The sequence below is a fragment of the Quercus suber genome, unplaced genomic scaffold, assembly GCF_002906115.3.
Source record: "Quercus suber isolate HL8 unplaced genomic scaffold, Cork oak 2.0 scaffold_168, whole genome shotgun sequence".
Lineage (NCBI taxonomy): Eukaryota > Viridiplantae > Streptophyta > Magnoliopsida > Fagales > Fagaceae > Quercus > Quercus suber.
The window spans coordinates 916,515-988,036 of record NW_027069628.1 but is presented as its reverse complement, the minus strand read 5'-3'; the positions used below and the strand labels follow the sequence as shown (position 1 = coordinate 988,036).

At 34.1% G+C, this 71,522-nt stretch overlaps 5 protein-coding genes across 7 annotated transcripts; 3 read left to right on the top strand and 2 right to left on the bottom strand.

Annotated features, from left to right (window-relative positions):
- Positions 1-25,789: 25,789 nt before the first annotated feature.
- LOC112020216 (uncharacterized) lies at positions 25,790-30,867 on the top strand. 2 transcript variants are annotated; one of them, XM_024052783.2, is made up of 9 exons: positions 25,790-26,018; positions 26,725-26,841; positions 26,960-26,994; positions 27,184-27,310; positions 27,857-28,005; positions 28,520-28,627; positions 28,718-28,837; positions 29,253-29,426; positions 30,479-30,867. In XM_024052783.2, the coding sequence occupies exons 1-9, from the start codon at positions 25,793-25,795 to the stop codon at positions 30,578-30,580; spliced, it is 1,158 nt and encodes a 385-aa protein (XP_023908551.2). In that variant the 5' UTR covers positions 25,790-25,792; the 3' UTR covers positions 30,581-30,867. The 2 variants fall into 2 exon arrangements, with proteins under 2 accessions (XP_023908551.2, XP_023908550.2); XM_024052782.2 differs by having other exon boundaries at positions 26,677-26,841.
- A 3,741-nt stretch (positions 30,868-34,608) lies between these two features.
- LOC112020196 (chromatin remodeling protein EBS) lies at positions 34,609-40,033 on the top strand. Its single transcript, XM_024052754.2, has 5 exons — positions 34,609-35,037; positions 35,165-35,507; positions 35,651-35,719; positions 36,799-36,937; positions 39,721-40,033. The coding sequence occupies exons 1-5, from the start codon at positions 34,965-34,967 to the stop codon at positions 39,745-39,747; spliced, it is 651 nt and encodes a 216-aa protein (XP_023908522.1). The 5' UTR covers positions 34,609-34,964; the 3' UTR covers positions 39,748-40,033.
- A 1,188-nt stretch (positions 40,034-41,221) lies between these two features.
- LOC112020193 (subtilisin-like protease SBT2.4) lies at positions 41,222-46,903 on the top strand. The gene is made up of 10 exons (XM_024052751.2): positions 41,222-41,403; positions 42,808-42,952; positions 43,078-43,472; positions 43,902-43,997; positions 44,289-44,358; positions 44,680-44,962; positions 45,054-45,394; positions 45,674-45,941; positions 46,095-46,361; positions 46,446-46,903. The coding sequence occupies exons 1-10, from the start codon at positions 41,222-41,224 to the stop codon at positions 46,862-46,864; spliced, it is 2,466 nt and encodes an 821-aa protein (XP_023908519.1). The 3' UTR covers positions 46,865-46,903.
- A 1,387-nt stretch (positions 46,904-48,290) lies between these two features.
- LOC112020210 (O-fucosyltransferase 15) lies at positions 48,291-55,048 on the bottom strand. Of its 2 annotated transcripts, none has more exons than XM_024052773.2 (10): positions 54,541-55,048; positions 53,758-53,847; positions 53,535-53,634; positions 53,314-53,375; positions 53,050-53,138; positions 52,148-52,268; positions 51,922-52,065; positions 51,447-51,781; positions 50,511-50,751; positions 48,291-48,849 (listed from the first exon to the last, which is right to left on the bottom strand). In XM_024052773.2, the coding sequence occupies exons 1-10, from the start codon at positions 54,931-54,933 to the stop codon at positions 48,541-48,543; spliced, it is 1,884 nt and encodes a 627-aa protein (XP_023908541.1). In that variant the 5' UTR covers positions 54,934-55,048; the 3' UTR covers positions 48,291-48,540. The 2 variants fall into 2 exon arrangements, with proteins under 2 accessions (XP_023908541.1, XP_065633981.1); XM_065777909.1 differs by having other exon boundaries at positions 53,805-53,847; positions 54,541-54,653.
- A 4,180-nt stretch (positions 55,049-59,228) lies between these two features.
- Positions 59,229-65,388, bottom strand: LOC112020208 (protein STRUBBELIG-RECEPTOR FAMILY 8). The gene is made up of 16 exons (XM_024052769.2): positions 64,909-65,388; positions 64,383-64,515; positions 64,217-64,288; positions 64,054-64,119; positions 63,882-63,953; positions 63,707-63,778; positions 62,683-62,754; positions 62,519-62,584; positions 62,372-62,437; positions 61,964-62,271; positions 61,330-61,586; positions 60,887-61,158; positions 60,610-60,745; positions 60,337-60,476; positions 60,052-60,208; positions 59,229-59,719 (listed from the first exon to the last, which is right to left on the bottom strand). Exons 1-16 carry the CDS (start codon positions 65,030-65,032, stop codon positions 59,567-59,569), a joined length of 2,166 nt encoding a protein of 721 aa, XP_023908537.1. The 5' UTR covers positions 65,033-65,388; the 3' UTR covers positions 59,229-59,566.
- Between the last annotated feature and the right edge of the window lie 6,134 nt (positions 65,389-71,522).

Genomic DNA, 71,522 nt, shown 5'->3' with positions numbered 1-71,522 from the left:
GAAGCAAGATGGTGATGGTTCTCAGGCTGATGGACTTATTGTAAAGTCTGAGTCAAGCAATAGAGGTAGAAGCAGGTCAAGAGGACGGAACTCCAACAGGAACAGATCACAGTCTAAATCACGTGCAAAGAAAGATGTAGAGTGCTTTTATTGTCACAAGAAAGGACACTACAAGAATCAATGTAAAGAGTTGAAAGAGCATTTAGAGGAGAAGAAGAATGGAAAGAAGCCCCTAGAATCAGCTAGTGTTGCTGAAGAAACATCAGATGACAGTGAAGCTGGTGCAGATTTACTTTCAGTTTCATCAAGTAACAACGTTCTATTGGAATCTTGGGTTTTAGATTCAGCATGCTCTTATCATATGACTCCAAAGAAAGATTGGTTTGACACGTATAAGCCTTACAACGGTGGTATGGTCCAAATGGGTAATGATGCTACATGCCCGGTTATTGGGATTGGTACCGTGAAGATCAAGATGTTTGATGGAGTTGTGAGAGTTCTTAGTAATGTCAGACATGTTCCAGATCTTAGAAAGAATTTGATTTCTTTAGGAGTATTGGATGATTTGGGCTATTCATACTCATCAAAGGGTGGAATCATGAAGATTACCAAAGGTGCTTTGATGGTGATGAAAGGACAGAAAGTAAGCACGCTTTACAGATTGATTGGGAACACAGTTGTAGGAAGAGTTGCAGTCACCACTCCGATAGAGTCCAGCACTGACGACACAAAATTATGGCATATGCGACTTGGCCATATTGGTGAACGTGGTATGTTAGAGCTGCACAAGAGAAATTTATTGAAAGGGGTGAAGACATGCAAGCTAGACTTCTGCAAGTATTGTGTGTATGGGAAGCAGCATAGAGTCAGTTTCAAGACAGGCTCTCATACAAGTAAGGGTGTTCTTGACTATATTCATTCAGATGTTTGGGGTCCAGTATCAGTTTCTTCTCATAGCGGTGCTCAGTATTTTGTCAGTTTCATTGATGACTACTCTAGAAAGGTATGGATTTATTTTATGAAGCATAAGTCTGATGTGTTTGGCATATTTAAAAAGTGGAAAGCACAGGTTGAGAATCAGACTGGCAGGAAAATAAAATACCTTAGAACAGATAATGGACTAGAGTATAGAGATAAAGAATTCATAAAATTTTGTGAATTAGAAGGCATTACTCGTCACTTCACAGTTAAAGGAACTCCACAGCAGAATGGGGTTGCAGAGAGAATGAACAGAACCTTAGCAGAAAGAGCCAGATGCATGAGATTAAATGCAGGGTTGCCTAAGGTGTTCTGGGCAGAGACAGTTAACACAGCAAGCTTCATTATTAATAGATCTCCATCATCAGCCATAGATTTCAAGATTCCAGAAGAGGTTTGGTCAGGTAGACCAGTTGATTATTCGAGTCTAAAAATCTTTGGTTGTCCAGCTTATGTGCATGTGCAGAGTGGAGAGCGTTCTAAATTGGATTCGAAGTCAAGAAAATGCGTATTTCTTGGTTTTGAAAAAGGTGTTAAAGGCTATAGGCTTTGGGATCCAATCTCAAAGAAAACGGTGACCAGCAGAGATGTCATATTTGATGAAGCCTTTATGTTGAAACAGAATGAAGCAGAGACATGTGATGATAGTCCACAGGAGAAATTAACTGTTGAGGTGGAGTTTGACGAGAATAGTTCATCTAGTGACAAGGGTGATGCTGAGATTGATCCACAGCAGCAACAAGAAGAGCCTTATTCAATCGCTAAAGGTAGAGAGAAGCGGGTTCACAAAGCACCACAGAGATATGGCTTTGAAGATATGGTTAGCTTTGCTCTCGTAACCAGCAGTGGGGATCCATTCACTTTCAAGGAGGCTACAAATAGTAAAGACAATGATAAATGGCTTGTAGCAATGTCAGAAGAGATGGAGTCACTACAGAAGAATAAGACTTGGGAATTAGTAAAATTGCCCAAGGGAAAGAAGGCTATTGGTTGCAAGTGGATATTCCGCAAGAAAGAAGCATTGTCAGAAAAGGAAGGTGAAAAATTCAAGGCACGGTTAGTGGCTAAGGGTTACTCACAGAGAGAAGGAATTGATTATAATGAGATTTTTTCACCAGTTGTGAAGCACACCTCAATTCGAGTAATCCTAGGATTTGTGACAATGCATGACATGGAGTTAGAGCAGCTAGATGTGAAGACTGCATTCCTCCATGGAGATTTAGAAGAAGAGATTTACATGCAACAGCCTGAAGGCTTCAAAGAACCTGGCAAGGAAGATTATGTTTGTCTATTGAAGAGATCATTATATGGCTTGAAGCAGTCTCCCAGGCAGTGGTACAAACGATTTGATTCATTCATGGTCACACATGGGTACATGCGCTGTGAGTATGACTGTTGTGTTTATTTTAGAGTACTTGCTGATGGCTCCTATATATTTCTTGCTCTATATGTTGATGACATGTTAGTAGCTGCAAAGAGTAAGCAAGAAATTGTGAAGTTGAAGTCTTTGTTGAGTAGTGAATTTGACATGAAGGATCTTGGAGCTGCCAAGAAGATCCTTGGGATAGAAATTCACCGAGATAGAGGGGCTGGTAAATTATGGTTATCTCAGAAGGGATATCTTAAGAAGGTGTTAGAGAGGTTTAGTATGCTTGATGCAAAACCTGTTAATACACCACTTTCTGCCCATTTTAAATTGTCCTCAGAGTTGTGTCCAAGTACAGATGAGCAGTCAGAGTATATGTCTAAAGTGCCATATGCAAATGCAGTTGGGTGTCTCATGTATTTGATGGTGTGCACTAGGCCTGATATTTCTCATGCAGTCAGTGTGGTCAGTAGGTATATGGCAGATCCAGGCAAAGAGCATTGGAATGCAGTAAAGTGGATCTTTAGATATCTTACAGGCACTCGTGATTTCGGTATCCTATTTGATCAGAAAGCTAGTACAGAAGCTGTGGGTTATGTGGATTCCGACTATGCAGGGGACCTTGATTCTAGAAAGTCCACGACAGGCTATGTGTTTAGGTTTGCTGGTGGCCCAATTTGCTGGAAGTCTACACTACAAGATGTAGTTGCTTTATCCACTACAGAAGCAGAATATATGGCGATGACAGAGGCAGGAAAAGAAGCCGTTTGGCTTAGTGGACTGGTTAATGAGCTTGGTTTCAAGCAGGATAGCATGGTGCTACATTGTGATAGTCAGAGTGCAATTCATTTGGCGAAGAATCAGGTATATCGTGCAAATACAAAGCATATTGCTGTGCGGTATCACAAGATCAGAGAATGGGTTTCGTCTGGTGATATTTCTTTGTCAAAGATTCTCACTAGTGAGAATGCCTCTGATATGTTAACAAAGCCAGTTCCAACAAACAAGTTCAAGCACTGCTTGGACTTAATTGGTGTTTGCAGCTTGTAAGCCCTTAAGGGCTAAGGTGGAGGCGATGGAGGAGTTTGCTCGTGTAGCTTGATCAATTCAAGCCAAGGTGGAGATTTGTTGAAGTGGGCCGTGTGTGTGGCTTGAATTGCCACAAGCCCAAGTCAAGTAGTATTAGGAAACCAAATTCAACTAGGAATTTAATTCCCAGTACAGCCAGCCTATAATATATATATAGATATATTAAGGGTGTTGAATGGTAAGAGAGAATTAGAGAATTCCAATTAACCTAGTGAGCAGCCGCATGAGAGAAAAATAGAGAAAAGAGAGGCAGCCAGCTTCTATTCTTATTGTTTCTGTGAGAGAGTGCTAGGGTGTAATTGGGATTTGGGTTTCTTGAGAGTGTTATTGTGCACTATTGTATCTCCCTATTTTTATAGTGAAATTTCTCCGTCGTCTCCGTGGAGGTAGGCAGTTTGCCGAACCACGTAAATTCTTGTGTTCTTTGTGTGTGCTTGTTATTTAATTTCCGCTTATTTACTGTTATTGATTGGAGTCCTGGGGTGCTATCTGCACAACAAAAACATAACAAGCATACATGGGTTAAGATTTGATCCAAGTCTTTGTTCATGGATACACAAAGTGGGCAAATCTAACGTAAAAGTATAAATAAAATTTTAGGACCAAAACTAACCTTTTGAACAATCTAACATCACTAACTGATTCCATGATAAAATCGTAACCTTTTAATTCTTTGTTTCTATCAAATAAGAAATCATACTTGGAACAATTTAGTAGTTTCTTCAATTGTATTTCTTCTAATCTCCAAGGAAAAATACACCTCCTAAGCTCCTTAGTGATGAAACCCTTCATATGAAAACCCTAATTTATCTCTTCCTCTACCTTGTATTTAACGCATTAGAGATGTGGGCTTTGTTGGGTAGTGGACTGGAGTTTAAGATCCACTAGAACTTATCTCCTTAGTCTCCAAGAAGCCCATAAAACTTAAATATACTTCCAAGACTTTAATTCTCAATTAACCTCAAATTAAGATTTATTTGTTTAGATAAGCCGGAATTCCAAAGGATCCCAATAATTCTTAAACTTCTAGTCCAAATAGGTTTTAATTCTCTAATTCTTTTCCTTAACTGATAAGGAGACCAAAAGTTTTATATGAATAACTCAGAAAGTAACACTCCACGTTACTTCTTCCACTTTTATTTATTTATTTATTATTTTAACTGCCGCACTAAATTGTATGCACTAAAACTTTAGCTTTCTCACCTATTTTATAGCACCACAAAATCGTCTACTCACATCTTACTGTGCACACACGTATAGTACCTTAACTCTAAAATAATAATGAAAATGATGGTGATGATCATAAAATAAAATCGGGGTATTACAAAAATAATTGGATTCAATTAATCTAAAATTACAATATCAATTATTGGATTCAATCATAATATTGTTTTAATCACTATGCTTATGCTTATAACCATGTATGGTTACATATATAAGAGTACCAAACAATATGATTGAGAAATATATAAATATAAATTTCAATAAAAATGAAAATGAAAATATAAACATATACATAAACATTAACATTAACATTAACAAATATATAATTTAATAAAAAGGAAGTAAAATCTTCCTAGAGAGTTGAAATTTCTACTTGGGAATTGAACAAGGGCTTAGAAGTTCCATCAACACAATCTTTTTGGAGCTAGTGTTGTTAAACATAATCATGAGCCTTAACTATGTTCTATCTCTTAACCTCAAGTTGTTTTTGAAGATCTCTCCATTATTGGTCTCTCCGTTTTCAGCTTTAGATGCTTCACCCAGCTAAAAAAATTTGCAAAATTAAGTGAGACTTATACTTATTGTGAGCTGCAAGCTTCACCTTATGATCCACAAGTAGCTTTTCTGCTAACTCAGGTTGTCTTGGCTTGAGAAAGCTTTAAGTCGTAAAGAACTTAAAAACAAGATTAGTGAACCACATAACAAAACATAGATGTAAAAGAAGAAGGGAAAAGAAATTGAGTGCTTGCAATTATTATTAGGCTTTATGGGGAGCAAAATACTTATCTATATCTTATAATATTATAATATTTATTCTCTTTTGATTATAGTAATTGAATTCAATTAATCTAAAATTACAATATCAATATTGGATACAATCACAATATTGTTTTTTGGATTAGAGTTATTGGATTCAATTAATCTAAAATTACAATATCAGTTATTGGATTCAATCGTAATATTGTTTCAATCACTATGTTTATGTTTATAACCATGTATAGTTACATATGTAAGAGCATCAATACCAAAAATCACACCAAAAATTGCAAATATGATAAAAATTGCAAATATGCATATTTTCCATGATTTTGAATTGAACGTGAAAAAAAAAAAAACAGTATAGTTTAGAAAGGTTGTAAATAAAATGCTAAAAAATTGAGCTTTTATAAGCTCATGCTAAACAAACACTTGATTAAAAGTGAATGATAAATATTCAACTTTCTTTTGTTAAACAGAATTCTACTATGTATTGTAAGAGACGAGCCTCCGCCCCTTTTTTGGGTGTTGGGCCAAACTCACGTGAATGGGTGGAGTTGTGTTATTGCCTCTCAAAATGGAAGTTTGATTAATTATATTTTTCTCCTTTAGATTAATGGTTTTACAATGCAGTCGCTACTTATTTAATTATTGAAATAAATAAGAAAACCTTAATTGAAAAATTCATCATTTTATTAATTTGAAATTGAATTTACATTGATCATAGGAAATTACATGGCTTTGGTCCTAAATATAATCTAAGATAGAGTGCATGGCTTTATTTCCTAGTTACAATCTAAAAATTAAAAATTACAAGGATAACCATTGATCTATCAACCTTGATCTAAGCTCGGAGATTATGTTACAAGGTGGGAAGGTGTTAGGCACCCACCTTACCCTGTAAAACTGGTCTTCTAGACTATGGTGACCAACATTCATATCATATTATCCAATATGTTATCAAGCAAAATTTGATTTTCCTGTAGCTATTATAACAGCCTGCAGAGCCAAATTCAAAAAATCATATCTTACTCAATTCTGATCGGAATTGTCTCGTTCTTGTGTTCAAATTGAAGCCCCGGTGTCGAGTTTTTTGGGAAAATTAACCTCATTCATAGATTCAAAATATTATGAGAGATATCAACGAAATAGTGAGCAGAGGTCATTTGTTAGAAAATAATTTTAGCACAATTAACATTAATAGGACCCAAATTATTGCCCATTAACATTAATAGGCTCCAATCACTCCCATTTCAAACTTAAATAGTTCCAAATTTACCCTAATTAAAAAGATAGTTATACAAATTACTCAATGAATAATTAATGTTTGATTATCTAATTAATCAAGTGTGTTCAACCTTACCATAAGATGTATTCCTAGCCAATGAAATTATGACACATCATTAATTTCAAATTAATTCCAATTGGTTATAATTATAACCAATTGAAATCAATTGTTCATAATCATATATTGTTAGGCTCAATTTGTGATTGTGCATCTCGGCTATTAAAACTTGATTTATAATAACTTTCAATCTAATGGTCTGATTAGGGTTTATGACTAGTCGATTTGATCGTTACAACATTAAGATCATTTTGATGAAATGAAATTAGAGATCTAATGACCACAATTAGGATGCCTATTTCCTCCCATCAAAAAAAAAAAAAAAAAAAAAAAGGATGCCTGTTTCCAAGGTAAATTACCATTTTACCCTCCATATGAGGTTAAATGTAGGTTGCAAAATGGGGTGTCAACATGTATATTCATCAAAAAATAACAAATACTTTTTCCGACATGATTGCTTGGGCAATTCGTTTGGCTTGGTCCGGTTCACTAGAAAGTGGTTGGACATGGTGTCCTTACTCTACATTTAGTTTATGGTAGACATGTACACTACAAAACAATAACTTGGTAAGGAAAATGGGGTAAATGGAAAAGAAAAATTTTAATTTGGTCTCTCTGATCAATCAAAAAAAAATTTGCTCTCTTTGAGTGGTGAAGACTGAAGAGGGTAGGTCATTGATGTGGAGTTAGGCAAAATTGTAAAATCACAGACAAATATCAAACTTGAAGAGAAACTAGTTGAAGTAGATTTGATAGGAGTGTCCCACTTTTTGATAATTGAGACATCCTCAACTAGTTGGACGCGATCAACTTATTGTATGAAAAAATAAACCATCATGTTTATGTTTATAACCATGTATGGTTATATATATAAGAGTATGAAACAATATGATTCAGAAATATACAAATTTAAATCTAAATCTAAATATAAACATAAACATAAATAAATATTAATCTCAATATAAATGTAAATATAAACATAAACAAACATTTAATTTAATAAAATAGAATCAACTACATCTTAGAGAGTTGAAATTTCTACTTGAGATTTGGACAAGGTCTTGGAAGCTTCATTAACACTATTTTTTTGGGGCAAGAGTTGTTGAATATAATCATGAGCCTTATCTATTTTTTTTCTTGTGATCTCAAATTATTTTTGAAGATCTCTCAATACTTGGTCTTTCTGTTTTTCAGCTTTAGATGCTTCACCCAGTCTAAAGTTAGCAAAATTAAGTCAGACTAATACTTATCATGAGCTGCAATCTTTACCTTATGATCCACAAGTTGCTTTTCTGCTTGCTTCGAAGTTGCCTTGGCTTGAGAGAGCTGGGAAACTGTGGTATTGATGCTTTTAAAAAAACTGCTGAGCATTATCCATTTGTTTACATCCTTTTCCTGTATGTGATGAAAAAGCAAGGAACGTAAAGCTTCAAATTTTTGTTTAGTGTTTGTATCGGGGACGACATGAGTAATTGGAACAGACAGGTAATTGTTAATTCCCACTAGACTACTTTAATTGGCTAGAAGAGATAAATGAAGATACACTGGTCGAAGTAGACTGACCGGAGTGTCCATGGTAAATTTGTTAGAGAGTAGGGATCTCCTAAGTCTAAAAACGATGTTAGTGATCCATGAAACAAGACATAAATGTAAAAAGAAATAAAGGAAAAGAGAATGGGTGCTTACATTATTATTAGGCTCTATTGTTGAGCATAATACTTATTTATATCTTATAATATTGTTATATTTATTCTTTTTATTTGCACATTAATTGGATTCAATTAATCTAAAATCATAATATCGATAATGAATTCAATCATAATTTCATTTTTTCCAAGATTGTTTGAAAAGTTTTAATTTACAAATTAAAATATATAATAGTAGATAATAACATTATAGTTTTTTTTTTTTTTTCAAAATGATATTTTACATTAAAATAAAAAAATCTTAGCTTGCTTACGATAGACATAGGAAAATACAATGATAACATTGGCTTACTTTTTCTATGCGGGGAAATTACTAAGGATGGATGATATTGAAATATAGCAATAGAGTTGGTCATACTGTATAATGATAATCAAAATATGAGAATGCGACCTTCCAACTAGAAAGTTCTAGTGAGTATCTAATACATATATACTATAAATAATAAATCAAAGAAGTTTTTAACTATTAGTTAATCTCTTAAATTTTTCTACATAAGCATTTGAGGTCACAAAATTTTTAACATTATTATTCTAATATATATACATATACATATACACACATATATATATATATTAGGTTTAATTTTTAATTAGGTTAAAATTCTAAAAATCCGTAAAAAAAACCTCCTATATTTTAAATTTTATATATTTTTTCTTATGAAATTATGTATGCATTATATTTATTAAGAATAAAAGAAATAATTGTAAGCAATCCATAACATATACTTCTATAGTAATCTATAAAATCCATTTCCTAAATGAGAGTGGTTGCAAATGAAAATGTTGAATTTAATATATATTTCAGATAAAACGTGCTGATAGAGATGTAGAGTTTTGGTACATGTCATATTGGTAAACATATACATACACATAAACATATATTTATCACCAAAGAATAAACAAACTTGCGGACCCTAGCTTTATAGCAAGTTTACAAATGAAACAAGAAAATAAAAATGGATTTATTCATAGGAAAGGGGCAAAAAATATCCAACATAATTTTCCCCAGATAATCTCCCATTCAATACTTATCAATATCAGACTACCATACAAGAAGAAAAGATAACTGATAGTTTTAGTAATTGTTTTTAGTAGGGAGTATAATAATATTCAACATCTCAAGAAGCAAATATTTAATATAGGTATGAAGATGTGTAGTTTAATTAACTTGCTTGTTAAATATTTCTAGTAGTGATATTATTTCCAAAGCCCATGTTCACCTTTGAACACAACACAAGTCTTTTTTCATGCTTTTACTGCTAGTCTTGACCGATCTTCCATAATTTTCAAAACCTTCACAATTTTAGACTCAATTAATTTATGTTCAAATATCATATTTAACTAAAACTTTAAACTATTATCTATACAAAAGAAATAGTGTATTGTACACATTTGATAGTGATAAATTAATACGTATTTCTCTCAAAAAACTACATGAGATTAATCTAATGAGTTGTACTCCAATCTACATATACAGCCAAATTGCCAATTGTATATACTGAATGGACAAAACATATGTATAATACATTAGGTGCTATTCCTTAGATTCTCCTTTTAAGATTCTGCCATGTGGCTACTTAACTTTAAAAATACACTTTTATCCATGAAAAAAAAGCCACATAGAAGAATCTTAAGAGAGGAACCTAAGAAACAACATCTAAGTGTTGTACCTAAGTCTTGCTTATATTGTATATTGTCTACCCTCGACTTTCATGTCGAACCCCGAAAATTCTAAAGATATTAACTTTTCACCATGGGACCGCAAAAACATTTAAATTGATGTGGCACAACTCGTTCGGGCATCGGAGCCCTCAAAATACATTTTCAGGTCAAAATGACCAAAATGCTTCTAGTCAACCCTGGATTGATTGAAAGTCAAAATTGGTCAAAATCACTTCAGAACCACTTTTTTCATATTTTTATGTCAAACCTAAGCCATTTGGAGATTTTTGTTACATTAGACCAAGTTTGACCTGAAGTTGACTCCTAGAGGCTCTAGAAATCCTAATTTTGATATGACTGTCAAAACGGGTTGAAACTAGTGCCATTGTGAAGATTATTTAATTTCATTTCCAATGACTATTCATTGGTCGAAATTGGAGTTAAAACGGTTGAGATATCTTGAAAACTGTGCCAAGCATGTTAGCTCACTTCCTGAGGCCATAACTTTTTATTCGACCGTTGGAATTTAATTTTCTTTAGTGTTATGGAAACTAGACATCTAGACCTTTCTAGGAACACCAAAGTCAACTCAATTGGAGTTTGGGAAGACATTCAAATATGCAACCAAATTTGAACCAGGAAAAAGTTAGGACTGCTAATGTCAGCATCAGCCCTGGCGCACCCTTTGGGACTGCCGGTAGTTGAAGGGTCAAAATTTCAAGATAAATACCCCCCGATCCCCCCAAGACAAAAAAGAAAAAAAAAAGAAAAAAAAAGAGAGAGGAATTTGGGCAATTCTTGGAGTTGTTCTGTGCAGACTCTCTCTCTCTCTCTCTCCAAAAACACACAAAAATCTTTGATTCTTTGCTTTTTTCCAACAATCGAGAGGTAGTGTTTTTGCTTTCATCTTCCTCTCCTTGGTTTTAGAAACTTGAATTTGAGGTTTAGGGGTGTAGATGTAGCTTTTTAGCTACTGTCTACACCCATTTAGTTTTCCTAGTATCTAACATGCTTTATAACTTTTCCTAGTATTTATCTTGCTTTATCTTACTTCCTAGCATGGTTTATTGCTTTCCTAGCATGTCTACTTGTTTTATAAAATGTTTTATTGCTTTAACGTTGTTGGCCTAGCCATCTTGGGCTAGGATATGCTTTTTTTCTTGTTTGTGCTTATATATATATATATATATATATATATGTCTATGTGTTTTTTTCCATGTTTAAGTTTAGATCTACATGTTTGGATGTTGTGCCTAGTGTTTGGCTATGTCTTTATGTCTCTTGCCTATGCCTTTTTCTTGTGCATTGGCTAGTGGGTAGGATATGGATCTAGATCTTGTAGTCTAGGACCATATCCATAAACCAAGGCCTACAACAAAGGGTTTGGATTATTGCCTCTATGCATGTTTATGCTTGTTTTGCCCTTGTCAAAGCTTTTCTATATGTTTTTGCTTTAGATCCATGCTATTATGCTGAGATCTCATTTATTGCATCCTTGTCATGTTTCTTGTTTGTTTTCCCTTTGTGGGTTTGTTGCTTGTTGGTCTTTGGGCCATTTGCTTGTTTGGTTGCATGCGTACCCTTTTGGTGGTTTGTTTGGATGCAACCATGTTTGTGAGAGTAAATCTTCATGATGTTGGTTTGCTTGCCGCTTACCATTTTCTCCTTTGCTAGCTTTGCATGTTAGGGTTTCTCTTGTTAGACTCTCTATTTGCCTTACAACATGTTTACCCTTTCCCTTTGTGTGATAATGTGCTTTGCTTCCTTTATGCTTGTTTTGCTTGCTTTGTGCCATCTTGTTTGGCTTTCTTTGCTTTGTTTGCATCCTTGCATCTTTGCCTATATGTTCATGCATGTGTCTTTGTGTGCTTGTTTGTGTCATCAAGCTTAGTTCCTACATATAATCTCAAGTGGGTTCATACCTGTAATTTGTACATGAGATCTTAAGTCCCTTTTGGGAGCTTTGCTTAATGGCACACGAGTGTCGTTCATACTCCAACATAATGGAAATATGAACCTCAATCCAAACCCACATTTGTCCTTCCAGGGCACCCTTTCTTGCTCTTTTGTTTGATAACATGTTTGTTTGATAATATGCTTGTTTGTCACCTTTGTGTGCTATTACATGCTTGTTTGCCCTTCTGGGTGCTTTCCTTCGTTTGCCCCTTTGTGTGCTTTCTTTTGTTTTTTGTTTTTTGTTTTTTTTTTTTTTTTTCTTTTCTGTGGCTTGTCTATTGGCTTTGTGTTTCTTTTGTTGTTGCATGTACACGCTCGGAGTAAGAACACAACTTTCAAGATGCAAGCTAAAAGGGCAAATGCAAGTGAGAAGAAGCAAGCCCAAAAAGGGCAATGTTTTATGGATTTAGGGGGCTTAGCCCCCTCCCCATGTGGTCATCTCTTTCTCTCTCTTAGCCTCTTCTTTAGGACCATGTATTAGGCTTTCTTTTCCTTATGTCTAGCTTTAAGCCACATTCATGGGGTATGGCAATGCCTAATTTACGTTTTCTGTACCCTGTTGGGCCATACCCTATAGATCCAGGCATGTATCTTTATCTTTCTTGTACCTTGCTTGGGTCGTGTTTCTTGGATATGGCAATGTCTGATTTACTTTTCCTGTACCTTACTAGGCCAGACCCTTTGGGACGTTGATGATGTCTGCTTTGCATTTCTGCTTTATGTGTTTGCATTGTGCATGATGTATGTGTGTCTATATATGTGTGTGTTTGTGCGTGTGCGCTTGTTTACAGATGACTGTGCACTATGTATGATGGACTCCCATGGTTAGAAGAGTAAATCTCTCATAATTGTGGGTGCTTTTGACCTTAGGTTGTGGGTATGCATTTAAGGCAACTGTAGTAGGTGCATATTCATGTCATATTGTATGCATGATCATCGCAATATGATTGTCTCGATCTATGTCAGCTAGTGACATTGGTTTCTTTGTGTATGCGATATGCATCAACATGTTGATGCACTCAGTATACATAGGCGCAAAACCCTACCAGTGCGCTATAGCGCACCAAATGCGAAACTCTGCCAGATTTTTGTTGTGAAAATGGGGCACCTTTGTTTGTCGTATTCTCATAGCAAAAGCTTGGTGATAATAGTGTTTTGTGTGCTATGATGCACCAGAGGTGAAATGCTACATGATTTTTGTCATAGAAATTTGGCAACAATTCCAAATATGCTAGCAAAGTATTGATCAAGATCACACCCCCTCCAAAATCAAACCTCAAAACCCAATTCTCTTAAAGCCCCAAAGCAAATGCCAATAGCTTGTTTTTAACTGCCAAAGTACAAAAATTAAGATTTTACCAAAAATAGAACTATCTTCAGATAGGCATTAAAGGGTGCCTAACACCTTTCACGCACGTAACTAGACTTCTGAACTCAAGAATCAAGATTTTTTACCTGTCTATGTTAGATTAGGAAAAATGACATTTTTCTTAGCCTAGGATCGGTGATAAAATCAATTCGAGTCAAGTGACCAATCGCACCTTAGAAAAACCTCAATGATTGGTAGCGACTTCACTTACCTTTGATAATAATAGGTTAAAATTGACTCATTTCAAGTCACACACTAGAGGTCTATCCTTTTTTACAGCACTCAAGCTCTTGAGCCATGCACTTTGGCGCACTCGCGAGCGTCCCCAAAATGGGTGGTCGACCACCACAAGGCATCGACACCAACCAACATGTTTACTTAAGTAGTTTTGACAACTTTTTTGTCATTATAGTCCATAGAATCCATTTAGACCATAAAGGGGATCAATCTTCCAAGAATTTATAAACCTCATCAAAGTGTGTTAAAGTAGGAAAATAACATTGACATACATTTATACAATAAAACTAACAAAACAAGGAAATTAGAGAATGAAGTTTTATACCTCACCGCAATCACCTAACACATAAACTTCCCTGTGGTCAACGTAAAGGCAGAAGGTACAGAGCAGAAGGAAGAGCAGCACAAACAGCAGAAAACGGCATGTAGTTTAGTATAAGTTTTGTAAAACTACTTGTAGCTCAGTATATAGCATTAGTGGCTGAGTTAATTCTGATTAGTGGCCATGTGTACAGCTATGATTATTTCATTAGAAAGTTAGTTAGTTTTGGCTTAAATCCCGCTGATTAGTTAGAGGATGTTAGCTAGACATTGTAGATATATCTAAATCATGTAATCTTTCATTAGTGTGTGATAATACAATTTTCCATTTCTTGGATTCTCTCAATTCTCTCTATAGAATTTGTTTCTCTTTCAATCAAAAGGGACATTGTTCCAGGATTTGTGTTCAAGTAAGAATCTGAATTACAAAAGATAAAATGGAGCCAAATCATATGTCGAAACGTTGAAAAAGAAGAAAATAAGAACAAGAAGAGGCAATCATATCAAGAGTTTAAAGAAGAAAAGATACCCAGTACTGAAACTTAAAATAGATATATAGTTTTGTGATATTGCAAATTTTTGCTCAATTAGAGAAGCCCAGAAAAACAAACAAATAATTAGTTAAAAAATTAAAGGGATAATTACACTTTACCCACCTGTGGTTTGCCTCTAATTTGATGTGCCTACCCGTGGTTTAAATTTTGACACTTTACCCACCTGTGATTCTCACCGTTACTATGCCGTAACCCACCTCTTCCTCACCGTTACTCTAACACAGAAATATGTAAAAAACAAAAGCCCCGCAGATCAAAAAGTTAGGGTTTTTGATTGCTAAAAGAACTTCTATAAGAACATATGCCTAGAAAAATCAAACCTAAGTCAACCACTATAAATATCATATTTTCCTTCACTACGTGTCTCTTTCCTCTCACCTATTCTTCTACAACATTCTCTCTCTCATCTCTTTGCTCTCTCTCTCTGATGGTGGAGTTCAGGAGGACATCGGCCACCACAGCGATGGGTTTCATTTTCCTTCGTTCTTGCTTCATGGGTTTCATTTTTTTTGTGGTTTTGGTTATGGGTTCATCTGATTTCCTTCGTTCTCGTGTTTGATTTGGTTTTAATTTTTGGTTGCAGTGGTTGTGGGTTTATGTTCAAAATTAATGGGTTTAATTTTTTGTTTATGTTCAAGATTTATGGGTTTATGTTCAAAAATTCTAGGTTTAGCTTTTAGTTTCTAACTCCTTAATAGAAGCCACAGCGATGGGTTTCATTTTCCTTCGTTCTTGCTTCATGGGTTTCATTTTTTTGTGATTTGGTTGTGGGTTCATCTGATTTCCTTCGTTCTTGTTTCTGATTTGGTTTTAATTTTTGGTTGTAGTGGCTGTGGGTTTATGTTCAAAATTAATGGGTTTAATTTTTGGTTTATGTTCAAGATTTGTGGGTTTATGTTCAAAAATTCTGGGTTTAGCTTTTAGTTTCTAACTCCTTAATAGAAGCTTGATACAAATAGCTACAACAATTGTTGACGCAAGAGTCATGAAATGCCGCATACAGATTGTTTCTAGGAGGCAGACAATCCAACTGGATTTTGAGCAATCCGATCGGCCATTAAGGAGGCCACCGTGTCAATCAATACTTTCAACTGGGCTTCAAGTCGATCAATTTTGTCTGGCCGTCTTCGATTAGTTTCCTCATCCGAAGAGCCTTCCATTTGTGCAGGCACCGATCTACTTTTGGTAAGGACAGGACTACGGAAAGCATAAAAATATTAGTTATAATTTCAAAAGGTCCCTACGTGATGATTCACGGTAAATAACTTATAACTATAACTAATGATATACCCTTATTGAATATACCCGTAGGTAGCTTTATCCAATAAATATGGCAAGGTATTATTATCATGTATCTCATCTTCGTTCTTTGCTTGTATTTGGAGTCAAAGATCTGCCACCTAAGTTGTCCATTTCAAAATTATTTTATGCTAGATTCAAGCTGCTCAAGGTGTTGGATTTGCAAGGAGCTAAAGTGACTGAACTACCACAAATTTCAATAACTCTAACTTTTTGATCTGTGGGGCTTTTGTTTTTTTTACATATTTTTGTGTTAGAGTAACGGTAAGAGAGAGAGGTGGGTTACAACACAATAACGGTGAGAATCACAGGTGGGTAAAGTGTCAAAATTTAAACCACGGGTAAGCATATCAAATTAGAGGCAAACCACAGATGGGTAAATTGTAATTATCCCAAAATTAAATGAGGAAAACTAAATGAAACTTTACCTAGTTTATTATAAACATTTGTACAAATAATATGTATACATTTGGAAATTTATCTCTTCTTTTAAACTTAAAAATTAGAATCTGAGTTTTGAGGAGATGTGGTTGAGCTTATTCCAAAAAGGTAATAATGTGGCCATAAAACTTATTAGGGACCTAGAAAAAAAATATATAGAGCTACTTTGGTCAAGAAAAAAAGAAATATACAAGAGAAGAAATCTGCTAACCAAAAAACACTACAAGAAAATGTATTTTTAGTGACGAAAATTTTCGTCACTAAAAGTCTAGTTTTTCGTCACTAAGAACTTTTAGTGACGAAATTCGTTTCGTCGCTGTAGCCCCGTCACTAAAAGTCCTGGCGACTTTTAGCAACGAAAAATTTCGTCACTAAAAGTCCAATTTGGTTTTTAAAAAAAAAACTTTTAGCGACGAAAACGTTTCGTCGCTAAATGTTTTCCTCGCTAAAAACAGTATTTAGTGACGAAAATATTTCGTCACTAAAACCATTTCAGTTTATTAAATCATATTTAGTGACGAAAAATTTCGTCACTAAAACTATTTTTAGGTATATATAGTGACGAAAATATTCGTCACTAAAACTATTTTTAAGAAAATCCATGCACATATAGTGACGAAAATTTTCGTCACTAAAACCATTTCTTACAAAATTCCACTGCATTTAGTGACGAAATATTTCGTCACTAAAACAATTTTTTATTGCCATATTTGTGACGAAAAAATTCGTCACTAAAACATATTTTCTGTTTTTATTATTTTCATGACGTTGATATTAACCTGTAACCTATCATTACATTATTAAAACCTCACATTTGATTAACACATTTATTTCAACAACACATTTATAAAAAATCGATCCATACATTCCACAAGTTAAAATTAAAACAAGTATCAAATTCAAACTCCTTCTATACAATAATTATTTGCAACACATACAATAACTTAAAATGTTTTATAACAATACAAGAAATGTAGCATAATATAATTAGAACCCCCTAAAACCAAAAGATGTCCTCATATGTCTTCAAATAATGCCAAAAATAATCCCCTAAAGCCACCAATAAGAAATCTGCACAAATATAAAAACACTATTACATTAAAATCGTAAAGTAAAAACATTAACTATGTTATAAAAAAATTTCTAACAATTAGTTTCAAATGATACATAAAAAATGAAGTGTTACCTATAAGTGATTTAACTTGAAGATGAACCACCTCCATAGTTAAAACCGTCATCATAACCCTTGCTCCTCAAAAAATTAAGAATATTCTTTTGGATCTCATCTTGCTTAGCTCGCGCCTCTTGCTCCTTAGCTCGCTCCTCTTCGTCCCTAACTCTTGCCTCTTTGAGCTCAATTATCTCATTTTCTAATCGATGAATATACTCTACCGAGGCACTAGATGAGGCAAGAAACTAAAAACACTCCCAATATGAATGTAAACCACCTTATAACACCATGCAAGCCACCCGCTTGCTCCAACACAACAACCCACCACAAAACCAATCACAAACATCACAAGTATAGAGTGTTTATAAGTATTGAAATCGAATAAAGTATTTACAAGAATTGAAATCGAATAAAGTAATATTCATCACATCTAATCAACAATACTCATTCACATTTGCAAGAATTGAAAAACACTCCCAATATATATTTAAACCACCTTATAACACCATGCAAGCCACCCGCTTGCTCCAACACAACATACCACCACAAATCCAATTCCCAACATCACAAGTATAGAGTTTTATAAGATTTTCAACTAAAATTTACTTACTTTGCTCAAGCTAAGCTTACAACTTTAAAAAAAAAAATCCAAAGTTATTGCAAACAATGTGTATTTAGCCTGCAAAAGAAAAGTTAAATTAATAAGTACTTCAGTCTTAAAAATGATCCTCTCATAAATTACTACACAAACTCATAGCTTACACATGTAATACAGGTAGTGCTTACACCAATCAGAAAAGTGATGAAGGTAGCACTCTAACCTACATCTTATCACATTGCGCATAACAAACAGAGTTTATATTCCATAACCAAGATAGATGAGACATTTGTTATCATGTACTCTACTCTTTAAACTACTTAATAATAGACCCATAAGCGAACAATGAAAAAACCACAGAATTTATTAAAATTGTGAAATATCTCAACACTTAAACAATGTGCAAACCCATAAACCCCTTTATAAATCACACTACAACTATAAATCCTCACATTAACATCCAATCTTCGAGTCAACTATAAATATTTATTTAATTAATGCATAGCCCTACAACTACAAACAAAAAAACAAGCAAAACTAGTTTTAACATACATTATCAACCTGCAAACCAAAACAGCACACAACAACAGTACACATAGGAAAGCATACCGTTGATTCCAATCCTTGTCTTCCCACTAGTCCTTGATCCTAAACAAATAAACATAAAAGTGAGCACCAAACAAGCACAAAATCACTAATGCATCACAGAGAAATTTAAAATACAAATAATTTGTGTAATTTGCGTTCATACTTGGAACTGTAGGAGGTATTTCAGTAGCAGTGGCCTTAACGGGTTGGACGCTCCTCACACTACATTTCCTGACAATTGATTCAATAATTCCAATTTCAATCACATCAAGAGAACACAAAATTTTCATAAAATATACATACACATACTGCATATACACAAACAGAGATACATATGTACATAACATATATATATATAAATATATATATAAATTAAAATTGTTGGATTACTCAACTATAAGGAAGATGAGCCACTGTGAACAGAGGCATCGAAAAGGCTAGATTGGTTGAGGTTGCGACTGAAACTGGTGCTTGAAACCTGAGAATTTAAGTTCCAATCGATATAGACATACATGATCGTATTAAAAAAAAAAAAAAATCAAATTCAAGCTAACTTGGACAGAATTGCAATGATTTTGATATTTTTTTAGAGTAATAAATTGTCTTTAATAATGATTTCCTTCATTTTGCAACATTTTCTCACCAACCAAACGCCTTAGCAAAACAAATTAAAAAAAAAAAAAAAACTAGTTAAAAAAGAAGTAATGAAATCAAGCTCTAATCAAACTCATTTTCTCTTTATGGTGCATATTAGAAGAGTGATGAAGTTGCTAATAACCAAAAAAAAAAAAAAAAACTTACCAATTTCGAACAAAGGCCACGGCGAAAGGAGGCGACAGCAAATGGTCCGAATCGTCAGGAATCGGCGTCGCGAATGGGTTCTCAGATCGTCGCTAGTGAAATCGTCGAGATCGTCACCATTCGTGAATGGCGTTGCGAATGGGTTCTCAGATCATTGCGAACGGCGTCGCAAATGAGTTCGTCGGATGTTCGGATCGTCGCGAATGGCGTTGCGAATGGGTTCATCGGATCTTTGAATCGTCACGAATGGGTTCGTCGGATCTTCAGATCGTCGTGAATGGGTTCACAAATCGTCACGAACGGCGTTGGGAATGGGTTCGGCGAATGGGTTCACAGATCGTCACCGTTCGCGAATGGCTTCGTCGACGGTTGGCTTCGGCATCGGCGACGGTTCTTGGCAACGGTTCTTGGCTTCGTCGACGATTTGCAACGGTTCTTGGTGATGGTTCGCGATGAATGGCTTCGACTTCGGCGACGATTCGCGACGAATGGCTTCGATGACGGTTTGCGACGGCTCTCGATGACGGTTCGCGACAATTCTCGGTGAATGGCTTCGGCGACGGAACGCTTCGGCTTTGATATCGGCGATGGTAGCTGCTTATCGGCGACGCTTCATCTTCATCGGCGACGGTAGGCTGGGTTTCTCTTTTTTTTTTTTTTTGGGTTTCTGTGGTTTTTGACTGAAAATTTGAGTGGGTGAGTTTTTTTGTTTTGCTGAGTGGGTGAGCGTAAATTTGGTTTGGAGTATTTATAGTGGTTTTTAGCGACGAAAACATTTTGTTGCTAAAGACCACTTTTAGTGACGAAACTGAAATTCGTCACTAGAAGTGGGAAATAGCGACGAAATATCAGTTTTGTCACTAAAAGTGGTCTTTAGCGACGAAATGTTTTCGTCACTAAAAACCACTTTTAGTGACGAATTTTTGTTTCATCATAGAAGACCCAGAATTTGTTACACTTTTAGCGACGAATTTTATTTTCGTCACTAAAGAGACCATATTTTGTTCAGATTTTTAGCGACGAAATTCAACTTTCGTCACTGTAGCATACTTTTAGTAACGATTTATGATTTCGTCACTAAAAACATTTAAGTGCAAAACCATTGTTATTTTTAGTGACGAATAGTTTTCATCACTAATTCTTCCTTATAGCGACGAAATGATTTTCGTCACTAATACTATTACAGCAATACCTACAGTGACAAAATATTTCGTCACTAAAAATTTCAACTTTTAGTGACAAAATATTTCGTCACTATAGCTTAATTAAAATTGCGCCAAAATTTCCCTCCACTGGCGCCTATTTTTTAGATCACAATAGCGACGAAATGTATTTTTCGTTGCTAAATGATATAATTTTTTTCACTTTTAGTGACGAAATTCATATTTCGTCACTTACGCTGTATTTGTAGCGACGAAAAATATTTCCTCACTAATTTTCGTCACTAAAAATACATTTTGTTGTAGTGAAAAAAAAAAAAAAAGAATAACTACCTTGTTGAAGATTTTTGTTAAAAAAAAAAAATCCAAAAGCAGAGACCAATTTTGATGGATGTAACACGGAGTCCACAAGCCTTAAGAAGCAGGCCAATACTACTGGCCCTGTAACCGTGTCCCCTTTTGCAAGTCCAATAACTACTCCACCTATCATCAACATGTACTTTTAAAAAAGAAAAATTAGATATAGATGACTCTTAGATAAATAAACATAAAAAAAACATAATGAGACTATGAGAGAACAAAATAGAACAAGCATTTTGTATCTTTAACAACAACTGTTGCCACAGAATATGGAAGAATAAAACTATTTGTTTGTTTAGACCCCTTAAAAACAAATTAGTTTAACCTAATGAATTAGCCAAGTATTTACTTAGGTTAATTATGAGATCTAGGTTAAACACACGCAAACATATTACTTGGTGTGGAAAAATAAAGAAGATAGTAATATGACGACATAGGAAAACCAATGAAACAAACTGTTTCAAGATAAAAACCTAAGAAGGATTTAACCTAGCTATCCTCAAGATAAACAAATCCACTATGATAGAATGGAAGATTACAATAGATTTAAACCCTAGATCTGAAGCTACCTCATATAGAACTCACTAACATGACCACATGTAGCTCCGACTCTATGAACTCTTCTATCTTGAATTTGCTGAACACAAACTCCCCGTTTGTGACTTTGAGATCCCACTCAAAAATTTCAGATCACCATCAAAAGTAGATCTTTGTGTAGCAACTTGTTTCCTCCAGTTCTTGATTGTAGATCTCGTTTTGGTAGATGTTTGTTGAGTTAGAAGGTACAGAAACCTCACAAATCTCACGGTAGTAACTCACAAGACTTCTGTGGGCTTTTAAAACGTGATTAGGGTTTTCCTTTTATACTAGGTAGTGTTGGATTGAAACCCTAAATGTATTCACAGGCTTTGAGCCTGATATAAAATCTGCAGAATACGATTTTCGATTGGTCGAACCTAACCTTCGATTGGTCGAGCTTCATAGAGGCTTGCTTCTTCTTTCTACAACATGACAGCTCTTGAAACTTGACTTGAACAAACTTAAGCAATGTCTAACACCTAATCTAGACATGTTTTTGTTCTCGGTTTGCCAATATACAAATATTTGGAAACTAAACATTTAGGGATAATTACAGTAAACCCACTTGAGGTTAGGCCCGTTTTCACTTTGCCTACCCGTGGTTCAAAACTTATCACTTTACTCACCTGAGGTTCCTTCCGTTATCACTTTACCCACCTGAAGTCCCTTCCGTTAGAGATCTGTTACCCACCTCTCCTTTTGCTGTTAGAAGAACACATTTTTAGAGAAAAACAAACATAACACAGATCAAAAATTTAGGGTTTGATATTAAAAACAAATGTTTATGAATGTAAGAAATAAAATTCCAAACAACTACAAATCAAATTGTTTGAAATTAAAACAAGTATTACACCGGTGGTGGCTCTTTTGTACTTCAACATGATCTTCCCCTTCCACAAACTCATCAACAACCCAATCACCCAGGTCTGAGAGAGGAGAAAAACAATTATGAACCACCCATGGATACCGACCAAGGATCGGCGACACCACTGTCAGACTCGGAGCCTCAATCTCCGCCATCGTCGAGCTACCCACCATAACACCGGTGGACCTAGAGTCACGATAGCCTCGTCCATGAGTAACCTCGGCATCGGAGACTGAGCCTAACGAGAAACCCACCTTAACAGAGCCGAGAACCACCGCGTCGGAGTTACTACAAGCCGCCAAGGCTTTTCCGGCCACTGGATGTCCAAGAACTCTCAACGGGATGGGTGCGAGAAGCCCCGATCATATCGTCAAGAAGCCCCTGTTCTGGGTTTGAAAATTTTTTGATCATGTGTTCTGGGTTGGGTTGTTGCTGCTGTTTGGTTGTTTGGCCGTTTGGCCGTTGGTGTTCTGGGTTGGGTCATTGTTTGAAGATCATGTTGAAGGGGAAGATCATGTTGATGAGTGAAGAGTGTTCTGGGTTGGGTCGTTGAAGGGGAAAAACGATTATGAACCACCCATGTGTTCTGGGTTGGGTCGTTGTTTGAAGAGTGAAGAGTGTTCATACCTCTTTTTTTTTTTTTTTTTTTTTGGTTTGGCCATTTAGTTCACAACAGAGATCATTACACAGAACCATACCCTTGAACTCAACTCTAAAAACCCTCCAAGCTCTTTCAAAAAAATTCATACCCTAACTTTTTGATTCGTGTTATGTTTGTTTTTCTCTAAAAATGTGTTCTTTTAACGGCAAAGGGAAAGGTGGGTAACAGATCTCTAACGGAAGGGACTTTAGGTGGGTAAAGTGATAACGGAAGGGACCTCAGGTGGGTAAAGTGATAAGTTTTGAACCACGGGTAGGCAAAGTGAAAACGGGCCTAACCTCAGGTGGGTTTACTGTAATTATCCCAAACATTTAATACTAAATATTTAGAACCTAACAAAAATAGTGGGAACCTAAAACATTTCAGTAATGCATCAGGACCAATTCGACCCAGTCACCCTAAAGGGTCTAAACCCTTTTTTTTTATCTAACAAAAGAAAAGAAAAGAACAAAATCTAGAAATTATCCTAAAAATGCAAGGATTGGCCAAGCATGGCTGAGTATAGCTGTTGCCATGGCAAGAAGCTAACTAAATCCAAACACATAAAAAAGATCATTATAATCTATTAAATAACCAAGCAAAGGTAAAATATTCAAGTTCTAGAGAAATTATGAACCAAGAACAAAAATGTATATAAAAAAAAAAAAACCATTTGGGCACTTTCACAAACATTGATATGCTTATGCATTAAAAAAAAAAAAATTAAAGCTTAGAAAGAAATACAAAATATTTAGAATTGAGAACAATATTTTAAAAAGAAGGAAGAAAAATGATGGACTATGGATTATAGTTTTACCTGATGTTTGTGAAAATGAGGGTGAAGAGAAATATGGTGGAAAACTGTGAGAGAGTTGGCAATGAAATGGATCAGAATTTGGGTTCCACAATTCAATTGAATCCTATCAATAAACATTTTATTGCAAGTTGTCAATAGCAAGAAACACTCCCAAGTGTTCTAATGGTCTATCTCAACCCATTAATGATCCTTTCAGATATGATGAACAATGATGTAAAATATATGTGGGATTTCCAATGTGTTGGTAGAATAGTCAAATTTTCAAGCATATCCTCAACTACTTGATGAGGGACTTTTAAGTAAAGATAAGCTTGCCTTGAACTTTAAAGCCCGTTTGGAATAAAATGCAAGCTTCAGCTTATTTGAATTTTTAACTTCATTTTGGTGCTATTTATAAGTCTCATTGCACTTTTTGGTACTATTCACGAGTCTTATTGTATTATTAAGCTAGCTTTTAACTTTTTTTTTTTTTTACACTTTCAATAAAAAAAAAAGTTTTCAGTTTCAGTTTATTAAGCTATTCCCAAATTGACACTTTTTTTTTGTTTGTTGGTATTTAGGAAGCTGGCATTGGCACATAATTGAGATAGACATGATAGTATGAGATTGATATTATAGACTTTTGATTTGTTTCATGATGATTGCTATTTATCGTAGGTTCTCTTATTCAACAACAAGAAACTTCACCTCAATTGAAGTACTTAAAAGGCCATAATTAATAAGAATAAAATAGATAAATAAAATGTTGTGAAGATTAAAGGATAAGGTTCAAGGTTCAAGTGACTTAAAAATAAAGATCAAAACCCAATACATGACCAAAATCTTTATGAGACAGGCCATACGCTACTATGTTGGATGGGAATAGGTGATTAGCCTCAAGCCCTAGTTAATAACCCAAACCTTGGTTGCTAAGAAAGCGTCTGGTGAATAATTTAATAGTTAAAAATTAAAAATTGGAATTCAATTATTGCCTTTGGTACCTTAGGAAGCAAAAATCAAAATTTTTAATTCATAGAAAATCAAAGTCAAATGAATTGAAAAAACTATTAATCCGCCCCTAACATGATTCAAGCATATCATTAGATTGGTTGAAAATTCCAACCCAACTTACCAATCCACAAAAATCAACTAAAGACATTGGGTTGAGTTTAGTGGTCTTCGGTGGATTTATTGCGCATCCCTGATGGATACTTCGGTAGAAGGAAAAAAAAAAAAAAACTTGTTCATTAAATGATAAAATTTAGTTACAAAACCAGTTATAACTTAAGGTTACAAATTGCTCTAATAAACAAAGTGACATGTGTAAAAAATGACATTTGCACTGCACATAATTACTTAAGTAAAAAATGGCACGCGTACGTAGGGGTGTTTACCAAACTTTACAAATCACAAAAATTGCACCAAAACCGCCTACAAAATGGCATAACCGCACCGCACCACACATCAAGTAATAGTGCACCGCACCGTATGGTGCAGTGCAGTTTTTGGTTTTATAATAAGAAAACCGCATTGCACCTTCTCTATATATTAATATATTTATTTATTTTTAATATTAATTATATTATTAATAGTTCAACAGCCCTAGTTTTCAAAAAAAAAAAATAATAATAATAGTTTGATAAACCTAGCAAGTGTTGATTAAGAAAGCCAGCCCAAAATAAAGAAAAATTAGCTCAATAGTTTAAAACTTAGCCCAAAATAAAGGAAAAATTAGTTTTAGGGCTGGGTAGAAAAATCCCAAAATTTGAAAAATATACCAACTTCAAGCCGCTCAAACTGTATTTTATACACCGCACTGCACATGTGTTCCTAAAAATAAAATGTAATTATGATTTTAGTTGAACTCTAAACTGCACTGCGTATGTGACCGTAAAAACAAAGTGTTGGGTTAACTTAATCAATTGCAGCACATGCCATTTTTTGCATACGCCACTTTGTCCTTCAACAAAACTCTGCGTTTTGCCTCACCAAAAACCCACGTATCTCGTTCACTGGTTTTCATTTTCAAAACCCCTCACTCTCTCAGCTGCCTCCTCCTCCTCCAACCAAACACAATCTCCGGCGGCTACAGCATCAACGGCGATCAATCTCCGGGCTCATTTCGACGGCCAGATTGTAACCCCGACGTTGACTACGGTACCACTTTTACTCTCTAGCTTCTGCTTCGTTTGGTAGCCAGCCACGATTTTCATTTTATAACTTTCTTATCGAAACTGCTTAAGAAATTTAGATAAGCTGAAACTGTATCATATCTCTTGCTTTTTGCAATCCAAACAGCTTATTCTCTATTTTTGTTTTATACTTTTTTTTTTTTTTGGGTATGGGAATTTTGTCGAACACTTCGTAGACACTCACATTGTCATTGGTAGAGAGCTGTATACTGCTTCTTAATGCTCAAGTTTAGCAGAAAAATATAATTTTTAGTTCCCTAATTAACACCAAATGATAACATTTTGTAAATCCAATCAATTTGCCTTATAACACAGTATTTGAAAATGTGAATATAACTTGGGCACACACTTTATAGCTTTTGAGTTTGTGGATCTTTATGAATTCATGTTTTTAAGGTCTTGAAACTCCGCCTATGTCATTGCCTAGTGTTCATAGTGGGTCCAAAGCCTGAACAAAGGAGGATAGTTGCAATAGGTTGATGGCCCGTGTAAAATTAAGTCACTTTTCATTAATGAATCTATATAAATTCCTGTAGTTTTCGGACTAAGGCTTTGTTGTTATCTGTTTGTCAAGGTTTAAAGATGTGTGTCAGGAAACTAATATTTGGAGTGTATATGAACAGGGAAAATTTGTGTCTTTTTTGCCTTAATTTATATAAAATATAATTCAGGGGAGAGTATGGCGGCGTCGATGTCCAGAAGGCTTTTACGTTCCTTTGGTTCCTTATATACGTTCGGCCGCTGTGATTCTCCAAGTATTACGTGTCAATCGTTTCATGGTTCTCATGGTAAATGGTATTTGTATCTAATTGTTTTTTCATTGGAGATCAATAATTATTGCTCTAGATTGCAAACTTGGATGCTTTTGTGACTTTTCTAAATCTTTATTTATCTTGCTTATAACAGATTTGTCCACATTGGGATATTCAGGTCTTTTCAAGGTACATTCTCATTATATTTTCTTCCCTCCATTTCTAAAGTATGATTTTTTTAAAGGGATGTCAAAAGATATACTACTATTAGAATTTTTAAGGAAATTTATAGAACAATCATATTCAGTAAACCAACTTGTTTGCTCTCTACACATTTGGAGTTTCAGTTACAAGCCTATATTGTATGTATTATTGTAGGGCGGGCCATCTGTCCTTGCTAATCGATGGCTGTCAACTTCCATTCTAACTCCTGATTCAGGGGAAGGAGCATTTCCCACAGATTTATTATCCACCAAGCCTATGGTAACAGCGGAGCGTAGTATAGGTATGGGAAAATAATAAAAACATTTCATCATGAATTTACATGTATCATGTTGCTTGGGTGAAGTATAGTAGTTGTTGAGAATGTGTGTGTGTGCCTGTGCCTGTGTGCTCACCATTTTATCGGTATGGGGAAAAAGTAAAAACATTTAATGCTTAAATTTACAGGTATCACGCTGCTTGGGAGAAATATAATAGTTATTGAGCGTGTGTGTGTGTGTGTGCATGCATGCTCACCTTTAATAAATATACTAATAACTATGTTCTCTTTGGAAGTTCCAGAGTTTGTTGAAATTGACATTTATATTTTATAGATCAACCTTATTGTTTTTCTTGGTAGGTATATTTTTTATCAATCTTATGTGACAGTTTAGCAAATGTTTCATATTTATATACTTCTTTTTCATTTTCAGGACTTGACTTCTTTCTCTCATTTTTCTGTCTTCCTAAATTTTATTCTGTTGCCAATGATGAAATTTGCAGAGTAATTTAACTGTTGCTACTATTTTCAAACTTCGTATGTATAATGATGTAAAGTATTGTGGTGAAGGACTTTGTCAGGACTTGATAATTCCAGTGACAAATTTTCACAATGAAGACAAGGGCTTCATGGTTTTAGCTGGTGATGTTTTTGATGTGCCTATTAGAAAGGATATTGTGCATCGTGTTGTACTATGGCAGCTTGCAAAACGACAACAGGTAGTTATTGATCAGTATTTTTAAGTTTTGGTGCCTAAAGCATATGTGGCTATAATGCCAATAATGGTATTAATATCCTGTAATTAATAATTTAATACCCTTATGTATATTGCTGGGAGTGTAGCTGCAATCTGTCCTGAAACTGTTGCAAACTTGCAATATTGACTTCCAATTAGTAGCTCATTTTTTGAAGTGTCATAGGTTCTTTCATTTTGCTAGGATTAGGAGGGCGAGGGAGGGCAAATCTGTTCTTAATTGATATCAAGCCTTTGGGTTCTCGCATTAAAGGAAGTTTACTGATCATTTTGTTTTGTTTTTGCATGGCTACCTGTCATTTTTTATTTAGAATGTTCAGGTCCATTAAAGTTTTTTCAACCTTCATATTATATATGGTTAGTCTGCCTACATAGCCGAAAAGGGGAAATAAAAGGGTTATTAATTCTCTAATGTGACTCTTGGGGATGTATTAGATTTGGATGTCTGTAAGATTTATTGCTGATTGAGTGGTCTGCAGGGAACACACTCAACAAAAACCATTAGTGAGGTTAGTGGCACTGGGAAAAAGCCATGGCGACAGAAGGGTACTGGTCGAGCAAGGCATGGAACATTGCGTGGGCCCCAGGTAATTGCTCTTCTTATGTATTTTAAGGTTCTCAGTGTTGCTCTAACATTAAGATGCTCGGTTGACTTTAATCAATGGAATGTGTTATAGTTTAGGGGTGGTTGTGTTATGCATGGCCCTAAGCCGAGAAGTCATGCTATCAAGCTTAACAAGAAGGTTCGGCGTCTAGGCCTGAAGATTGCTTTGACAGCTCGTGCAGCTGAAGGAAAGGCAAGTCTCTCCCCCAGATTTTCCATTTGTGGTTTACACTGATTAGGGTTGTTGAGAATTTATTCATGCAATATGATGTAATGCAAAATTTCTTATCTTGTTATTTTAGAGGAGTTCTTCTGAGCTTTTTCTTTTTTTTTGCATTTTCATCATCATTGTTGTGAATGTACAACCAAGAAGCCTTATATTCTTGGGATGTTCCCTGTTTAACTAAATTAGCATATCATGATTATTCTAGAATATCAATCATGATTTCTTCTTTGTGCCTATGAACACTCTTTTTGTACTCTAATTTTGTTGGCTATAGTGCCTGCTATCGCATTTTTTTTTACATTTGCTTTCATGTATTGAACACTGATTTTTTCTCCTATCTGATTTATGAAACTTAACTAGAGAAAGTTGTTCAAATGTACAGCTTTTGGTTTTTGATGATTTGGAGGTTCCTAACCATAAAACGAAGAATATTGTGAACTATGTCACGCAAATGGAGAATACAAAAAAACTTCTTCTGGTGGATGGTGACTCCATAAATGAAAAGCTGAAGTTGGCCACACAAAATCTACATTATGTCAATGTACTGCCATCTATTGTAAGTTGTTTCTTCCGATCCTTGCTGTTTATCATAGGGGTGGCAATTCGTGGTCGAATGTCGGGTTCGTATCGTGTCAAGTCATGAGTATTCGACTACATAGGTCAACACTAACCCGACATGTTTATTAAACGGGTTAAGATTCTTCAACCCTAACATGACCCATTTATTACATGGGTCAGTTGTGTCGACCTGTTTATCATATTTTATCAAAATGAAAAAAAAAAAAAAATTTATGAAAAAACAAACAAATAAATATTTTTAATATAAAATTCAGAACTAACGAGTAATTGTATCACAAATAATCATTCAAAATTAAAGCATATCCCAATATCACAAATAATTAATCATAATATGTCAAAGAAAATAAATCACAACAACTAATATGTTTATATACCTAGAGTTTGAAGGGCATATTGGTAAAATGTCATTTAATTAAACAGGTCAGACGGGTTAAACGGGTTCTATGTGTTCAACACTAACTCAACCCATTTATTAAACGGGTCAGCCGTGTCAACCTGAATATGACACGAACCCATTAAGCCTCAACTTATAACCTGCTAATTTCGTGTCGTGTCGTGTCGGGTTCGCGAGTCGTGTCAAACGTGTTCCTAGAAGTAATAGGATTCATTTTCTTTGGCCAATGAAATCAGGATTACAACAGGTTGATGAAAATTCTTAGATTCCCAGAAATGTTAGATTATCATCCTCCCCATATGGGGTGGTTAGTGTGGTTTGGGGATTCAATTTGCCCTGGGTTCATGAGTAAATTTACAAAAAAAGAAAGAGTATCATACATGAAAAATCATACTACTTGTATCTGAATTTTATATCCTCATTACTCTGGATCTCTCTCTCTCTCTCAAATACTTGAGGGAATGGTTTTTGGTATTAAACAGTTTCTTTAAAAAACCAAAAATTTCACCGTGTTCATCATTAGCAAAGAAATCCATGACCATGACTGTGTCATGGTAGATAATTTGATCAGCTATGAGCTACCTTTGAAGCTAACTTGCATATCACAGCTGACACTTGTTGGTCATGTTTTGCAGGGCTTGAATGTCTATAGTATCCTGCTCCATGACACTTTGGTGATGTCCCGTAATGCCGTAAACAAAATTGTTGAGAGGATGCACACTCCAATTAACCGTTAAAGCATCATCCATTCCATAAATTCTACTCCAATTTTAGCTGAGAATAGGTATCAAATCTCTTTTGTAGAAGAAAAAGGGAAAACCCAAATTCCTGCCCAAGTATGCAGGTGCATGTCTGGACTTTTTTTTTTTTTTTTTTTTTTTTTTTTAATCAAAGGTCTATTGAAATTCTTAAGGTTCAGTGTATCCTGTACTTTTTGAAACATGTCCAATTAGTATTGACAATTACTTGACCATTGTTGTCTTTTACAATGGCTGATAAAACCTAAAGGCTTTTTTTTCTTTTATCATGATGTTATGTTTTAGACTTTTAGGTCAGTTTATATGATAAATAAATGTTAATAGCTTTGTCATCAGCCTTCAGTGTGAGAAAACATTGTTTTGATGTCACACCTACACCGCGTGGTGAATGATTTCACATTCAAACTTGTCTGAAATGGTCTTTTAACCCTAAACGGTTTGAAATACGAGGTGCTTATCCTGTGTTTTTGGATGCATGCAGCCAGACACTCATGGCCGGTGGGTCCAAGTCCTGTGAGTTTGTTGCATTCAATCAAAACACAGCCCTTTTTCCTGAAATACCTTTGTAATTTTCTCCGTGGCCATAGGTGATATGATGTCTCTGACTTTTAGAAATTCGACAGTATTCCATTTAAATTCCACGAGCATTCTTATCAAGGATGGGTTGGTGAGTGTTTTCAAATAACTCTTTTTAGTTTTTAAACAATATTTTACATATTTTTATATTTTTTTTTATCTATATGTATTTTCACAAATATTTTTAAACAATAATTTTCAGTTTTTAAACATATATACCAAACGGACTCTAAATATTTTAGCATTTACTATTTCAAAATCTTACTTTATCAATTTTATCTTACTACTTTACAATTCATCAAACATCAAAACTTCTATTATTTTACTATATTTAAATATTATTTTTTTATGTTTTCTTTATTCTTTCTTTTTATGTTTTCAAATAACTACCATTAAACAAATATTAAAAAAAAAAATTACAATCTACTGTAGTTGGATTGCAAAATAAATAAGATTTGAGAGTATTGATGGAGTATGCTTTTTAGTATTTATAGCATTTTGTATGTTAAATTTTGCATTTAAAGCATTTGACATTCCTGATAGAATGCTTTAAGTCATGCGGTACAAAACCTTTTCACAATATTGAGTTGGTATTTTGTGATTTGTGTATAATATGAATATAGCATGTATGTGGTGGACTATGTAAAAGTAATGTTTCATTAATCATTAATTTGTGATTGGTATATTCAATAATAGGGCCGGCTATACAAAACTTTTTATAACTCTTTACAGAATATTGAGTCGGTATATTGTCATTTGTTTATTATGAAAATAGTGTAAGAGGTGGATAATGTAAGAGAGGTGTTTCATTAATCATAAATTTGCGATCTCAACAAGTTAAAAAAAGAAAAAATTGTTTATATATGTGTATATATATATATATAGAGAGAGAGAGAGAGAGAGAGAGAGAGAGAGAGAGGGAGAGGTACCTTCTTATATCTCCCCTTAAAGGAATCAGGCACTTCGGCAATAGGTCCACCATTATTTGTTGAGTTGGCTTTGGAAAATAATATTAGATCATCAATAAAGATTCAAGAAAACCTCAGGCCCATTCTAAAAGCTTAGAGTATGGTCCACTACTTCTCACCACAGTCCACACCTCTTCGTCATGAAAGCTCCAAGGAACTCCACGCACAAAATAAACTAGTGGAAAGCAAGTCTCCTTGTCTAATCCCCAAAAATAAATGAAAAGACTCTAGTTTACTCCCATTGAACAAGAGACAAGATGAGGAAATAGAAATTCAGCTCGGAATGAGAGTAACAATTTCATATTAAAAAAAAAAAAAAAAATCCAAAATGCATTATAACCATTCCCACCAAAACTTGACTTAAGCCTTGGTGGTTGTGTTTAGACTAGGGCAGATTTTGGTGATGTGAAGTCTAGTGTTTCCTTTGTAATTTGATAAAAAGCAATAAATTGTGTGCTTATTCTTATATACTATGTACTTGAATTGTGGGTTGTGTTTATTTGATTCACATAAATTATTTGAGTGTTCTAAGTATGTGTGAGGGTTGGGTGTTGGCTGAAATTAGGTGCCCGTTTGGTTAGTGTTATTTAAGAATATTTGGGCCAAAAATCACAATGACGTAATTTAAACGCTTATCTAGTATGTTTAGTAAGTCTTTCAAAGCAGCGCGTTTTCCAAATGGCAACTAGAAGATGCAATTTTGAAGACACAATAAAGAGACCAATTTGCTTTAAATATGTCCGTTGAGAATTTGAATCTTATTATTAAATTACCCTTACTTTTATCATTAATAATAATAATAATAGTAATAATAATTTTTTTTTTACAATCTTTCCTTAATAAAAAAACTTTAATAACATTATTATTGTTATTATTATAATAAGTCATAATATATGTTATTATTATTATTATTATTATTATTGAGAAGGTAAAGCCACAAGTATAAAAGACTTCCTGTTATATATATATAGTCATTTTTGGTAATTTACACCTCAAACAGAAGTTTTAGTAAGTACTAGTTTGTTAGCCAAATATTATGATTATTGCAATTGCACTTTCTTACAACTTTTGCTAAATCCTCTAAAATTTTTCATGAAGTCCATTTTTGTTCGGCAATTAGTAAAATTGCCACTTTTTCAAAAAGTGTTGTCAAACTCATCCAATCTAGTGCCATTACAAGGTAAAAATAATTTGAGGTAAGATTAAGTGGGCAACTAAGTGTGACACTAGATAAAGTCTATAATAAATTAAATTTCATAACAAAAGCCACATCCAGTAAGGTATTGACAAGCATTTTCATCTTGTGAAATTCAATAACAAATTTCATAACTTTGTTATTCATATATACATATTATGTTGATACTAATTGACTCAACAACATTTCTCTAAAAAAAAATCAACCACATTAAAATAAATTTTTTATTTTTATTTTAATAATTACAAATACAAAATTTATCTAAATATTGCTTCAATTTTTTTTTTTTTTTTTTTTTAACTTTTATCAACAAATGTTCTAAAACAATGATTAAGATGCGTTTAATACATTAATAAAAAAATTTGAATATATTTTGGAAAAAAAAAAAAGTCAAATTGCATACACAATGACAATAAATTTGTACATGCGAGTCAATAAATCATTAACAAGTTAATTTTTCTTTTAAAAAATAAGTAATTCTTAAGTATTCTGGGAAAAATGACGATGTTCTCTCTTCTCACATTTATGATAAAGTCTACTCATTAAATTCATGTCAACCACATTAAAATAAATTTTTTAATTTTATTTAATAATTACAAATACAAAATTTATCTAAATATTGCTTCAATTTTTTTTTTTTTTTTAACTTTTATCAACAAATGTTCTAAAAACAATGATTAAGATGCGTTTAATACATTAATAAAAAAAATTTTGAATATATTTTGGGAAAAAAAAGTCAAATTGCATTCACAATGACAATAAATTTGTACATGCGAGTCAATAAATCATTAACAAGTTAATTTTCTTTTTAAAAAATAAGTAATTCTTAAGTACTCTCGGAAAAATGACGATGTTCTCTTCTTCACATTTATAATAAAATCTACTCATTAAATTCATGGTGGGGTCCACTATGAATGTGAGAGAAAAAAGCTCCATTTTTTCGTACTCCAAAAATATTTTCCTTCAAAAATGTGCATTATAGTTTTTTTTTGAGAATCAAATGTGCATTATAGTTTACGGCTCATAAATTGACCATTTATTAATCCACCTTAATAGTACCCTTTCTTCTAAGTTAAATGTTGTTGGAATAGAGTTCATAAAAGGATGGATCGAGAGTAAACCATAGATAACCCAAGACATAAACACATTAACTATTTTTTTTGGATGGGACGCAAACACATTAAATATTACTATAAGTTATTAACACATCGTTAATAACGGTTATTAGCAAGAGAAGCAGTAAAATGTTTATAGAGTGAAAAAATAGACAGACAAAAAATTGCTCCGTTTGATAAAATTTGAAATCTATAGAGTAAGAAGGTAAACGACTTTTTATGTAACACATGGGGAGTTGAAACGACGACGCTTCTCTCTTGTACCAATAAAGTCACTGTAACTCAGTCAAGCGTCACAGTCACTCTCTCTCTCTCTCTCTGTCTCCTCCTTCCACCTCCTTCAACCTCCATGAAGGAGAGGACTTTTGGGTTTCCTTTCTCTTCTTCTCCCAAAATTTGAAACTTTCTAAACCCAAAAAAAACAAAAACATAAACAGAAACCTCTCTCATTTTGTTAAAAACTCCTACATTTTTTTATTTTCAAACATCCTTAATCTCTGTCTTTGCTCATGGCCAAACCTAGACCTGGGAAAAAGGACTTGGATGCCTACACCATCAGAGGCACTACCAAGGTTGTTAGAGGTAACGAACTTTTCAACTAACACAACCCCATCTCATAAAAATGTCTTTTTTCATCTGGGTTTTCAAAAAAAAAAAAAAAATGTAATCTGTTTTTTTTTTTTTTTTGGTTTTTTGTGGTTTTGGGCAGCTGGGGATTGTGTGCTCATGCGACCATCGGACACAGGTAAGCCTCCATACGTGGCACGCATCGAGAAGATCGAGTCAGACAATAGGAACAACATCAAAGTTCGAGTGAGGTGGTACTATAGACCTGAGGAATCGATCGGAGGGAGGAGACAGTTCCATGGAGCTAAAGAGCTGTTCCTTTCTGACCACTATGATGTTCAGAGTGCTCACACTATAGAAGGGAAGTGCACGGTTCACTCTTTCAAGAACTATACTAAGCTTGAGAATGTTGGGGCTGAGGATTACTATTGTAGATTCGAGTATAAGGCTGCTACTGGGGGGTTCACACCAGACCGTGTGGCTGTGTGAGTGTTTATTTAGTCTTTTATTTGGTTTTGGCTTTGTGGGTTTTGGTAAAAATGTGTTCTTTCATTGGTTTTGGATTGGTACATTGATGGGTTTTGATTTTTTTCTTTCTTTCTTTTGGGTGGGATTTTTGTTGTTGAAGGTACTGCAAATGTGAGATGCCTTACAACCCGGACGACCTCATGGTGCAGTGTGAGGGGTGCAAGGACTGGTAAAAAATTGATCTGGGTTCTTCTTTTTGTTTTGTTTTTGAGTGTGTTGAAACTTGGTTTGCGGGTAAGACTAGTTTTAAGTTTGTTTGTGTTTTTTTTTTTTTTTTTGAATGTTAAAGTTCTCTCTATGTTGAATGTGAATTGTTTATTTGTTTTTATATTTAATATAGAGGTTTGAAAGCTTGGATTACTAATTGCATAGTCTGCTTTAAGTGTGTTAGAGACTTAAAAGGTCAAAACTTGGATTTGAAAGAAAAGGAAAAACAAATCCAAAATTAATGTGGTGAAGTGAAGAGGGAAAATCCATCCATCTGTTGTCCACCTTGCCTCAAAAAGAGAGATTGTTGAAAAGGAAAGAGCTTTAGGGTCTATGTTAATTTTGATGAGAAAAAAAAAAAATGCGAGTCTCTATAAATGAAGTGCACGTTGATGGGAGAAGCAATCTACTATCCTGCCAATTAGAAGATAATTAAGCAAAAAAAAGGAAAAGAGCTTATCATCTTTTGGCATGTGAAGTTGGTGAATTACTACTAATTGAAGTCTGAGTATTAATTGGTTCTATCTAGATACCAAATTTGCTAGATTGGCATATGTCCCTCTGTCTTATTTTGGCACTGTGCCATAATTCTGGTTTTCTATGACTTCTTGTTGTAATTTCAGTTATCTGATGTAAATTGCATCGTATGGAGGCTTAATTTCCTAGTGTTAATTGCTTAGATGTTCACCCATTAACATCAATGCATGGATATTGGTTTGTCAAATTGCCAATGAGCTCTAGCTCAAATGGCACCTTCTCTCCTTGCCAGAGCAAGGTGGAGGGTAAGATTGTTGGTTTTGAGATCCACTAGTTTCATGTGTAACTTCTTATTAATTGCAACATATTGGTTTGTGAAATCCATGTTGTATTGGTGTGTGATAACTCTTTCTGTAGAAAAAGGGAAAACTCATTACTGTTGATGTTATTATTGCATTTGACTATGCTGCTTTAGGTGCACCTTGAAATCCATGATATACTGAGTTTGAATTTCTTGTAACTTGCTTAAATGCTTATTGTAAATCTTACTCTTTCGTTTTAAAGGTATCATCCTGCTTGTGTGGGCATGACTATTGAAGAAGCTAAAAAATTGGATCGCTTTGTATGTTCTGAATGTTCATCCGATGACGATGTGAAAAAACCCCTGACTGCATTTTCAGCATCTCCAGCAGCTGACGGCAAGGTGTGACTAAATTTTGTTCTCAGTTCCACATAATTATAGTTCCATGTCTGGTGTCTTTGTTTGCATTTGTTCATTTTCTTGTCTCAGCTTGTGCTTGATGCCCAATGTGCCTATTTTTGGGCTAATAGTGGGCTCTGGGTTTGCATAATTAAAGGTTAAAGGAAACCACAGACAATTTTAGAAATTTTATTTTAATGAAACTGGGCTTCTTTTTTTTTTTTTTTTTTTTTGAAATTGGTGGGAAGGAGGTATATCATCTCAAACTCATTCTGTGGTATATCGTTGTTGTTGGTGTAGTGGATCCTGTGGTAGAATTTTCTTGTTTAGTAAAGGAAAATATATGATGTTTCCTCTATAGTGAGAATCACTATTTTCCTGAAGAAGATATATGAGAAAATCTGATCACATGAGCTGTAATGTTAAGAAGTACTTCTAACTTATTTGCTGGTAAATTGGTGAATATTTAAAGGTTTAAATGGATATGCTTGGCTACAGATTATATCCATAATAGAAGTTAAAATTGTCATGATATGCGGTTTATCCATGCATATGAAAATTCTCAGAATTCTGGCTTCTCTACTGTTGACAATCAATCCTAGTCTAAAATGTTGCTTTTAGTGTATTTCTTTTGGTTAAATGCCTATTTAGATTGAATTGTCTGATGGTAGTGGGATTGCTGCTAATGCTCATCTAAGTTGGGTGTAGTTTTTTTTTCCTATTTTCCTAGGGAGATTTCCTTTTGCATGGTTGATATTCATATCTCATTCTCACTACTGAAGATGAATTTGTGATTTTTATCACTTTGTGAATATAGATATTGGAGTACTTGCTTCTTCTCTTTGTATATGAAAATTGCTTGAGCTAAATGGCAGTCAACTGTAATTGATACTTTATCCTGCTTCTGTTTATGGTTATGCATTATGATGGTATTGTTCACACATACATTTGTTTCAATTTTGTTGTCAAAAATTGTAACTTGCTGCCTTTATGCTGTTGGTTAGCAATTTTGTTCTAGGCCACTTCCATAGGAGATGCATCTTTTCTTTGTACGGTTCCCCAATCATCATGTAGTTCTTGTTGACAAAAGCTCGTGTTCATTTTATTATGAGAATGCTGAAACATGCAAAACTTTGAACTTGAAGGGACTTTGGAGTTTAGTCTTGAGTTTTTTTATTCCCTTTTCATTTTGAACCTTGTCCTAGTATATACAATTTAGTAAGAACTAAGAAGTGTTTAGGAGGAAAGTATTTACTATGGCAACAACCTACATATTTGAAATGATTGACAGAATGCTATTAAGCTACCCTTGATGCACTCTGCTCTAGAGAACTTCCATCTGGCAATCCCCAATTTTGATTTTTATCCTTCCCTTATCTTTATCATCCTATTACTACATTTCATTTTGGATCTACATAACACAACGTTTATGTTGGAGACTCAAGAATATCTGATTTAGTGATTTAAATACTACTGCTAAAGCAGTGTTATAGAGGTTAACGGTGGTTGTATTTACAGTAAATTAAATCTTTCCTGTTCTCTCCTGTTCCTGCTTGAAACTTGAAATTTTCTTTTACTTTACTAAACTTTTGGCATGTTGTAATCATATTTATCATTTCGAAGTAATTTGTTCTTTGAAAGTTTTTTTTTCCCTTTAATCTTACAATGCTGATCTCCTTTTAGTCTGTGAGTAGTCTGGCTATGATCCACATGCACTTGTAATATGCATTTTATTTATTTTTAATTTTAATTTTTTATGTTCTTTATGGTGCTATAGGTCAAGCTAGAATATCCTTGTGTAAAAGTTTCTGTATCATAAATTGCATGTTGAAGTGCTCGTATAAAAAACCTTATTTAATCTTCTGACACTATCATATATAATTCATAAGGTTGTGATAGTCACATTTGTCATCTTACTGTGCCTTTTATGGTAGATTAACTTGAGCTATTGATTGCAGCTGCTAGATGCAGATTCTTTTTTTATATTCTATCATCTTTCTTCTTAACTTTTGGAAAAAATCCTAAAATTTATTCTCATGTCTGCCATTATGTCTCTTTCTCTCTTGTTAGATCTTCATTAGTTGATTTATCTACCATATGTGTGCTGATATAGTAAAATGGTGTTTATGTAAGGAAAGGCTCAATCTTGATGGATTATCCAGAAAATATTCTGTATTATTGCCATGTTTATATTGGTTGGTCTACTCATAGTTGTAGTGGATATGTGTATTCAGTTTATATGGTAACTAAACCAACATCTCGCAGTATACATAGTTGATTAGTTTGCTCTTAGAGCTGGTAACTTCAAAAGTACTCTGCAATTGATTTTATCTAGAGGCATGAACCTTTAAAAACATTAAATCTAAATTTTCTGTGGTGTTACAAAAACTCAGCTAGAAACAAATCTTACTCATTGATGTATCTGCTAAGACTTCTAGTCAAACATATGACATGGTGTATGATCCACTCAGATAAAAAGTTATTACCCTGTGATTAAAATTTGGCATGAACTTCTGATGGACTTGAATGGCCAATCCACATGATCAAGCAATAATTAGTCCTTTTGTTGAGTAAAAATAATTGTAACTTCCAGGATGTACAAGAAACTTATTAGTAGTCCCTATGTTGTTTTAAATTATTCATATCTATGCACACAGAGTTTTGCTGAAATAATTTTGGGCAGTGGGAATATGTAGAGATTTTATACAGCTGTTCTCAATTGCATGTTTTCTCTGCTTCTCTCTTTTGTAATATTTGATTTGTAAATGAAGTTTTTGATCTCTCAGGTGGAGCCTAAGCGAAGAAAGCGATGACCACAATTTGGAGCTTCTGTGAGGAGACAACTCTTGCTGCAGATTTGGCTCTTTGATTATTGTTATGTGGAATGTACAGCTTAGACTGGAGACTGTTATTAAGTATTTGACTAATATATGTATCTCTGCTAGGGTTAGAATATTAGTCTTCGGTTTTTGTTTTTGTCCATAAAGAGATTTCAGTTCAAATTGTGATTTTTTAAGATCACGTTGAACTGAAAACCTTAAGTGAAAAAGAAACTGTGGATTCTGATTTTCTAGTAGTAGTAATTTGTGATTTCCATTATACCTCCTCATCGTCAGTTATGTTGGGTAATTTTTCTATAATCTAGATTAACCAATTCATCTTTAATCACCATGTTATGCACCTGCACATCTACTGTATATTGTTAACACGTTGAATGTATTTTTCCCATTTTTCTTTTTCCAAACAAGCACTTGGGAATGGAGGGGGATGAACAAGGAGGCAGTTTTGCAAGTCAAGTTTCTGTCTTACTCAAAAAAACAAGAGCTTCTATTACCATCCTTGTTGGCACAGAGATACACCTGGGCCTTCTGGAAGACTCATATCTTTCAACCATCTAAGGGATGATTTTTTGTTTAAAAGCCTTCTGCAATGCTTTCCAGTCTGGTAGCCACTGGACAATGTTTGAAAATGTGATAATTCTTAGTTTTCTATCCATGGGAAATCTAGCTACAAATGACTGCTGTAGTCACAATCACATGGAAAAGCAGCTGGTTAAATATAGCATTTGATTGCTTCCTATGGTCTATATCTAGCTCAATACAACCTGTGGCATGAAAACGCCTAGACAATGTTGATGGTGACATGAGGTGGTTAGTTGGTAGCATAGCTGACTCATCGCTGTATGTCATGATTCATGAAGCCAATCCTCTGTGGCAGTTTATGCTCTCTCAATTCTCATCTCACCCTGGAGATTGTTAAGTTATAGGATAAACCTGTAACAAAATCTTTTTTGATACTATATTTTAAGGTCAATTGCAGTACTTGATAAAGCCATTATAAATTGTGGTCAAAGGCTTAGACAAGTCAGAGTGAATTGTAATTAAACAAAAGCAATCCTAAAACCAATTTTTTTTAACCCTTTTCATTTCTACCCCTTAAAATAAATAATTAAATACAACTTCTTTCGCTAATAAATAAATAAATAAAAATGACTTAGTCAAGGTTGTTTGGCGTGAGATTGCAAGGCATGCATGAATTTACGTTTAGACTTTAGACTTTAGAGACCAATCCTCATTCCCGCCCTACTTTGAATCTAGGCAAAAGAGAATGGTAACGGTTGGTGCAAAATGGGTTTCATCTTTTTGTTGTAATAAAGCTCAAAACGCTTTTAGTCACATTAACAGTGTGGTTCATCATTAATTTGGCTTTCTGCATGCCTTTATAAGGGTTAAGAGCTTCTCTTCTTCACCACCATTTTGAATTGAACAATATCCAAAACTGTGAAGCATGGGAGGAGGGTTTGATATAATAGCTTCTTTACAGTTCATGTTGCTTCTGTTTTACGTGAATTTCGCGGCTTGTATTGCAGAAGAGCGAGCAATATACTTGGTTTTAATGGAAGGAGACCCGGTTGCTTTCCATAGACGTTCTTCACCTGGTGAGAATGGAAGAAGACTTGAGCTGAACAGGTTTGGATTAAAAACTTGTTTCCTAGTAAATGGCACTGCCTAGTCCTCAGTTGTTTGTTGGAAAATAACATTGATCTCTAGAGGTTGGCTCAGGGTTTTAACTAGGCAAGTAAATATATATTGGAGGGTCTTACCTGCGGCAATAAATATATATATATATATATATATGTGTGTGTGTGTGTGTGTGTGTGTGTGTGTGTGTGTGTGAGAAATTGAGAGAAACTCAAATTAAAATTCTAAATTAGAGTTTCAATTTTTTGCCATGTGTCCTAAATTATTTGTTTTTAAAGAGTTTTATTTCTTAATTTTAGAATTAAATGTGAGACCACATCATAAATATTTATCCATATGAGTTATTAAGTACAAAAATCAAAGAATCTAAAATAAATGAATAATTAAAAAAAAAAGTGCTTCACAATTATTTTAAAAAAAATGAACAATTTACATTTTATATCTAATAATATCCTTACAAAATTTGTAAAGAGTTAACAAAATATAAAAATGACTATCAATAGTATTTAAATTATATATATATATATAAATTATATTATGTATTTTATTATATATTTTTAAGTATATCTATGCATATGCATGGGGTTACAAGCTAGTATATATAGAGGTAAAACTTAATTACAGTTCTTTAGGTTTTCAATTAAATTTAAACATATGGTTATATATATTTTAGGACCAAACATATAGTTGTATTGATGCATAAACAATATTAATATATTTTTTAAAAATAATAAAATTTAATGTAATTATGTGTTTAAATATAATTGAAGAACTTAATGTATTTCAGAACTGTGGCTAAAGTTTGGATCTTATGAGACTTTATGAATCACTAGCAAACCCTATTCTCTTTGTGACATTGAAATATTAGCCACTTATTCTTGTGGATATAGACATACTGGCGAATCAGGTAAATTACCTTTACATGGTTATCTGTGTTGTGTCTCCCTTTTCTCCCTAGTTTTCACTAAACTGCATAGATATACAATCCTCAGCACCAGTTATGCCTTCCACTCAGAAAAGAAAGTAGTAGATGTATAGTAGTTCATCGTGTTTCAATACACTGATTCATATAAACCCAACTGTTCCGACGTTTATTTATTTATTTAGTTTAATTGATTGGTATATATTGAAGTATCTTGAACGCCCACTTCTAAATACTCCAACATGAACTGTGAATATAACGACTGTTCCAACGTTTTCTATATGGTAGAGACCAGAGAAATAAGAGCATGCAAAAAGGTGATGGAGTCATATAATTAAGCTCTAACTCTTGTATTTTTTCTTTTCTTTCTTTCTTTCTTTCTAGTTTGCACCTTATGTTGTGGTGAACAATATTAGCCCAATAATTAATAACTGAACCATAAACTTCTTTACATGTGCATGGATAAATAGTGAAGTTTCCGAGGCTCATGCAAAGCACTTGGTGGATTCTCATGACCAACTTCTGCAGAACACTTTAGAGAGTGGAAGTTACAACAAGCTCTATAGCTTCAAACACATTCTAAATGGCTTTGCAGTCCACACCACCCCTTCCCAGGTTCTCTCCTTGTTTAACTATCCATGTCTGTGTATGTGTGAATTAGTTTCCAACTTCTAACCCATATATCTTCCTAGCTCGAAAGAAAGAAGGTTCTTGAAAGTTGTTGGCCATGAAAATTTCAGGCTAGAAGACTCGAAGATGCTTCAGGAGTGAGGTTGGTAGAGAGAGATAGAGGGGCCAAATTGATGACAACATACACTCCTCAATTCCTTGACTTACCAGAAGTATGGGCACAGGAAGGAGGAGACAAAAGTGCAGGTGAAGGGATTGTGATTGGTTTCGTAGACACAGGCATCAATCCTTGCCACCCAAGCTTTGCTTATGATCCCATGAAGCTTTTCACCTCTAATATTTCTCACTTTTCGGGAGCTTGTGAGGCGGGTCCTCAATTCCCGGCTGGTTCTTGCAATGGAAAGATAGTTTCAGCAAGGTTCTTCTCAGCTGGGGCTCAAGCGGTTGCAACTCTTAATACATCAGTGGACTTTCTCTCACCCTTTGATGCTGTTGGACATGGCAGGTAAAGTCACCACCATGCTTATATAGTTATAAGGTTAGTAGTTTCCATAAATTAATGTGTGAGTAATGAGTTATTGCAAATTTTTTACCGTATAAATTTACAAATTGACCAGTCAACAAATACATTACAAAATAGTACTTCAAACATTTATTTATTATCTGTTTTATGTAAAACTAATCATATTCATTGCCATTTTAGTTTAAAAAATTTTAATATTTTCTTAAACTTTTATCTATTACTATGATCTTAAATCATTTGGGCTAGAGATATTGCGCGTTGACAAAGCAAACTCATTTCTTGCGGTGCATATGGTGACAGTGATTGGTACTTCATTAATTGGTTCCATCTTGGAGTATGTTCAAGATGCTATTGAACTATAAGGGTGATGATATGCTTTTCTTATGACTCTGTTCTTTTTGCCTTTTTCAGTCATGTGGCATCAACAGCAGCTGGAAATACGGGAGTTTCCGTTTTGGTGAATGGCTTTTTGTATGGACAAGCTAGTGGAATGGCACCACGCGCACAGTATGTTATCTCTACTGTATTATGCAGGATTTTTATAAGGATGAGAATAATGCTAATCCTTGTCTTATTTTTAGATTAGTATATCAAAATTACCAAAGCTTTTGAATGAGGAGTTTAGGACAGATTTGTATATGTTAAGGATTCCTAGCCGACCCCAAAATTTTGGACTAAAACTTGATTATTGTTGTAGCATGTCATAATAACCAAAGCTTTTGAATAAGCAGTGAAGGACAAATTTGTATGTGTTGACATTTTTATGTTTTTTATTTTTATTTTTTTTTTAAACCACAGAATTGCCGTTTATAAAGCTGTCTATCCAACTGTGGGAACTTTAACAGATGTGGTATCAGCAATTGATCAAGTAAGAGTAATTCCCAGCTAAAATTTAGTCTGAAAAGATTATACCATACATTCTTTTAATGAAATAAATTGCTAGTTTTGATGGTTTCTTAATCATATCACTTATGGAGAAACCAACTAGTGCACCAATATGATGATTGGATTTGTATATATTATATGTACAACAAATTTTCTGCAATTATTGTGGATGAATAAAATTCATGCATGCATGCATACAACTATTGATCAAGTTTCAAAATTTGGAGCATATATACACACCATTCTCTCATTAATGAATATAATTTAAAGGTCCTCTTAAATCTTGATCATTATATTATATCAGGCAACAAAAGATGGAGTGGATATCATTACACTCTCTGTTGGACCAGATGAACCACCAGAAGATAAATTCACCTTCTTAAATGTGTTTGATATTGTCATGTTGTCTGCACAAAGAGCTGGAGTTTTTGTGGTGCAAGCGGCAGGTAATAATGGCCCAGGGCCTTCTACTGTACTGTCTTATAGCCCTTGGGCTGTTGGTGTAGCTGCTTCTAGCACAGACAGGACCTACCCTGGTTCTCTTCTCCTGGGAAATGGACAAAACGTTGGTGGTGTGGGATTATCAGGTACTAATTTCCAGTTTCCAAAATATGCAAAATTAATCTAGTTCATATTCAAACCAAATCTATTCATGGAATTGCTAATGTATTTCCTTAGGACCAACTTTGGGAGACGGGTTATTTCTATATAAGCTGGTTTTAGCTAAGGATGCAGTTAAGATAAATGGGACATTTCCAAGAACTCCACAGTATATTGAAGAGTGCCAATTTCCGGAAGCATTGGACCGTAATGTAGTGCTAGGTAGTGTTATCATCTGCACCTTCTCAGATGGCTTCTACAATGGGACCTCCACTCTCACTGCCATCGTGGACACTGCAAGAACTTTAGGAATCATGGGTTTTATTCTAGTTGCAAACCCAACCTATGGTGATTTTATTGCAGAACCCATTCCCTTCGCTGTTCCTGGCATTATGATACCCTCTGTTGCTGATGCCAAGGTACTAACTAGTATTAAGAGCAAGGGCAAAACTTAGGTACGATTCTTTAGGTGTTGTAGCTTAGATTCCCCAATAAAATGAAAACATGTAGCTGTATAAATCAATGCAACACATTTTGCTGTAAAAACAATTAAATTCAACCATGTGACTTATTAGTCAATATAATCACATTGTTGAATTTAGTTGAGGAACTTAAGATACAACACCTAAAGAACTGTACTTAAATTTACCTTAAGAACAATAAATCATGCTTAGGGATACATCATTGATTTTATGCAGGTTATATCACAATACTATGAGCAGAAAATAGAAAGGGATGGGAGAGGATTTGTGACCAAATTTGGTGCTAGAGCGGCTATAGGAGATGGAAGGGTTTCTTCTTTCAAGGGGCAGGCACCTATAGTTAGTAGATTCTCTGCAAGGGGACCAGATTTCATTGACAGAGACAAAAATCCTGCTGATATACTTAAGCCTGATATTCTTGCTCCAGGGCACCAAGTTTGGGCAGCTTGGAGCCCCATTAGTGCCTTAGAACCCACATTAAAGGGTAAGTATATATAAATGCTAACATTTAATGTTTATGTTATTCATTGTATCTTATTTGTTAATTACTTAATTAAGCAGCAACAATGTTGCATGTTGATACTTGCTTTCTATGTTATTACAATTAATATCTGATCAAATTTAACTGCTATTGTAGGATACAATTTTGCACTACTGTCTGGTACCAGCATGGCAACACCTCATATTGCAGGAATAGCTGCACTCATCAAGCAATATAATCCTTTGTGGACTCCATCAATGATAGCTTCTGCAATTTCAACCACAGCCAACAAGTATGACATTAATGGAGAACATATAATGGCAGAAGGATCAGATAACTTGTATCCCTCCACTCCTTTTGATTTTGGTGCTGGCCATGTCAATCCTATCCGTGCATTGGATCCTGGTCTAGTCTTATCCTCAGGTAAAAAATTTACCATATACTACACCAAAAAACTTGTTTGATGATTCTTCCTCTTCCATATCTTATAATTTAATCCTTGGGCAGGATATGATGACTACATCAGTTTTTTGTGCTCTCTACCCAATATGGATCCAGCTATAGTCAAAAACTCTACTGGAGAGATGTGCAATCACTCTCTTTGCCACCCAGCTAACCTGAACCTTCCTTCAGTGACAATATCATCATTGGCTGGGGCTCTATTATTGCGACGGACTGTCAAGAATGTAGGGCTCAAGCCAGAGACATACTTGTGCTCTGTGATGCCACCAAATGGGACACTGATTAACTTGAATCCACCTTGGTTTACCATAGCTCCACAAGGAACCCAAGATTTGGACATACAAATTAACGTGACCAAAGCAATGAATAGCTGGAGCTTTGGTGAAATAGTTTTAACAGGCAGCTTAAATCACATTGTGAGAATAACCTTGTCAGTTTTATTTCAATATCCTCATGAGAATTGATAGGTTTCTTTCACAGTATCTATGGCTTTAAATATCATTGTACATGTATCATTGTTTGAGAACAAAGAATTGGAAAGAAATATAATGGGATGAACAGGACTTGCAGAGAAATGCATGCTTTAAATGAGTGTGTGTGTGTGAGACTGAGAATTGATTCAACTAATTGCTGCTGCAAAATTATAGGGCGGAGCTTTCATATTTCTCCCCCTATTCATCACAAATTATATATTAGCAAAAAATCCTATTACACACTTGCGTTTGAAATTGTGCTTTCAAAACATGATTTCAATTGGCAGAATGTGTATGATAAGTGGGTAATAAGAATTGTGTGATTGTCATTACCCTTATATTAGTGTACAGCTTGTGCATTCATACAAATACAATTAGGGGTAAAATATCATTTTCGTCCCTAAACTATCACAAAAATTCATTTTTCGTCCCTAAACTTTCAAAAGTTCTATTTTCGTCCCTAAACTATCATAAAAGTTCATTTTTCGTCCTTAAACTTTCAAAAGTTCTATTTTCGTCCCTAAATTTTCAAAAGTTCTGACGGAATGCTGACGTGGCTTGACAGAGTGCTGATATGGGAGGGACGAAAATCAATACGTTTGGAAAAGTTTAGGGACTAAAATAAAACTTTTGAAAGTTTAGGGACGAAAAACGAACTTTTATGATAATTTAGGGACGAAAATAGAACTTTTAAAAGTTTAGGGATGAAAAACGAACTTTTGTCATAATTTAGGGACGAAAATGATATTTTACCCTACAATTAAAAATAATCACAATTATACATTTTTTTTTAAAATAGATTTAAATTATACATAGTATTAGCTTACACTTTTTGAAAATCATAAATTTCTAAAATATGTAATAGTTTCCCATTATATATATATATATATGTGTGTGATTTAAAATTTAATTGAACTCTTTGATTTTTTCACCCAATAATTTAGAATCCAATTAGAATCAATTAAATTTTTTCTAAATTTTGACTATTAATATATAATAAATAGATATAGATTTGTGGGCTGCCGACACTTGACCCGCTATTGTCAACCGTATCCCAACTTTGTACACAGTTCACTCTTCCTACATTGCCCCAGGGCTGGTCCAAACTCCAAAGTCCAAACAACTCACAACTCAATCACCGCTGTCATTTTTTCTAAGGCAGAATAGGGGAAGAATAATAAATAATAAAAAATAAAATTTGCAGATTTAATAGTTTTAGATTTACATACTTTAAAGACCTGATTAACCCTACACATATAGATGCAAACTCACCCTCGTCTGCATTGAGTTTGAGTCTCACCACATCCCTTAATAACTTTCTCAATAAATTTGACACTTTACACTTAAAATTTGATATAAACTAAATTTATTTATCAACATCCATTTTGGAAAAGGACTTTGATGACATGAGCCAATGAATAAACAAAATGGCCGCTTATAATTTTTTTTTTCCAAAGGTATAATATTAATCAGATGTCCTCTTTCTCTGTCACAGCTTCCAAAAGCTAATGAACATTCAATGGTTTAAAACTATAACCGGCACAAAGCCTGAATCATAACAAAAGAATGACAATGAATGTTATAAATTACAATTAGTATGCTAACATTAGAACCACAGAAAATACCCTAGTCTACTTCAACCAAAAAAAAAAAAAAAACGAAATGCATTAGTCTGTCGTGCACATGCACTCTTTACATCGTGGATACCGGTAAACACTCCTCCCCTTTGGTCTTGTCTGGACATGTTTAGTTTGTCTAATTGCCTTCCTCACTCTCTGCTCAAACACGCGCCATTCAATAGTGTTGTTCTTCAAAAAAATGCTTGCAAGCCTGCGTTTGTTTGGCCGTATTGTTGGCATTTTCCCTCCACCATAGTATATTCGAAACCCAGACACTAAAGATGAAAACTGACTCCCTGAATCGGTCATAGCAAATGCATCTGCAGCAGTGGAGCCTATGAAGTCCAGGGCAGCTAACTACAGAAGAAACAGGCTCATTATTCTTGAACAAATTGACAGGAACAGGGAAAACAAATTAAACTTGTAACGTATAGTACATAACATGGACAAGAGCTTGTCCATTCATGAAATCATATGTTGGTGCAAGATAACTAAAAGAGAAGAAAGAGGCACCACTATCAATGTGAGTGCCAAGGTACTAGGTTGAGAACTGGAATTAGTTGAAAATTCCAAAAGAGCTTAGCTAACAACTATAAATATTCTTTAAAAAACTAGCCAACAATCATTTTTGACCATGTACATATTTTTCTGCTATTTCAGGCTATTACAAGACTATAAGCACAGGCTTAGTTCAATCTGCTACCAAAAGAGAAACCTACTTGACGCTTTTTCCAATGAAAGCTGAAGTATCTAGAGTTGCTTTCCATATAAAGTCAAATAGATACAGGATTATTTTGCAGTCAGACAGAAGCAAACCAACAATGAAATTCTTGTTGGCTGGTAATTCCAGGTCCATCACATGGTGAGCAGTTTCCAAAGGGTCTTCAAGATTTTTTGGTTCTCAAGTTTGTCTTATGTCCAATACTATGTCCTCTCATCGCAAAGATGACCATCATGGTTTGAAAGGTATTTAGAAATTTTAGAGTGAATTTACCAATTAGGTCTTCTCAAATAGACAATTTGATCAGAAGTTTTTACATGGTGCGATATGACATTTATAGCACCAATTTAAAAGGTATTTAGCCATTTTAGAGTGAACTACCAGTTATAGCAATTCAGGAAAAACAAAAAAAAAAGACATTTATAGCAGATTCATTTTCTTCCTGAATTCGTGTCTCATTCATCAATTATGACATGCTTGATATAAAAAATTATCCTCTAACTTAGCTGAGGTCTGAATTCTTTTTCAGGTGTAACCACTTCAGAAAATTCATGAGGCACTGGGACAAATTTTTGTCTATAATATTGTTTTCTTGAGAATTGATACAAAATTAGTGGTGGAATCTTTTTAACTGTCAAGGCTCAGAATGCACATCCACTGAACTGTTATTTACAAGTTTTGAGCCTTCATCTAACAAGACTTTATTAGTTATACAGCACAGAATTAATTCAATTCAAGTGTTTAAGAAATAAAACTTGATCATCTCATCCCCCACACCCCCCCCCCCTAAAAAAAAAAAAAACCTGTATTATATGCTAACTGATTCAACAATATGAGTTTGGATCATCAGTGCCGAAACCCAAAATTAGCACTAAAAATCTTTAAAAAAAAAACAACCATTAGCTAGCTCTTGTGCAAGGAAAAAAATATGACATCAAAGTTTCCTTCTCCTTTCTGTCCATGATGAATCTTGTATTTGAAAAAAAAAAACAGATTAAGAAAAGACATTAAATCAAAGGACAACTATCGCTTTGATAGTGGTTTCATAATTACCCTTATTATATGCTTTGACAATTGAAGAGTGGACAGTCACTCATTTGATTTCTTTCAATTTTATAATCAAGGGTAACATAGGAAATAATATAGTTAATGCTTTGACAATTGAACAAGGGCATTCATTTTGGTACATAAAAAAGGGGAAATGAGGACATTCATTATGGGACTGAGGGAGTATGCAGGTAACTGAAATCACACTTAAGCTGGACAACAACAATAACAATAAAAGCAATGCTATTACCTGAGATGAAAAATTCATGAATGGTTCAAGTTCAGTTGATGAAAGCAGCTTCTCTTTAGTAACCAATTTAGGATACAAGCTGGTCAAAGCAGCCAATCTTGACTGACCTCCATATATTTGTGAACCTGCCACAAATATATGGGTCTTACGTTTGAAACCAAGAGCAGCAAGTAAAAGTATTGCTTCCTCTGGAGTTAAAGGACATAGGCCTTCTGATCTGAGTTCTGCAGGAGAAGGTAACCTGCACAGATTTATACATTTTGATTAGATAATAAACAAATGTTGATGACAGATAGTGCTTTATTTTTTCTCTTTTTCTTCCTAAGACAGAAGGCAGAAAATGTGGGTGTTTCCGTTGTGAAATAATCTGATTACGCAAGATTAAAGAAGAGAGAAAAGAAATGAAAACACAGATTTTACATGGTTCAGCGGTGTGCCTACATCCACAGGTGGTGACAGGGAGAAAGTACCAGTATAAAATAGGGAGATTATAACAGTAGCACAAAGCAATCTCACAAAACCCAAACCCCAGATACACCTAGAGAGCTCTCTCTCTCTCACAAAGAATAGAGAAATCCCTATTCTATAGCTCTAATATTTCAGCACACTCCCAAGAAACAATTGCCGCATAACCACATCAATATGTCTAATCTTTTGTCAGCTCAATATTGGGTTTTACACACTAGTCTAGGGCCAACTAATTCAATTCCTAGTCTAACTAGGACTTGGCTGGTCAATGTGTCTTGACTAAGTCAAGCCACTGACATAACAGTTTCTTTAATTAGAAAAACTGAGTCTTTAAAATGTCTACGAAACTTCACAAATATTGAAAACAAGCCAAATAGAATGACAAACTAAAACCAAAATAAACCAGCCATATATTCACAAGCAAACATATATGAAACAAATATAAAGCAAAAATGACATGGCACATACTTTGTGGTCTTCTTGATCTGTGTCAATGCAGGGAAATGGATTTCACGATATGCTTCCAACTCTTGTCTCTCTTCTTCACCACCACCAAATTCACATAAAGAATGAGCTACCATATCAATTTCAAATCTCAGGTGTACAGCTAGATATCTGGAAGGTTTCTTAGCACGACTGCTGCTTTCCTTCTTATTTGATACTGCAGATGGACCAATAAGATAATGATCCAGTGGCCCAGTGTCACCTGCATGCTGGCGTAACCTTTGAAGAAGCAAAGCACCAGTTTCTTGTATTTTAGGAACAAATTGCAGAGCGTGAAAATTACATCTGCATCGAAGTCTCTATATGAAGTTCCCCAATTAGGAAGAGCAAAGTAGGCAAAAAGGTCACAACAAACTAAGGAAGCCCAAGTAACAATGACAGTCCAATAAATCTATCGGAAACTTGCAATAGACTGGAATGTCAAAGGCTAGTGATTTACCTGCAACTGAAACGGTATAGGGTCAAATGCCAAGCGATTCCCAAATCCAAGAAAATGGACAACTCTATTTTTAAATAGAATAGGGAGAATCATCTTCAAGTAAAATCTTGGCTTTGCCTCTTTCATGATATCTTCATCCGTCACCTGGGACAGCATTTCAAGAATCACCATGAATAACCCATCATTTGGAATTAATACTTAATACTCATTAATTTGAGGAACTTACAACACTACCGATAGCCTCCAAATCTAATGACCGCAAATCCTTAGGAAGTTCCTTCACTATCCGAATATCAGGAGTCAAGTAGTTAATAAAATGCTCCTCCTGATAGATATCGCTGAATTGACTATAAAATTATACAATTTGATATTGTCACATTTCCATCTAAAGTTAAAAATAAATATTTAAAATAAATAAACCCACACAATCTCAAACCAATATAAGTCACTAAAACAACATTGAAAAACACACACACACACACACAAACATTACATGAAGCAATTCCATTTAGAATACATGATCAACAATAACCATTAGAGCAAAAGACATACATACAAACACCAAGGGCAAACTATAACACCTCCTTTTCCCCGCCATTCATATTAATATCACCTCTATTGTAGGATGATTCAATGCATACGCCTAAAAAACAATAGAACAATATTAAAAAGGACTTCTATGTAAAAATTTATTCTAAATAATCAAATTCATTATGTCTTATCCGCTTAGTCTTTTGAGCTAAGTAGTCGTTTAACATTATATCAAAGCCAAGTTTGTTTGTTCTTGTCACCACATGCCAGACTCATTTATCCTTGTTTTGGTTTCAGATAGGTCATCAGATCTGTTTGTCTTTTTTTCAGTTTCTATTACATCTGGAAGTGAGAAAATGGGGTTAAGAAATACAATATTAATTGGGTGAATACTTGGTTACAGGTATATGTATTATTGGGCCTCTCCACCTGCTAGCTTAAGCTTTTGAGTTGGATGCTTTAACATTCTAAAAGCTCAGATGATTTCGAATCCAGCCACTGAATATAGCCTTTTCCTAATGCAAGAGCACAATCACCATGGCAAAAAGACTCAATCGATGAAACAAATAATGTGATTGGGGAAAAGAAGCATGTCACCTTGCATCTCTCCATACGCTACTGTACAAAAATCTGGGAATAACAAGAGTTGAATTAAGTAAACGCGCGACCATGACAGCATTACAAACCTGTTGCAAATCAGAATGACATTAGAAATACAAAAGGTACTCTTAACAATAAATTGCTTCTTTAGAAGCAAAGCCTTTTCTTTTCTAAAGAATAATGTAGATTCATCATTAATGAGATTGGGATACATAAAGAGTAATCATAACAGCAAAAATTTGATCCACAGGTATTACTTACAGCAACTCGCTGCTGGTTAATCCCACCGTTTGCAGTTACCAAAATGTACCCATTATTTCCCTCTATTACAATATCAAAGAAAATGCTTTGTGAGAACCAGCTTAAAACGTTAGATCCATGTTTTTAGAAATATTTAAGATACCCATTCACAGCAGTCACCCACACAAAAACTTTAAGACACACACACATGCATGCAGAAGGGTAGAGAGATAGAGAGTCACCACTAGGTTCCCAGTTACGTTGATCAGCACAAGGTCTCCAAGCAGAAGCAGGAACAAACGGCTCCTGCCACAAATCTTTTGGCTCACGTTTATTCGCTCCCTGTGTCATAGCACAAATCCAATGAAATCATGCAAAAACACTTAAAGGGGAAGATTAAAAAAAAAGTGTTCTTCCTCTATAGAATTATAAGTAGAGTCAAGATAAAAACTGATATCCAAATACCTCGGCCAAGGCATGGGCAGCCAAAGCCAACAACCTTCCGTAAATACCTTTCTGTGGTCTTTTACCTTTAGCATACTTTCTCAAATTTTCCTGCAAACATTTCAAGTAAAGAAACCAAAATGAAAATCACAATAACCTCAAGACATCAATTTTCCTAACCTTTCTTAAACTTTTCGACATACATCACTGCTCCTAACTAACATCAATTAAGTTTTCTTTCTAAATGGAGTTAAAGATACTGTCAATGCATGCTATACAGAGGGATTGCAATTCTCTATTGTTCCTAAGGTAACACCATTACATAGATTGGATTTCTGTCACATTATCAACAATTTAAATAGATACAAAAACAGTGCCATTCGACGATTGCTTAAAAGCTGACAACATGAGAAAATTCAGCTAATTCAGCCAATAAGACACATGACATAATGCAGTATTTGGTGTCGCGTAAAGTGGAACGCTCAGAGAGAGAGGAACAGGAGATTTCTATTCGAAGAGTTCACGATACATTTACCTACGGCTATGAACTCAGCCTAAAGTTGACAAATTGTATTCAATTTCACATTTCTTCCTAATTTCATTTATTCATTACAATTTTCTCACTCGTTCTCACATTTCGCATATCAAAAATTCAGTTCTTTTTTACATCAATCCCAACCTGAAATATCATAAATCTCAAATTCCAAATACCATTTCTATTTGATACAATAATGGAAATTCTAATCTTTTTCAATAAATATAGAGCTCTTTCTCAAAAATTCAAATTGATATTTCATAACATACCTGAACCAAAACCGAGTTCTCCGAAACCCGAGTTTTAGAATCACGATCAGGTCGTTGATCCTGCAATCGCAAGAGCATAATCCAATTGACGAAGAAAAACAAAGCCACCAAACCAATCAGAGCCACAGCTCCTTTCACTCGCTTTCGACTGTACCACGCTCTCGCAGCCCTTCGCTTCTTCACCTTCAGATCCCAAAACGACGCCTCCTCCGCCGCCGCCGCACGAGATCGACTCGGAGTGGCGGGCGAGTTTGGCCGGGCGTGGAAGGAGCTGGACCGGGACCGGTCCGAACCGCCGGTCTCGTAGTCGAGATAAGCGCTTTGGTGCTGGTTTAGCTTACTGTTGGATTGGAGATCTAGAGTGGGGTCTGAGAGGGTACGGGTTGTCGCCATGGGTCGGGAGATCCGACCCGAATGCAATGAATGCGTTTTGGTGTTGCAGAATGAATTGAATTGAATGTTGGGAAAAAGTGCCAAGGAATGGGAGCGTTAAATATTTGAAGACTGTTCACTCAGCTCGCGGTTTTTTCGTTTGTTTTTCTTAGATATTCGCTGTCGTTTTGTATTCTTGAATTGAATTCTATGCCGTTTACTTTCTTTCTTTTTTTTATTTATTTATTTTATCGGTAGTTTTATAACAATTGTTTTTTTTTTTTTTCCTTTAAGTAATTTATTAGGCGAATTTGCAATTTACATACTTAAAGTTTTTGGAAAATTTTGATTTTACCACTTTTAAGGTATCAAAATTTGGACTCAATACCTGGACATTACATATTATTTGAATTTAAGTAATTTCATCTGTGTTGTAATGAGGTGTATGCTAAATATCACCTCAATTCAAACAACTTAGTTTTATGAAAGAGTAAGTTTGGTATTATAACTAATTTTACAATTTTGTCACATGGTGACTCGTGAGTGGTGAAATCATGGACTTGCCATTTTATTTCTATTACTTAAAACTTGCCACATAGACAAGTTGTGACAAAAGTAGTGAAAATTGTTGTGACATTAGACTTACTCTTTATGAAACTAACATCTAAAATTTTAAGAGGTAAAACCAAAATTACTCTAAAATTTAAAGTTCCAAATTGCAATTTAATCAATTTACAATAACTATTAATATTGGTAAGAGATAATGGATTTTTTAAGGAAAGAATATAACATGATTTTCTTATCATATATATATATATATATGGTTTGAATTTATTAACATATTATTTCATGATAAATTCTCTTTATTATAATAATATAAGATAGTAATAGGGTTGCTTTTTTTTAGTAGATTACTTGGGCAATAACTGGGTATACATTGGATTCGTTGAGATGTGAACACATGACAATTATTTAACATATATCTAAGGACTAATTACAACTTACTCATATGTGGTTTGATCGAAATTTAAGTTACCTACCCATGGTTTGAAATTTGACACTTTACCTATCTGAGGTTAGCTCAGTTAGGGTACCGTTACCCACTTCTGTTAAAAATGAGACTAAATATGTATTTTTGCATTCTTTTATGTCTCTCGAGTTTTGTAAAAATTAAGAAACCAGAGTTATTGGTCTAATGATTAAGAAATCAGAAGCTCAATTGAAGGAATGGTTAGTCTGATGCAGAAGAAACCAAAGTTATAGACCCATATCTGCATTGTATGAACATATCAAGCCCAACCCATTGCAGGTTCAACAATGACATCATTATACCCATAAGCTGTCATATTATTATGACCATCAGTCATGGACTCCACATCTGAATCTCGATAAAGATAATGAAAAGGATTCTGCAAATATACAATATCAACATCTGATAGAAGAACACCATAACCGAGTTGCAAAAACTCTCTTAGAATACGAAATTTCGGTGCTTTTAGCTATTGCAATCCATTTCACCCACTCCAGGATGCTTTTCAGATGAGTGTTCAGTATTAATTAAATATGTGTTGACTGAAATAAGAAAGTTTTAAAATGCAAACGCGAGCTATGCCGTCCATTTTACCCAGCTAAAAGCAACTATAGATTTAATAGAATTCAGCAAAAAAAAAAAAAAAAAAAAAAAAAAAAATTTCAACCCATAGACAGCATGGTTCCCTCCTGTCCTCGCAATTGAATCAATACCTTCATTTGGATCTCTCTTATACATCAGAACATATTCTGATTCACAGAATTGGCAATCTCTTCATCCAAAGCAACAACCACATAATTGGGTATACCCACTCTCTTGATGTTAGTGAACCAGACTTCCAACATGTCCAACATGTTAGACCAACAATTCCTTCAATTGAGCATCTGGCTTCTTCTACATCACACCAATAACTCTGGTTTCTTAATTTTATAAAACCCTTAATTTTTTGATATTATTTTCTCTTATTATTTTATGTTTTTTATGTTTGAAGGCTAAATACATATTTAGCCTCATTTTTAACAATGGTGGATAACGAAACCCTAATTGAGCTATCCTTAGTTGGATAAAGTGTCAAATTTCAAACCATGGGTAGACAACTTGAATTGCAGCCAAACCACAGATAGAAAAGTTGTAATTAGCCCTTATCTAAATCTCTACGGATCCATTGCATAGAAGCAATGGACATGTTAAGATATAGACAAATGAAAATTATTTGACACATGTCTAAATCCCAATAGATCCAGTACACAAAAACACTAAACTCAAGCTGAGTTCTTTATTATGTAATTCTAAGCCTATTGATCAACTCCCATTTTTTTATATAAAAAAAAAAAAAAATAGTCTATTGTTCAACGGTAACAGACTTTATTGTCTATTTGAAACCAACGTGTGATTTAGAATTTGAATAAATATTTAAAAGTACTAATTTATATTAGTTTACATGCTGATGATGTGATGAACTTTAATTTACTAATAAAGAAAAATGATATGATATTTGCATTATAATAATTAAATTATTTAATTAATAGGTCATTTTCAGTTGGTAAAATTTCTTGTGCGGACGCTATTTTTATATATATATATATATATATATTCATATCTGTCATTCCTCACAAAACAGAAGTCTTGAATCTTCTTAATGAAAAATCGTTGTTGGTGAAATGTATTGTCATTTATGTTTCACCCGATTCATTAGTCATATAGATTCTAGTTATCTCAACAAGTAAAAGTTTTAATGATTGCATAAAAAATTTAGGGTTCGTTTGGAAACAACTTATTTAGCTGAAACTAAAAATTTTTTACTGAAAGTATTGTAGATAAAGTTAAAAGTTAGCTGAAATAGTATAGTGAGACTCATGAATAGTACCAAAAAATGCAATGAGACTCATGAATAGTTGCAAAAATAAGTTAAACAGTAAAAGAAGCTAGCAGATATAAACTATCTCAAACACAACCTTAGAACTCAATTCCTGCCTATACCAAAAGTGAATTAGATGTCTTGCAGATGCCATGGTTGAAACTCTATATCCAAAAAAAAAAAATCATTAATCCTCCAATATCTTCCCCTCTTTGCGATTGAACCCACTACACTACTAAAAAGTAAAAACATTCATTTCAAACATCTTTTTTTTAACAGAAAACCTTTATTGAAAACCAAACAGGTAAAACAAAACATCTATCTATTTTTTTTTTTTTTAAAAAGAACAAAACATCCACCTAGAATTCACCTATTCTTGAAACTTCATTGAATAAAAGTAGTAGTAAAACCAGGTTGCTTAAACAACTTTGAAGCAGTTGGATCAATTTAATTTATAGTATACAACGCACGTGATGATGGTACAGCCTGGGTCTGATTCACCAAAGTTGTCGTGTTGCACACTTGCACCTCACATTTTTCTTTCACAACCCGCAACCGCAAAGCCACATTTTTGGCGTTTTATTTTATTCTCTACTACTACTATATTTTCCACCACTTCAGATTCCTAGTACACACTGTATTCTCTATTCAAGGATTTATCACATAACCGACCCGTCTCAATGGCATTTTGCTGGTCCTCCCTAGACTCCTTTTGCATAAGAGGTTGAAAATTCTGGTAGAGTAGCATATTTGAAACTTGAAAGTGACTACAAGGCACTCAAAACAAATCCTAGTATACTGTACCCATTACTAACAAGTTTAGCAGCACATCAATGCATGACATCTCATGCCAACAAAGAATAGCTGCATCCAAAATTGCAATGGGGTCCTAGTTGGGTTTGATTTGAATTTTGATTAAAATGAGTGGATGACACCCAATCCGAAGTCCAAAACTACAGATCAAAATTACCTGCACTGAGTTAAAAACATAGTGGGTCAAGTAGATAACAAATTTCCACCTAGAAATGTGGTACAGCGGTTATGGTCTTGGTACAGGTAGATCTTTAGTTGCAGCCTCCAGGGATGAGAGAGTGACATTGATTTGGCTTATTAACACCTCTACTAGCGTTCTGGGTGGGACTGAGATCAAGTTATGACTCAACTCACTTGAGGGAGCCCGCAACCTCTCGTCTGTGTAGAAGAGTTACTACGATCATGCTAGGTCGAGTAAGCCATAGCTGGCCTCCCTCACCCTCTTTGTTTGGGAGGAAAACTTAGCTAACAAATTTGAAAATGAGTGCCAAGAATAGCCCCAGAATATACAAAATATAAGTGCTCAACAAATGGAATTTGCAACTGCTAATAATCCAGAAACAAAGAAAGAAATTTGCCTTGTGACCAAACCAAGATATGTACATAACCAAGAAATTTGCTTATGCTCAAATGAGTTAAAATTTTTATTATGCCGCAAAACATTCAGAATTCACATTGAATATCACAAGTTGTAAAATACACAATATATAGCACCCTTTCCAGCTAAATATATACCTTAATATGCAATTTTCAAGTTAAGTGACCTTTCGATACAACTTATTTTCAGCTTTTTGAAAATGGCGACTGAAAAATGTAGGGGACATAATTACATAGATCTAATCTTGATACACCTTCCGGACCTTTCATCTGCATGCTTTGGCCATCCCCTGGCTTTTGTGTAGCTGTATACAAAACTGCCAACAAGACTTGTAAGTCTGACATGGCTCGGCCACTTAAAATGACATGTCGATGGCCTCATGATCTGGGGTCCTATATGCAAAACCAGATTCATCACTTGAACGCCTCTTGACCACACTTGCCCTTTGCACTAAACGCACCAATGATTGCACAACTTCGGACATGGGAGGCCGAAACTCAGGTTCCGGCTATACAGAACACCAAAATTGTAAGTTAAAAGATTCTAAAAAAATAAACATAAGACAACCAAATAAGTATGCCTATAGGACTAACAATGAAGTGGTTTCAAACATGAATAGGTCATGTTTGTGACATACACCTAATAATATAGAGATGAATGTATGTTTGAACCAAACTTTTACAACCAGATCAAAGATTTTTGAAGCATAAAGCAATGAACTGCTTTTTTTTTGGCTGGTGCTATGTAGCAATGAGCTTCTTTAAATGGTTAATTCCTCTTTGTTTATCAGAATCTAAACACTATCTTAGATTCAATCTGAGTATTAATTAAGTCTTTTACCTGTACACATATTGCAATGATGTCAGCAAATCGTGACAAAGACTTTGCAGGATACATGCCATTCAGGGCAGGATCAACCATTTTTGCCAAGGCATCTATATCATGGAGTTGTGGGGTAGCCCATCTCACAAGTGATTGTTCTGATCTCACCCTTGAACTATACAACAGAAGAATATAAGCATAGAGGAAAACTGTGTGGATAAGACAACATCAAGAATAATAAAGAAACTGCCACAAAAAATCCAAAACATTAACAAGGTTTCAAGCAATGTAGGACACTTCTACCTGTCTAGCGGCTTTCTACCAGTCAAAAGCTCCAACATCACCACCCCAAAGCTGTATACATCACTTTTTACAGTGTATATCCCTGATAATGCAAATTCCGGAGCGCTATAACCAAACGAACCAACCATTTGAGTTGAAATCTGTGAAGCATCAAGAAGACAATTTTTCAGGCCAGCACACAACAAAAACTGTGTAGACAGCAAGCACCAAAATGCACAAAGGAAATGAAATCCTTCACCAATCCAGAAGCATAACATAATTCTGTTTATCTACCTGCCGCTCTGTGTTTGGAGTTAGAGCAGCCAAACCACAGTCTGACAAATGAGGATTGAGCTCTTCATCAAGTAAAATGTTTGCCGATTTGAAGTTTCTATGTACAACAGAAGGCAAGCACACTTCATGCAAATACCTGATAATCAAAACTATAATTTAGAAGGGAAATTGAAGAAAGTATTGGAGCACGCAGATACACATCCCAACCCACACAACATAAACACTTATGGGTGAAAAAGATAGAGAATACTTAAAGTTTTATACACATATAACATACTCTAAGGCTCGAGCAGTTCCAAGGGCTATCCTAACACGTGCATTCCAAGTCAGAGTCTTGCTACTATCTTCAGCAAAATGGAGTATGTCGTGCAAACTCCCATTTCCTACATACTCATAAACTAGAAGACGCTGTCCATGCTCTGCACAATATCCAGCCAGTGTAACGACGTTCGGGTGCCTCAAACGTGACATATTTGAAATAGCTTCAAGAAAATTATCTTCCTCCTGTAGTGACAGTGCTGCATTGTCGATCTTCTTAATGGCCATTATCTAGATAAACAGAAGATATAATGATTAATTCAGTGTCATCCTTGTTAAAGGGAAAAATGAGGTCATCAAGGGTTATGACAGCACAACAGCGAATATTGCTATAATTTTTAACGGCAATACAACAACAGCAAAAATAAATATATAAATTTAACCATAATAAAGTAAAATCACCTTTCCATTAGTGAACTCTGCTTTGTAAACACGACCAAGGGAACCTTCACCAATAAGAAATTCTTGACTAAAGCTATTTGTTGCTGTCTGGAGAGTAGCAACAGTATATGAGGTTGCAGTGATGGGCGACCTTATTCTCTTTACAGATCCATTTTTCCCTTGCATCCTATCAACCGTTGATTTTTCAGCAGGTGGGGGCTTCAGATCTGTAACTGCAGCCATGCTTCTTACTATCTGCTCTTGCATCACAGTATTTACTGTAAAAAGAAAGGAGGAAGTATAAAAACAGTCAGAATGTCACACAATAGCATTCAGTCTAAAATATCAAAGAGAGTTTTAAAACCATTTTGACATGAAGGAGATATTCAGATTTTACTGAAGATTGATTTGTTGGTAGAACAACTGATTAACCTGCACAAATTTATTTACTAACATCTAATACTTCTGCAAGATAGAAACATGAACTTGTTTTTGTTGCAAACCTAACAGATTTTACAGTTTATTTCAATTGATTTGCTTTCATAAAAATCATGGCCCTTCATAAATTAAAATTTCCAATCACAATAAAGGCTAGCTTAATAGCAGAAGAAAGAGTGAGATTGAGAGAACAAAGAACAAGGGAAAGAGAATCTACCATTACTTGTTCCAACTGAGAGACTACCCTTCGGAGTCCTAGCACCAGTGTCCTTCTTTTTATTCTTTCGAATGCAAAAAACAAGAAGTAGCACAACTAAAGCCACAAACACAGAACCCAGGATTATGCCTACTATAGCCCTAACTGACAATCCCTTATCAGAATTAGATGATCCACCATTAGAATTCTGTGCGGACGGTGCATGAGATCCAGAATGAGTGCGATTAGTAGCTGATTTTCCAGGAGGAGGTGGGGTATATGGTGGTGGAGGAGGAGCGGGACCATTGTCAAATGAATTTCCATCATATCTGTTTCATTCCTGAAAACTAAGTTAAAAGTGTTGCAAAAGGTTGAATTTACAAATTAAATTGGCATATAAGAAACAAAACAAGATGCATGACCACTTACATAAAATTAGGGATTGAAATAATATTTTGAGGTATCCATCCATTGAATTGGTTGTTCGCAACATTTCTGTGGAAAATATAGGGTGTAATAACAGTAGGAAGGTAGATAATGCAACTCTAGATCACAAGATATAAAAAGAGAACTTACAGATTAGTCAAAGGCAAACTGGTAAGAACATTAATAGAACCAGTCAATTGATTGTTCTGCAAATAGCTGCCACAAGTTCAGATATCATGAGACGTTTAAACAAAAGTGCACAAAGATTTAGAACAATGCCACTTCAAGAAAAAGTAGCACAATTAAATACTCACAGCGAAGAAAGATTGGATGCCAAACCCAAGGAAACTGGAAGATCTCCAGAAAATTTGTTGGAAGAGAGATCCCTACATTCACAAGCAAGATGGCACGATACATAAACAATCTCAAAAATAAGGAAATAATCTTTTACTGCAAATTATCTGAAAATATGGATGAGGATTAGTAAAAAGTGAAGAGGATATGGCTTGAGCATCACATGAAGTCTCTCACTATCTCCCTCTGGCTAATCGTACCCTCTCAAATTAGAGAGCTTTCTTCTCCATCTAAATCCCATCATCACCTCTTCACTGACAATTCAACCATGAATTCTATCCAAGGTAATCTGAAATAAATTTGTAATGGGGCCTTTGTATATGAATTGAACTAATTCCAAGGATCATTTAGTGCAACTCTGTACACAGTGACTTTTTTTTGCATTCAAGAAATGAAAGTGCTGAAAGAGAAAATTCTTCATCACACTAAAATAAACTCAGCAATGCCTTTTTTTTTTTTGGTTACTAATTTCAGTTTCAATAGAAAACAAATTGAACTGCCAAAAAAAAAAAAAAAGAACTGTGTAAAACAGAAAATGAAAGCAATAAGCCAACTGCTAATAGGATGAACAATCATGAATATATTTATTTGGTTGAATTTGCAAATTCCTAAATGTAATAGGATACATGTCCATGATCTTCCCCGCCACCGGTTTTCTGGTCTTATTTAGTAGGCATGATTAACAGCAGTACACCACAATCATATAACAAATCCTACGAGGGCATTCTCCACTCTCAAACCCAGGATAAATATCAAAAGTTTCCGATTTGATTTCTACAAATTAAATTCAGTTCAATAAGTGACCTATATTTAAACATAAGGATCGATAAAGAGAATCGAACTGGTTCAATTTATTTGATTGACCATTACATTGAAGTTGCTAGGCACCCTTTGACAGCTAAACTGCTAAAGAAATCAACAATAATCGAATGAATATGATTTAAAAAAAAAAAAAAAAAAAAAAATTATAGCAAGGTATCTTACAAGGTTGAGAGGCCAGAAAGATTAGCAAAAATGTCTCCAATTGATTGGGAAAGTGAATTACGGCTTAAGTTCCTGTAAAAAGGATTTTCAAAACGGGAAATAAGAATACCTCCAAATTGCAACTAAAAGCATAATAAGTGAATTGAAATTTCATAGCATTCAAAAAGCCACTCACAAATAATGGAGTGTAGGCATGATCTTAAGAGAATAAGGAAGATTCCCAGTTAAGTTGTTGCCCGCAAGATTTCTGCATAATACAATCAATAAGAAGTATTGCATCAAATAACAGAACTACAAAAGTCATGACTTCAAAACTACAGAAACAATCAATAAAAGTTTGAACTTACAGGCTTGTGAGATTTGGTGGTAACTGATATGGGATGGTATCATGAATGCCATTGTCACTCAGATCTCTAACAAACACAAAGTAAATCGAATTAATAACTCAATTAACCCAAAATTAATACAATCCATATAACATAAACAAATATAAAGCAATAACAGGCTCACAATGTTCTCAACGACGCGAGGGCTGAAAGCAAGTATCCCATTGTCCCATTGAGTTTTAGTCCAGAAATGTTACTGATACAACAACAACAACAACAAGACCCATTAACAAAAAATTGACTGATTACACTACCAAATTCAAATCAAGGAATCACATTTACTTTCATACATGGAAACAACAGCTGAGCCTTCACAGGTTACCCCTTTCCATGACTCTACGCAAGGATCACCGCCACTACTTTTCCAATTAGTTAGCTGAGAAGGACTATTTAATGAGGTGAACAAGACCTGAAGAGATTGAGCTGCAACTCAAAATAAACAAAAAATCAAAACCCAAAAAAAAAAAAATTAAATTAAATTAAAAATAAAATAAATTACCCATTAGGTTAATGAGAAAGTTGTTTAAAAAAATAAATAATAAAAAAAGCAAAAAGTTCACATCTTTCAACTCGTTTAGTTTTTCTACATTTTCTGGGCAACCAAACGGGGTTTAAAGGATTAAACTTTGCAAAAATAAAATCATAAAAAAGAAAACCCAGTGCCCAGATAGTCAATGCGCATTTCCCAACATCTAAATCCAAATTTACTATTTTAAAAAAAAACTAATTCAACCAAGCCGATCAAACACAACAATATATACCAAACTGATCGCAATGAACCAAAAAGTACAAAAAGAAAAGAGAAACGAAATGTACCGTCAGAAGGGTCGGTGGTGGCTAGAACAAGAGGTAGAGCAAGAAAGATCAAGGCAATGAACAGTGACACAGTGAGTTGAGAACGAGTTAGAGAGTGCGAAAAAGCAGCTTGTTTGTTAGCCATTGTGAGCTGTGATAGAGAGAGTGAGAGTAATAAGTCCAGTGTTGTGTTTTGCGGGCGGAGCAGTTTCAGAAGTGTGGTTCAGGTGAGGTAGAGTACATGCAAGAGCAACATGGACTCTCAGCAGAAGAAGAAGAAGAAGAAGAAAAGGAAGAGAGGTTGTTGTTAAGGTTGAGATCACAGCAAGTGGCTCTAGACATGGTCATTAAGAAAGGGACAGAGAGTGAGATGGAGATTCGAAGCTTGGAGTTAAGAAGAAAGAGAAGAAAAAAACACAAACCATGACAAACGTATTCAATGAAAAAAAAAGAGTGTTTGTGTGTGTTTGTGTGCATACGTGTTGTTTTTGTGTGTGTGTGTGTGTGTGTCGGTGAAGAAAGGAAATTTTGGTTAAAAGGAAAAAAAAAAAAAAAAGAAAAGTAAAGAGAAAAATAATGTAAACAGAGGAAAAGGTTGTTTGGAGTAGGCAAGGAACGTATGATTATGAAGCTTTTGAGGTGTCTCTTTCTCTCTCTCTTCTGTGGTCTTTGACTATGGGTTTTCCCATGCTGGCTTTTTTTTTTTTTTTTTTGAATCGCCTAAATTTCTCTTCTCTTTGGTATTTCAACACCGTGTCTAGAGATTTGCCATGTCGGCTATCAAGATTGAATTGAGTGCATTTGAAATAAGAGCATAGGTACCGTGCAAAAAATTTTTTTTTTTTAAAGTAGTGCGGGGTCCTTAATATTTTTACAATTTTTTTATAATAAATTGTTATTGTTTATAATTTAAATCCACTATTGAGTTATTTAAAATTTGTTATGAAAATATTGTGAAATTTTTTTGAATATAACATTTCTCTTAGCATAAATTCCTCTAATTTTTCTATTTTACATATTCACTTTTCAAAACATTTCATATTAAATTATCTACTTTGCACAACATTTAATAAAAATATAAATTTATTTTATTTAATTATTTATCTTTCTTCACGCGCAACAATTATTCACTATCTTTATCTTCAGAATATGTAAAGAAAAAATTAAAAAAAAATAAATGCAAAATGAATAGTGTTATTGTAAATTTACATGGTTATTATAGAAACTATGTATTTTTACACAACTTTACATTGACTAATGTAGGTGAATTTTGGGCTTAGTTGGCTAGTATGTGGTTATTTTTCTATTATATAAGCAGTTAAGCATTGATGCAAGTACTAACGAAATAAATAATGGGTTTTAGTTAGTTAACATATTTTATCGTCAAACAAGAGATCTAGGACTCAATTGGTGTCTCATTCTAATGATAATAAGCAATCATCATAGAACCAACGTCTTAGGTTTGAAATACTTTCAAAAATATTAAAAAGGAAAAATTTTATATGTAAATCTTACTAACGTGACAATATACGTGATTATTGTTATTTAGAAAGAAAGTGAGGGTTGAAGTGGCCAATGGTTATAGGAGTAATGCTACAAGCATAAACTATTTTACAACATTTTTACAAAATGTTGATGTGATCAACCTCTTATTGGTTATTATTTAGGTCCACCATTAATATCACATTTTTATTTATTAATAATTACTCATCACATCAGTAGTTTGTAAATTTTTTTGTAAAATAATTTGTATCTCTAGCATTATTCATGGTTATAGTATTCTGCTATTCTTTTAAGTGCCAATCTGAATCCCAATTCCCTTCTATCACTCTTTATCTCTACCTATAAAACGTACCATTGCCAGTTTAACGCTCAATTCACGTCAATCCCAAAAAAAAATGTGGGATTTTAAGATGTACAAAAGTTGACTGAAGTTGAAACTAAAACAAATTGACCTATTAAAAAAAAAACCCAAAAAAATTTTAAGCTGTTTATTGCGCTCCCTGGTGGTGACAATTTCGTCTTCGACACATTGCTTGAATAATGAGTAAGACATTTGTTATGGGAGATAAAGATAGTTTGTTAAAGCACGCAAGAGATATGATCACATTTCACATAAAACTTAGTTATCTTCAAAATATTTTAAATTTATACTTATATATGATTTGAATTAATGATCCTTGAGATTAATTCAAAGATAATAATGATGCTCAAGTATGTTTAATACAAAACTTATACTACTTATTCAAATACTTCAAATTGAATCGACCATTTCAATGCCATTCTATATATAAATCTCAATTTACAACACTGTGAATCTGTGATCCTACAAAAATGTGGTTACAGCCAATGTGATGATGACGATGGCAACTATCTTCTCGGAGCATTTAAGAATATATATAGTATTTAAGACTCTTAGAGCATAGATTTACGTTAACTTCATAAGGCATATAATCTGATTTGAAGAGTCAAATATACTATCCATATATTGAATTGTGCTTTAAAGTGAAACACTAGCTATCACAGATTCTTTTTCATCTTCTTCTTTTTTGATAGGACTATCACAGATTCTGATAAAACCTTAACTTGTAAATATAATGCCAATTTACGATGCAAATATCATTAGATTAATATCTTCTTTCCGAAAGAATTTTATATTGTAAAAAGTTTTCTTTATTTTTATAACAAGTTGTTTATATTTAAAAACACCATATTTCTAAGGATTTATATTCTTTTTACTTTTTTTATAATTCAATCATTGCAATGGGGGAATGGAGATTTGAACCCTAGATGTCATGTATACACAAAGAAGTTATATTATTTTTCCTAAGGTATTATTTGGACCATGTTTATAAATTTCTGTAAAATTAAGTCGAGTATGTTAATTAACCGACTATGTAATTCAAATTCAATTCAAGGTTAATTATACCATAGTAAACAAATTACCAATCACAAAGAATGGTAAAGCAAATAGATAACGAAGTGAAAAACCAATAGCGTAGCCAAAAAATGAAGGAAAAAAAAAACACTCTAAGGGTTTAACCACTAACCCTAAGACAAAAATCCATTAATAAAATTGAAAGTAACCCTAATTTCTAATTGTTACATCCAAAAGTAACTTATTCACGTGACCCTTTGTGACTTCAACCCAATTGAACTCTTCTATTGTGGAATTTGTCCTCACAAACTTTCTGCTCATAACTTCAAGGGCTATCTTAAAAACTTTACAACAACTTAACTGTATTGATGTACCGTAGCTTCAACTTGATCACCAAATAGTAGAAATATCGATCTTCAAATTCACCCTTGTGTCTTTTGTATATATATTGGTGAATTGAGAGAGAATCTACAACTCAATCGATTAAGACTATCAAGCTATGTCGAAAAGACAACGACTTCCCTTTCTTGAGTTGTTCTTAGGACTGAACCTTGATTTTGAAAACATAAAATAAAATCTATGACACACAAAACAAACAATTTGTTCACGGTTTGTCAAACTAAACACTCTAGACCTAATAACTTTGAACAAAAATGATTAAGGCCGTGTTTGGCTTGACGTAAAATGTTTTTCAAGTTTTCAAGTGCTTAGTTGCATTCCAAAAAATGTTTTGAAAAGTATTTTCAAGTATTTGATTGTATTCCCAAAAATACTTTACGAAACACATTTTCTACTACTTTCTTACATTTTCCTAGCCTCTAAACAAAAATCAAAACAAAACATTCATCAAAATTGGTCAAACTGAGAGAGAGAGAGAGAGAGAGAGAGAGAGAGAGAGAGAGAGAGAGAGAGAGAGAGAGAGAGGTAGTGACGATGAGCTTCAGGCAAAGACGACTAGCTCGGGTCATGGGTGATTTGATTTTGGTACTTGCTAGCTCAATTTGGATACATCGAGCTTTGGGGCTTTGTAGGTCCAAGGGAAAAGAGAGGAAAGAGAGAGAGGAAAAGGGAGAATGAGAGCGGCATTTGGTGTTGGACGTTCGGCGGTGAGGATGAGGTTGAGGGTAGCATTTACAGGAACGAGGGCTCTCTCTCTCTCTCTCTCTCTCTCTCTCTCTCTCTCAATATAGGGAAAACAAAAATGTAAAAAGAGGGTCCACTCGGCCTATTTCAAGGTCAGCTAAAAATTGATTTCAGTTTGACCATGTTTTCCTATCTACCAACAGCCTTAAGGATATAAAATATTATACATAAAAGTTTTTCAGCTTAAACAAACACAACCTAATATTTTATGTCAAATCAGGATCAACCCAAGTTTCAATCCACTATAAAATATTAAATTTAAGGTGTCTTTTTTATTTATTTTTTTTTTTGATGAGAAGGTGTCTTTTTTATTAGAGTATATCTTTTGTTGTTGCTAATTAATGATAAGATGTATATTATTTTTATTTATTGATTAATAGGAAATATTATATTTAGTTTTAGATAAAATAATCAAAGATTATATAATCGGTTTTGACAGAGGCTACAACCGACTAAGATACACTCTGAATCTGACTGCAGGGGATTCAAAATTCTTTACCCTACCAGTCTGCCTAACCTAGCTAAACTCGAAAACGACAAGTATTTTAAAGAAGGGGTAGGAGTTGTCCTGGTTACCCATGATTGTGGACCATTATTACGATAAAAGCCTTTGATCTTCACAGCTTTTGGTACTTGTTGTGGTGAGTACAGACTACAGACTGAGAATGAGAGGGCCAAGTCGGCAGGTTCGAGTAGTTTGGTTTTGGTTTCAAAAGTTAAAAAAAAAAAAAAAAAAAAAAAAAAAAAAACCAAACCTGACAATCAAACTGAGACTTGGATTGCACATATGTATAAAAATAAATTTTTTGAATAGATGGCCAAATTTGTACGCTGTAGGGACACTTGCTTTTTAGACTTTGGAAAGTTTCTGATCACCTTTTTCTTTTTCTTTTTTTTTTATTGGTTAAACTCTGATGACCTTTTTCACTTTCTGATAGTGATTAGAAGTAATTAGGATTGTAATGCATGCTCAGATATATAGTTTTGATGCCAATTCATTTCCATCATGACGATTTATGACAATAACATGTATATATAAAATTATTTATGATAATAATAATAATAATAATAATAATAATAATAATCTGCTATGCTATATATTCTAAAAAAAAGAAAGATCTGATATCCTTTTTGATGAGTATAATTATCTGCTATCCTTTTCTTTGATGGTGATGGTGGTCTCATGGAGTGACATTAGTGTAACCACTCACAGTCACAGACAAAAGAGTGTTGTACTATTGTTGTTAATTATGCCATATAAAACAAAATTAAATAAATGAATAAAAGCAATTTTCAGAATAGTCGTTGCGACGTGATTTGACATCTTATTAGAAACCTTGTCGCGATAGAATTATGTTTTAATTTTAAACTTGATTTTGTTTTTATAATATGTGTTTTAATAAAATTATTCTGATGGTTCCAGTTAATTTAATTAAGTAATAATTGTAACAATATAAGCTATATCCTATTATTTATTTTGTAATTCATCTATGTACTATATTTTTTTCATATCTAAAGAAAGGTTTTTTTTTTTTTTTTTTTTTTTTGTTTTGGAAATATATGCATTAAGCAAATACCTCATTTACGTCAATTTTTTTTGTAAAATCCTAGCAAGTTTTTTATTTTTTTATTTTCTTTATGCAATATTCTACTGTGTAATGACTAAAACACTCCAAGTAATTACTAAATTCCAAAAATACCCCCTTACCAAACCCATGTCAATTTAACCCGATTAAACTTTATTAAACCCGAGTAACCCACAAAATAAACTACACCCAAACCCCATATAGTAACTAAACCAATCTCACGCGCGCCTAACCTTTCAACAATGCAAATTTTTCCTCAGTTTCTTGGCGATCAAACACATAACACAATCAATCACTTTAGAATTTTTTTCACACTTGTTCACCAAACAATTCCTAATCTCATATTTGCACTGTTTCACCCTTGACAACCCATAGTTGTAGATTAATGGTGACAAATTCAACTCACTGCCACCTAATATATATAAATAGGGGATTGTGAAGTTGTGAACTACCTTAAGCATACAGGGAAGAAGTGTTTGGTAATTAGTTAAGGGTGTTTTAGTCATTACACAATGAAATATTTTATTAAGGCATAATAGAGAATTTGATAGCTGGGTGGAATTGGGAATTGTGAACTATGAAGCAGAATTTTATTTCCAAATAACATTAAATATTAAAAAAATTTGTTAGTTGACACGTTTTAAAATAATGTTGAAAACTAGTATCTTGAGTGTTTAAAACTCGAGTTCCAAGATAAAAATCGAGTTTTTAAGTCTTGATTTGTGTAGATCAAATGTTGGAAATCGAGTTTTTAAGACTCGAGTTTGGAAATCGAGTCTTAAAAACTCGATTTTACTTTGGTTTTTGCTTTTTGGATCTCGAGTCTTAGAGACTCGAGATGCTAGTTTCCTACTTTCTTTATTAACCATCTTAACTTACTACATTCTCCCTCCATATTGTGTTATTCTGCACATTACCCCCTATGAAGCATGTATACTCCAAACATAAAGGGGGAAACTTCCCCCTCCAAAAAAAAAAAAGAAAAAAGAAAAAAAAAGAAAAGGGACAAATCCAAACCACCTAAACGT

Excerpts from the sequence above, each read along its gene's own strand:
- LOC112020216 (XM_024052782.2), top strand. The coding sequence starts at position 25,793 with ATGCCATTTTTTGCATACGCCACTTTGTCCTTCAACAAAACTCTGCGT. Across the intron at positions 28,838-29,252 it reads CTCGTGCAGCTGAAGGAAAG|CTTTTGGTTTTTGATGATTT; the intron begins GCAAGTCTCTCC and ends TCAAATGTACAG. Across the intron at positions 29,427-30,478 it reads TCAATGTACTGCCATCTATT|GGCTTGAATGTCTATAGTAT; the intron begins GTAAGTTGTTTC and ends CATGTTTTGCAG.
- LOC112020196 (XM_024052754.2), top strand. The coding sequence starts at position 34,965 with ATGGCCAAACCTAGACCTGGGAAAAAGGACTTGGATGCCTACACCATC. Across the intron at positions 35,038-35,164 it reads CACTACCAAGGTTGTTAGAG|CTGGGGATTGTGTGCTCATG; the intron begins GTAACGAACTTT and ends GGTTTTGGGCAG. Across the intron at positions 36,938-39,720 it reads CTCCAGCAGCTGACGGCAAG|GTGGAGCCTAAGCGAAGAAA; the intron begins GTGTGACTAAAT and ends TTGATCTCTCAG.
- LOC112020193 (XM_024052751.2), top strand. The coding sequence starts at position 41,222 with ATGGGAGGAGGGTTTGATATAATAGCTTCTTTACAGTTCATGTTGCTT. Across the intron at positions 42,953-43,077 it reads TCCACACCACCCCTTCCCAG|GCTAGAAGACTCGAAGATGC; the intron begins GTTCTCTCCTTG and ends TGAAAATTTCAG. Across the intron at positions 44,963-45,053 it reads TGGTGGTGTGGGATTATCAG|GACCAACTTTGGGAGACGGG; the intron begins GTACTAATTTCC and ends GTATTTCCTTAG.
- LOC112020210 (XM_024052773.2), bottom strand. The coding sequence starts at position 54,933 with ATGGCGACAACCCGTACCCTCTCAGACCCCACTCTAGATCTCCAATCC. Across the intron at positions 52,269-53,049 it reads AGCGTATGGAGAGATGCAAG|TCAATTCAGCGATATCTATC; the intron begins GTGACATGCTTC and ends ATAATTTTATAG. Across the intron at positions 51,782-51,921 it reads CTATACCGTTTCAGTTGCAG|AGACTTCGATGCAGATGTAA; the intron begins GTAAATCACTAG and ends AACTTCATATAG.
- LOC112020208 (XM_024052769.2), bottom strand. The coding sequence starts at position 65,032 with ATGGCTAACAAACAAGCTGCTTTTTCGCACTCTCTAACTCGTTCTCAA. Across the intron at positions 64,516-64,908 it reads CACCACCGACCCTTCTGACG|CTCAATCTCTTCAGGTCTTG; the intron begins GTACATTTCGTT and ends TTTGAGTTGCAG. Across the intron at positions 60,209-60,336 it reads GGTAGAAAGCCGCTAGACAG|TTCAAGGGTGAGATCAGAAC; the intron begins GTAGAAGTGTCC and ends TCTGTTGTATAG.